A 72,089-nucleotide genomic window follows, 5' to 3' on the forward strand; every position below is an offset into this window, starting at 1 on the left:
AAAGAAAACCATTAATCTAAAAGGTCAAAGTGTACGGAATTCTTCATTTATTAATGTTTTTGTTATCAATAAATGTACTTTGGTTACAATTCTAAAAATAATACTCAAATAAAAGTCATGAATTAAAATTCAACATGAATATTTTATTTTTATTTTTATTCAATCTAAAAATTCAAATTTATATTTTGATTGCTAATATTAAAAGTATCTCTAAAATGTTTTGCATCTATGGTGTAATGTTGCCCGTGACACCCACTCTATTAACTTTTACCATTATTTTAGTGCTGATGCTTTTATGTCTTTGGGAAGGTGCGTGTACTTTGGTAGGCGATAATACTTTTTGGATTTTTGTTGGTTGTTAGGCAGATATTTACCAAGATTTTACACTGAGAAATATGAAAAACAGAGTAACAGAAAATTATAAAAATAAAAATAAAGAGTTAATTTTAGAGTTAGTCACCCCAGTTTACTAAATATCTTGTCTTGTGTTGTGTGTATATAGTGAGACTTTGATACTCATTTGGAAGTTAAATTGCGATAGAGGGGTCTACAGTTTTATCCACAACAAAATTACACGAGAATGATTTCCAGTTTTATATAAAAAAAAATTATATAAAAGTTTGTAGTTTTTTTTGTCAATCGGATAATAATACTTTTTATTGAATTCGAACTATATTAAATTTTCTGTGTACTTTTATTTATATTTTTACTCTTATTTTTATATGTGTTTATCTGTAAATAGATTATTTTTCTATTGCATGATTTTTTATGTGTCTTTCTGGTAAATTCTTCTTTAAAGATTCATTAAAAATTGTATGAACGTTTGTTAAAAAAATTACATGTTAAGTAATAATATCTTTTGTTAAGTATTTGTGGATATAGGTCTTGTGGTGTCTAATCATGTTAAATTTTGTTGTGTTTTTATTTATATTTCCTCTCTTTTGTGTGGGTATGTTTCTCTTTGAAGAGATTATTTTTCAATTGCATAATTTTTAACAACTTTAAGTCATTAATCTTTATAAAATCGGTTTGTAAGGTAGGTAGTCTGATAAGAATAACGGGTGATAGGATATGTTCAACAAATAAAAAATTTTGTTATAATAAGCTTTAAATGATATTGATATATAAATCATCTAAGGAGTAACTTCAAACCTAACTTAACTTTATAAAACCAGTGTGTAAGGTGAAGTTTGTACTTACTTATATATTATAAATTATTTTTAGTCAATAATAGTTTTATATGTTAATTTTTTTTTCTATAATTTACCTTTGATGTCTCTATAGAATGCAACAAAGGTTCTAATTATTCTGTTGTAGGTATATTACAAAGGCCGTGGTAACATTACCATTGGAATATGTTAATTTATATATGTAGTCTTCTTTGTCAACAATTTATCATATATTGCACTTATTTTATATCAATTTAGGAAGGATAATAGATTTGATAAAATAAAACTTTTGAAGCTGTGAAGGCTCTTGTAAATTCAGATATTGGGTGACTCAAATGTCTCACAGCATATTGTAAATCAAACAATGGAGTAGATATTAGGTAATAATTGGACTAATAGTTTTCTTTCACGTGCTATTATACGAAGACAAAGAAACATGTCACCGGAATAGTGGGAGAAAGAAGAAAGTAATGCATGTTATATTAGGACTACTACAAAATCATTCATTTATAACCTTTTCTACGATCATTATATGAGAATTGTACGTAGTTAAAAAATATATTGTGGCTCTTTTGTAATTAAATGAATATACTACAAAATGTTTGTGCAGACACTTATTCTCTTCGTTGTTCCTACTCCTCCATTTTACCTTTCCATTGTAGATGTCACTATGCACTTCACGAAAAAAAAAAAAACATATTTTTTTCTCTTTTCCAAATTATGATCGTATTTTTTTTAATTATATTAATGTGTTATTTACAGGAACGACGGATTTTCAACAAATATTTGACACAAAAATAAAATAATTTGCAGATACTAAATATATAAAATGTAAGCCTTTTTTTTTCAGTGCTATAGAGTTTGGGCCTGGCCTTTTCGGAGGCCCAAGGCCAGCCCTACTGTAGGACCCCTATACCCTTCCAACTCACTCATTCTTCACCCTTCTATTTTCCAGAGCTGCCCTCTTCCTCAAACACTCTATCCTTCAGCAAGGCTCTGCTAGGGCACAGTTTTCTTCCATCTTGAGGTAGCAAAGATCGACCCTGTACTCCCTGGTAAGTCGAACTCTAGAGCCTTTGGCCTACTTTCTTCCCCTCCTTCCACTGTTTAAGCACATTGGTTAAGTTAGGGCTAAGTCTCTTAACTTCGTGTTGTACGAATCTCTCTGTTTCAGCTCTCTAATATAGTCCTTGGAACCGTGGTATTTTTGTTGCGGGTCAGTGTCATTTTGTTATCATCTAAGCAAGGTAAGGGAAGCTAGATTCATCGATCTTGAACTATTCTTGGCTGTTTTTGGTCGTTTTTATGCTTATATGCATGCATAGTGTGCTTTTGTTGAATGAAATGGAGTTGCATGTGTATTTGGGAGTGGATCTGAGCTGTTTCCGCCACTGCATGTGAGTTAACAGTGGTGAACTCTGCTATTCTCGCCCAAGCGAGCTCGTCTCGCCTAGGCGAGAGTATCAGAATGTTCACCCTGGTTCTGCCACGAGCACTCGCCCAGGCGAGGGGCTGCATTTTTGGGCGACAGGCCAGCTCGCTCAGGCGAGACAGCATCGCCTGAGCGAGAAATCGTGAAACCTTCCAGGACCCAATGTTGTAGGCTCGCCTAAGCGAGAGCCAGTCGCCTGAGCGAGACAGCTCCTCTCGCCTGGGCAACTACTCCTAGCTTGAGCGAGGCTGCTACAGCGGGTGGTTCCAATTCTGTTTTCTCTCTCTGTTTGATGGATGAATTTTGTGATTTATTTATTTACCCCTTCCTTCCAAAACCTAAAGCATGTGAATATGTGTATGTGGTTGTTTGAATCTTATGAACTAAAAATTTGTATGTTGGCATGAATAACACATGGATTTTGTTTGGTTGGTTGGTTGACAAATTGCATGAGAATTGGATGTTTCAAGCCAAAGGTGGTGGATATGGTATGAAATATGAATTTGGTGTGATAGGCGTAATTCCATGAGTCTCGTGGGGAGACCTCATGGTGGCGTGTAGTGTATATATTAAGATATGGATTCAAGTAAGGATCGCATCCTGAAACTCTAAAGGGTCAGTGAGTCTCAGGTAGAGCAATCTGACCCAAGTGGTGAGAGTGGCGGGAGACCTTAGTCTTTGGCAGGATAATGGCCTTAGATGCTTGAAGGTTAACCTTGTGCGTGGTAGGGTGAAACCCATTGGCAATGGCTCTGCAGAGCAGTAGAGGCCACCACAAGTGCAAGTGTCCAGTGAATCCGATCTTAATATATGTATCTGGATAATAGAGTCATAGGTGTCTTGCTTGTTTGCCATCATATGATTTATGTGTCTCTGAGTTGTATGCCTGTATATGTTTATGCACTTATTCTTTTACTCTATGATAAGTTTCATGTTACACTAGCTTACCCTTGCATTTTGTGTTGTTTCTGTTATGTTTCCTCTTTTGCGATGATCACCTTCTGGTGGGAGCAGATGAGAGGGAGGTTCGAGCTGGATCTGAGAAACGGAGTGGTGCGGCCTAGATTCCCTGTCTGGATGTCTTAGGAGTAGTTTCATGGCCATGAGGCCTTTTGTACTAGTTGCCTTGAGGGCAACCCTTTTGCAAGACTGTTAAACTTTAAAAAAAAAAAAAAATTTCCTTTTGCTTAGGGCTATGTGGTATGCCTAAGTTTCCTTTTAAGTACTTCAGGATGACTGTAATAGTTACCTTTCGTACGCTTCATGTTCATCTGAGTGCTTCTCGTTATTATAACTGTGTGATGTTTTATTTAGTAGTGTAATCTATTAAAATGGGATGTCACACTTTTATGGTATCAGAGCCTTCGTTCCTAAGTGTCTGTGGGTTATGTGGTTGCTTAGCTTTTGTTGTGCCCTCCTTGTCGTGTTTAGATGAGTTTCCAGTCTAACCCAGTTTCTAATGGTGCTTTCTGTGTGTCCAGTGTCATGGCACCCCCGCGCATAGCCCCTCCACCCCCTCAAGGCGACGGACAAGATCTGGCTAGGGCGTTTGAGGCCATGGCTGCGGCTTTGACTCAGCAAAGCAATGCCATGATGCAACAGCACGAGGCGGCGATGCAGCGCCAGGAAGCCTCCCTTGAGCAGCAGAACTTCATGATGCAGCAGATGGAAGCTGCAAGGCAGGCTGCAGAGGACGCTCAGAGGCAGCATGTGGATGCTCTCCGTCAGTTAGGGGAGAATGCTGCTGGTGCTCAGATGTATGGTTCTCATCCCCAACCTTCACCCCCTGAATGGAGTTTGGAAGACTTTTTGAAGCACCAACCTGCCAAGTTTGATGGCAAGAAGAGTCCCGATCAGGCGGACCAATGGATGAAGGACATGGAGCGCATCTTTGATGCCAAGAGGTGCCCGGATGAGAGCAGGCTTGCTTTCACCGTCTACATGCTCACAGGAGAGGCTGAGCACTGGTGGGCCAGTATGAGGTTAGTGATGGAAGAGAAGCATGAGGACATCACATGGGAAGCCTTCAAGAGGAGGTTTCTTTCAGAGTATTTCCCTGATAGCGTGAGGTACGCTAAGGAGGTAGAATTTCTCCAGTTGACGCAGGGAAACAAGTCTGTAGCTGAGTACGCCGAGAGATTCAAGCATCTGGGGCGTTTTTACACCATGCCACTAGATGAGGAGTGGCGTTGCAGGAAGTTTGAGAATGGTCTTAGAGGAGACATCCGCTTGATGGTAGCTCCATTGTCCATCAAGGACTTTGCGGCCTTGGTGGAAAAGGCCAGGGTCATGGAGCGTATGAAGGTAGAGGTGGAAGCTCAGCAGCAGCCACAACAGAGAGTTAGCGGACCATCTGGGTCCAGGCCACGAGTTGAAGAAAAGAGGAAGCCTTATGCTAGACCTCACCCACAGTCACAAGGGTCTAGAGGTTTTTCTTCCCCACCCAGCAGGATCCAGTGCCACCACTGCGGAGGACCACACGTGAAGAGTTTCTGCCCACAGCTATCTGGGTTCCGCAGGTGTAACCATTGTGGCAGAGAGGGCCACTTTGGTAGGGATTGTCCTACTTTGAGGAGGACAGTAGCACGACCTTCACCACACACTCCGAGTCAGAGTTCAGGCCAGACTCAACAGAGAGGAGGAGGCAGCAGGCCTCAGGCTACAGGCAGGGTTTTTGCTATGACAGGGTTAGAGGCAGCAGGTTCAGGTAACCTAGTTATTGGTTGTTGTGTGATATCTGGCAAATCATGGTGCGTGCTTTTTGATTCTGGAGCGACACACTCTTTTGTGTCAGAGTCTTGTGTGCGAGAGTTAAGTCTGCCGGTGTGTGAACTACAGTTTGATCTAGTGGTATCGACTCCGGCGTCTGGGTTGGTTAGGACTTCTTCAGTGTGTTCTAGATGTCCAGTTGAGGTAGAGGGGCGCGTATACAAAGTCAATCTTATATGCCTCCCTCTGCAAGGACTAGATGTGATCTTGGGAATGGATTGGCTTTCTGCCAATCATGTTCTCATCGACTGCCGGGAGAAGAAGTTGTTGTTCCTCAGCTCGGAGGAGCCCGAGCTAATATCTTCCCATGGGGTAATGAAGGAAATTCAGAACGGTGCACAGTGTTATATGGTCTTTGCCAGGATGGAAGTTGAGAAGGAGGAAAGGATCAACGTGTTACCAGTGGTCAGGGACTTTGAGGATGTGTTTCCCGAAGAGGTACCAGGTTTGCCCCCGAGGAGAGAAGTTGAGTTCTCCATAGACTTGGTACCAGGAGCCGGTCCTGTATCGATAGCTCCTTACCGCATGGCCCCAGCAGAGTTGGTGGAGTTAAAGAAACAGATAGAGGGATTGCTTGAGAAACAGTTTATACGGCCGAGTGCTTCGCCGTGGGGAGCGCCTGTCTTGTTGGTAAGGAAGAAGGATGGTGGCTCGAGGTTGTGTGTGGATTATAGGCAGCTGAACAAGCTGACTATCAAGAATAAGTACCCCTTGCCAAGAATAGATGATTTGATGGATCAGCTTCATGGGGCGTCGGTGTTCTCCAAGATTGATCTCCGGTCAGGTTATCATCAGATTCTGGTGAAGGCAGAAGATATTGAGAAGACTGCTTTTAGATCCAGATACGGGCATTACGAGTATGTTGTCATGCCATTCGGTGTGACTAATGCCCCGGCCTTGTTCATGGACTACATGAACCGAATCTTCCGTCCGTTCCTAGATAAGTTTGTCGTGGTCTTCATAGACGACATTCTCATCTACTCCAGGACGCAAGAGGAACATGCCGAGCATCTGAGGATAGTGCTTAGCATTTTGAGGGAGAAGCAACTGTTTGCCAAGTTGTCAAAGTGCGACTTCTGGATGAGAGAGGTGCAGTTCTTGGGGCACATTATATCAGCTCAGGGAATAGCCGTGGATCCAGCTAAGGTAGAGGCCGTGATACAGTGGGAATGTCCCAAGTCGGTGACTGAGATTCGGAGCTTCGTGGGCTTAGCTGGCTATTACAGGAGGTTTATAGAGGGGTTCTCTAAGATAGTAGCACCCCTGACACAGCTAACCAGGAAAGATCAACCGTTTGTATGGACTGATAGGTGTGAGGAGAGCTTCAGGGAGCTTAAGAAGAGGTTGACGAGTGCTCCAGTTCTGATAATTCCGGATGTGAGTAAACCCTTTGAGGTTTATTGTGATGCCTCTCATCAGGGACTTGGGTGTGTCTTGATGCAAGAGAGGAAGGTGGTGGCCTATGCTTCAAGGCAGTTGAAAGTTCATGAGAAGAACTACCCCACTCATGACCTAGAGTTAGCAGCGGTGGTTTTTGCTTTGAAGATATGGAGGCACTACTTGTATGGTGCACAGTTCCGTGTGTTTAGTGACCACAAGAGCTTAAAGTATCTCTTCGATCAAAAAGAGCTGAATATGAGGCAAAGGCGGTGGATAGAGTTTTTAAAGGACTACGACTTCGAGCTTCTCTATCATCCAGGGAAAGCGAATGTGGTGGAAGATGCATTGAGTAGGAAGACAGTGCATGTGGCACACTTGATGATGAAAGAGTTAGAGTTGCTTGAGAGTTTTAGGGACATGAAGCTACAGTTTGAGTTGGAGCCGGAATTCATTAGGTGTAGCACCTTAGTTATATCTAGTGACTTCTTGGGCTTAATCAGAGAAAGACAAGCAAGGGATGTTAGTCTACAGAAGGTAAAAGAGTTACTGGGATCGGATCAAGCCAAGGAGTTTGCCTTGGGCAGTGATGGTGTGTTGAGATTCAGAGGCAGGGTTTGTGTACCAGAGGATGTTGAGTTGAGGAAGTTGATCCTCGAGGAGGGACACAAGAGTCGTCTTAGTCTGCACCTTGGCATGACTAAGATGTACCAAGACCTCAAGGAGAACTTTTGGTGGCAGGGCATGAAAAAGGAAGTTGCACAGTTTGTATCCGCTTGCTTGACGTGTCAAAAGGCGAAGGTGGAGCATCAGAAACCCGGTGGAACGCTCCAGCCCTTAGATATTCCGGTGTGGAAGTGGGATAGCATAGCCATGGATTTTGTTACCCACTTGCCTCGCACCGTGAGAGAACATGATGCTATATGGGTAGTGGTGGATCGTTTGACGAAGAGTGCTCATTTTTTGGCAGTGAATCTCAGAATGTCAATGACTAAGTTGGCCCAGCTCTACATCCGAGAGATAGTGAGACTTCATGGGGTGCCTAGTAGCATAGTGTCTGACAGAGACCCCCGGTTCACTTCCAGGTTCTGGCAGGCACTGCAGGAGGCTATGGGTAGCAGGTTGAGGATGAGTTCTGCTTATCATCCTCAGACTGATGGCCAGTCAGAGAGAGTGATTCAGTCCTTGGAGGACTTGTTGAGGACGTGTATCTTGGACCACCTTGGTTGTTGGGATGAGGTGTTACCGCTGGTGGAGTTTACCTATAACAATAGTTACCAAGCGAGCATAGGGATGGCGCCTTATGAGGCTTTGTATGGGAGGAGGTGTAGGACTCCTTTATGTTGGTACCAGGACGGTGAGTCAGTTTTGGTAGGACCTGAGTTGTTGCAACAGACCACAGAGAAGGTGCAGTTAGTGAGAGACAGGTTGCAAGCATCCCAGAGTCGGCAGAAGGCATATGCTGACAGAAAGAGAAGACCCCTAGAGTTTGAGGTTGGGGAGCATGTGTTCTTGAGGGTGACCCGAACCACTGGTGTGGGGAGGGCTATCCGCTCAAGGAAGTTGTCTCCTAAGTTTCTGGGTCCATATCAGATCTTGAGGAGGATAGGGCCCGTGGCTTATGAGATTGCATTACCACCTCAGTTGGCTAATCTACACCCAGTCTTCCACGTGTCGCAGCTACGGAAGTACGTGTTTGACCCATCGCATGTCTTGGAGGCAGAGGATGTGCAAGTTAGGGAAGATCTCAGAATAGTGGTACAGCCCGTGGCCATAGAGGACCGCTAAGTGAGGGAGCGCAAGGGAAGAGCCACAAGTCTTGTGAAGGTCATCTGGGACCGGAGGACAGGGGACGCTACTTGGGAGCTAGAGGAGGAGATGAGGAGTTCATACCCACATCTGTTCTGGTAAGTCTAATTTTTCGAGGACGAAAAATTTTGTTGTGGGGGAGATATTGTAAGCCTTTTTTTTCAGTGCTATAGAGTTTGGGCCTGGCCTTTTCGGAGGCCCAAGGCCAGCCCTACTGTAGGACCCCTATACCCTTCCAACTCACTCATTCTTCACCCTTCTATTTTCCAGAGCTGCCCTCTTCCTCAAACACTCTATCCTTCAGCAAGGCTCTGCTAGGGCACAGTTTTCTTCCATCTTGAGGTAGCAAAGATCGACCCTGTACTCCCTGGTAAGTCGAACTCTAGAGCCTTTGGCCTACTTTCTTCCCCTCCTTCCACTGTTTAAGCACATTGGTTAAGTTAGGGCTAAGTCTCTTAACTTCGTGTTGTACGAATCTCTCTGTTTCAGCTCTCTAATATAGTCCTTGGAACCGTGGTATTTTTGTTGCGGGTCAGTGTCATTTTGTTATCATCTAAGCAAGGTAAGGGAAGCTAGATTCATCGATCTTGAACTATTCTTGGCTGTTTTTGGTCGTTTTTATGCTTATATGCATGCATAGTGTGCTTTTGTTGAATGAAATGGAGTTGCATGTGTATTTGGGAGTGGATCTGAGCTGTTTCCGCCACTGCATGTGAGTTAACAGTGGTGAACTCTGCTATTCTCGCCCAAGCGAGCTCGTCTCGCCTAGGCGAGAGTATCAGAATGTTCACCCTGGTTCTGCCACGAGCACTCGCCCAGGCGAGGGGCTGCACTTTTGGGCGACAGGCCAGCTCGCTCAGGCGAGACAGCATCGCCTGAGCGAGAAATCGTGAAACCTTCCAGGACCCAATGTTGTAGGCTCGCCTAAGCGAGAGCCAGTCGCCTGAGCGAGACAGCTCCTCTCGCCTGGGCAACTACTCCTAGCTTGAGCGAGGCTGCTACAGCGGGTGGTTCCAATTCTGTTTTCTCTCTCTGTTTGATGGATGAATTTTGTGATTTATTTATTTACCCCTTCCTTCCAAAACCTAAAGCATGTGAATATGTGTATGTGGTTGTTTGAATCTTATGAACTAAAAATTTGTATGTTGGCATGAATAACACATGGATTTTGTTTGGTTGGTTGGTTGACAAATTGCATGAGAATTGGATGTTTCAAGCCAAAGGTGGTGGATATGGTATGAAATATGAATTTGGTGTGATAGGCGTAATTCCATGAGTCTCGTGGGGAGACCTCATGGTGGCGTGTAGTGTATATATTAAGATATGGATTCAAGTAAGGATCGCATCCTGAAACTCTAAAGGGTCAGTGAGTCTCAGGTAGAGCAATCTGACCCAAGTGGTGAGAGTGGCGGGAGACCTTAGTCTTTGGCAGGATAATGGCCTTAGATGCTTGAAGGTTAACCTTGTGCGTGGTAGGGTGAAACCCATTGGCAATGGCTCTGCAGAGCAGTAGAGGCCACCACAAGTGCAAGTGTCCAGTGAATCCGATCTTAATATATGTATCCTGATAATAGAGTCATAGGTGTCTTGCTTGTTTGCCATCATATGATTTATGTGTCTCTGAGTTGTATGCCTGTATATGTTTATGCACTTATTCTTTTACTCTATGATAAGTTTCATGTTACACTAGCTTACCCTTGCATTTTGTGTTGTTTCTGTTATGTTTCCTCTTTTGCGATGATCACCTTCTGGTGGGAGCAGATGAGAGGGAGGTTCGAGCTGGATCTGAGAAACGGAGTGGTGCGGCCTAGATTCCCTATCTGGATGTCTTAGGAGTAGTTTCATGGCCATGAGGCCTTTTGTACTAGTTGCCTTGAGGGCAACCCTTTTGCAAGACTGTTAAACTTAAAAAAAAAAAAAATTTCCTTTTGCTTAGGGCTATGTGGTATGCCTAAGTTTCCTTTTAAGTACTTCAGGATGACTGTAATAGTTACCTTTCGTACGCTTCATGTTCATCTGAGTGCTTCTCGTTATTATAACTGTGTGATGTTTTATTTAGTAGTGTAATCTATTAAAATGGGATGTCACATAAAATATATCAGAATTTAAAAAAAAACATATTTTAAATTTATATCTATATATATATATATATATATTATAAAAAAATTGGCGCCAAGACCCTCTTTATCCTCTGAGCTCATATATAGTTTAACTTTTTAAGATTAGTATTATATACCGTCTTCAGTTAAACTTTAGAATTGTAGTTCTTATGTTATTTAGTTATATATTGCTCTTAGAGATACAGAATAAGTTGGTTCAAGATAGAAGTGAATTGAATAATGAACTATTTTTTGTAAAATAAAATTAGTAACTTTTAATAAATCAAATTGATTAAGGTTGTAAAATAAATTTTACAAATAGTTTAGATGTAATATAAACACGTAAAAAACTTACGGAAGAAGAAGAGGTAATGAGAAAAGAAACTTCATGAATAAAACTAATTAATCCATGCGTAAATTAAATTAAAAACAATTATAAAACATTAATACCGCCTCCAAACTTTTCACGCATTCATTCAAAAACCCTTTAAAATTTTCCAAAAAAAACTCACAGAACCTCCAAATCTTAGAAGAAGAAAAAAACTCCAATTTTCCCAAAATTCCGAAAAACCCATTTGTGATCCGTGAGTTGGATGTTTGGGGTCGCCGTAGAACGATGGGTGTTGTGGGTCATTACAGAACGTTGGGTTTGAGACGGTTGCAGAACGTTGAAAATCCCTATTTGTGGGTCTTCGCGAGGTATGCAACCACCGAGATTAATGGGTCGGTGATAAGTGTAAAAGATAAGTTAATTTTTTATTTAAAATTGATACTTATCACGTGTAAAATGATGTTATTTGTGTATAAAACAAACCTCTTAACTTAAAATAGAATGATGTATTTAGAATTGAAGTTTTATGAATTATAATGATATTTTGTTATTTTGCAGTGAATATGAAAAAAATTATCAAGTATGCAGTTGAGCCACCTAGAGCTAAGCCATGGAAGTAGAAAAGACAGGACAACATATTTGTACTTTCTGGTTGAGCATAAGAAATGGAGCTAAGCCTCGTGAAGAAACCCTATTTGCAAGGAAACCTGGAGCCCAAAGGTTGACCAACCAAAAAAACCCTTCCAAGAAGGAAAGGTCACGTGCTAAGCACTAGGACAAGGGGTTGAGTTGAGAAGGAAATCCACTAATGAAGTAACCCTGTGGCTGAACACCAAAAGTTGGGTTGAGCATTACCCAAAAATTCCTATAAATAAAGAGTTTGTGTCCTCATTTCAAGCATTGAGCGGAGGCTCCACAATGTAACAATAACATAGAATCGAGTCTGTGAGGCACGAGGGAGATGCTCTTAGTGTAAATCTTATGTGTAGATGCTGCTATAATTACGTTATAATATTCTATGAGTACCTGAACTCCCTCATGTCCGGGTTTGATGTAATTAATTCTGATTATATTCACTTCTACTCCTTACCTGTTCATTTTGCTTTCATTCAATTGTTTGTGGTTTGATTTATGTTTAATGATGGCTTGAACACTTACCTATTTAACTGTTTATTTTGCTTTCATTCAATTGTTTGTGGTTTGATTTATGTTTAATGATGACTTGATCACTCATCTATTTAACTAGTTTGGATTGAGTTGGAAAACCAGTCTCAAACTGTGGTCCAATCAAATCATCATACATGTATTGTATGCTCCATGGCATACCAGACTGGATGCTGGAGGAGAGAGTCTTACACATTAAAGCAAGGACTCATTCTACCAGGAGTTGAAGAATCACATTGAATTTGGAGTCCTTAAGTTCTAGTGTATCAGGGATGAACCTAGATCTATAAAAAGAGTACTCCCAAGACATTGAATGATTTACAAAGTAAGTAAACAAGATGGTAGGTAGTGGTGTAGTAGAAGAAGATGAGATGAAATCAATTCATAACCCTTACTTCACTCAATTTATCTAATAACTACTATTTATTTTTACTTACACTCTTTATCACAAACCAAAAACCTAAAAACCAAACTACCAATATACTTGCTAAACTCATGTGGTTACGACACTTGTTGATACTACTACGTACCAGTACACTTGCTGGAAAATGATTATTGTGAAACAGTCATCAGTTGGCTTCTTTTGGGATTAACGGGTGTTCCTATTAGTGGGTTTGCGAGTGAATCTGAATATGGCAACTACAAATAATTCACATAATTGCACACAAATAGTTTACATTAAACTCAATTATTATCCAGAGACATGTATTTTGAATAAGAATCACTAGAAACTTGCACTTGTGGTGACTTCTACTGCTCATCCATGATCATCTAAGGTCATTATCCTGCTACTCTCACCACATGAACCATTCTACTCTATTTGAGTATGAATGATCATTAAAGTTTCATGATGTCACCTCACTTGAATCCATAGTCCAATGCATATACTAAAATAACACCACCATAAAATTTTCCCATGAGACCCATGGAATTATGTCAAACACATACAATACTCATAAATATATATATATATATATATATATATATATATTAACAAATTTATTATCATCACAGTTTCACAATAATACTTTCGCAATCATATACATCTTTAATCATATTTTCATATTCATATATCAATAATTCCATCTCAAATTTCAAATAACAAACAATCACATATTTTACATCAACATACCGAGTCAAGTCTCAAAATACTAACATCATTCATGCATAACTTCATACACCGTATTTTTAAAATTAAGTCAATCAATCACATGTTAAAAATAAGGAATTAAAACTCTGAAGCATTCTCGCTTGAGCTAGAAATTCTCACTTGAATGACCGAAACTCTCGCTTGAGCTAGATATTCTCGCTTCAGCGACAGAGACTCTCACTTAAGCTAAAGATTCTCGCTTGAGCTAAAATTAAATAAAAACAAAAAGAGTTTTAGTGGCTTTCTCGTCTGAGCTAGAGATTCTTGTTTGAGCGACATGGGTTCTCGCTTAAGCTAAAGATTCTCGCTTGAGTTAAAATTCGAATAGAGAGCAAAGTAGAATTTTGGCTATTTTCACTTGAGCTAGATTTCTCTTGATTGAGTGACAGAGGTTCTTGCGTAAGCTAAAGATTCTCGTTTAAGCTAAAATAGTATATTTTCACATGTTCTCAGCATGCAAAACTAGAAAACACAAACCACCACAATTCACATGCACTCATCAATTTAATACATCAAAACTCAATTAATGACCAAGATAAACAATTCCTTTCAAAATTTCAACAAAACCTAACTTCCCTTGCTCTTACCTCAAACGCATACCAAACTTGACAAAAAGAAGATCCCAAAGAATTTGAGCACCAAAACCCTCAATTCAACCTAAAGAAGCTCAAAACACAAAAACACATAAAAAAAATTAGGACTTTGATCATAGTCAAAGCGAAATTAAAAACCCAAAATAGAAAAAGGGGTCGGAAATATTCTATCTCTAATCATACAAAATTTTGTTAATTTAACAAAATTCACCGTAACTTATATATTTAGTTTAAAGAAATATAAAGTTATTGTACCAAATAAGTGGAGGGATCGATCAAAATATTTAACAAAATACTCATTTAAGGTCGCATTCACAATTACATATTAGTTACTCTAGACCTTGTATTTTTCTTTATTGTCTTTGAATCTCCGGTTACTTGTTCTTTCTTGTTTCCCTCCAAATCATATCTTCCAAGTTGCTCTTGTCTTCATTGTCCTCATGACAGACTCTGTTACCAACTTTACTTAGGAAATAGAAAATAAATAAAATAAAAAACTTGAGTAAGCCACAGAGATATATAAGGTCAGCTAGGTTAACTCGTATTAGGTTGCTGAGCTATTAAAATAGGAAAAAAATATTTTAATTATAAATTATAATTTTTTTATATAATGATGCATACTTAATCGAATAATTATCAACAAAGTGAAGGTCAAAATTTTAATCTTGAATAAAGCAAATTAAAAATCGTGGGACTTCAACGGAGTGCATTAGTTGGGTAATAGGAGCAAAACTTACCTCATTTGTGTTACCAAGAAGTCACAAATTAAAGCAAAATGGATGCAACTTTCAATTTTTTATCAATTATAACTGACCAAGACCCTTCACCCACCAATGTCACTTACAAATCTGATATTCACCATTGGAGCCTGCTTCCAAGAAGTCCTTGTCCATGCTAACTAAGGTTCTTTACTTTGAAGCTTGTGATCATCCTTTGATCTTGACCTTTAGCTTTGTTTTTTATCTCTTAAATTGCTTCACCTCTCAACAACACACTAAACTTATTTTTCACTATAGGACTTCTACATCTCCATACAAACAAAAATGTAGTTCAACATAATGTATATATAAGCCATATGTGTTTGTTTTTTTTTTTTTAATCAATTAGTTTCACTCTTTCTTACTCCTACCTTTTGTCACTATTACCAATTAAAGTGGCAATTAATTAATATCCTTCCGTTTTACTTGTGCCTTTTACTTTCTCTTTTAAGTTGTATGCTAGCTTACCATTGAAACATGATGACTAATGTGACAAAAAGTAAAGTATATGCAAGTACACATCAATGATGATGACACCAAAACAAAACCACACATACAACTCTCAAGTTAAATGATAAACTCTTAAATTGTTTTCGACTGTAAATAGAAAAAATGAGTTAATTTTCCATTTTTATAAGTAAAATTTGTATGAATAAGTGAGTTTAAAATTAAAATTTATAGTTTTCATCCTCGAGTTTTTTCTATTACTCAAATTTTATATATGTTATTAGGATATTTTTTTAATATTAATTTATATAATAAGTAAGTTTATAATCTTACAATTTTACTAATCAAGCATGCGAGAACGAAAACTCCATAAATTTACATAAATTTTTGGGTTTTGAGTTTGTCGAACTTATAGGAGTGAAAATTGTCAAATGCTTACGATTTCAAGATTGTATTGGGAAACAGTAACAAAATGTTGTGGTTATTATTTGAATAAAAAGAATAAAAGAGTACATCTTGCATTTCTTTTCTCTGAAACATTTTCTTCTGAAAGGAAAAGCTACCTTAATAGGAAGTAAAAGGATCTAGCTTATGAACAAAGATAAAATGCAAGAACAAAATAGACAAGAAAATGAGAGATAATATTTGTTATTTCTCAATCGATTTACTATCTTGTTATTTGATTGTTTTTAACATCTGAAATTCTAACATTAACTTACCCTTCTAAAAAAGTACTCTTGATCAAACCTTCCTGAATTTCTTCTAAAGAAATCATTCATACACATAATTGCTGCACTTATTTTATGATAATCATTGTCCATTTCTTTAATCTACATGATGATGACCCAGCAAATTATGAACACAGGGAGTAGTGTTTCAGTGGCCACCAAATCCAGAAGTGTATGTTACACCAGTTGAAGGTAACCAAAGATCCCCCAAAAGGAGATTGGCCACAGTGAAGTTATAAGCCTGGCTAGAATCATTGATGACATGGTACCCTGGCCATTTCACTCTGTTATCAACCCTAGCTCCTGGTCCATAATTCTTGTACTCTCCGAAGTACAAAGTGTCCAAATACAATGATGTTCCATCCCACTCTAGCCACCCTTCTGGCCTTAACACCTCACTAATGTAAGACTGCATGAAAACTGTTGTAGAATATTTCCTCCACGGTCTTCCAAGGTAAGTTGAGGTGGTGTTAACTGAGGGCAGAAGATCATGGTCTGCTGAAACGTTGCAGAATTGGATGGAGAACCCAGATGATCCATAAGGGCACGTTTCTCCTTGAGCTGTGATTGTGTTCTGCTGTTTATCTAACCCTTTCTTCACCAGTATTGTGCAGTTCTGGAACACTGCACTCGCATGTCCAAATATGAAATCCACGGTGCCACTAATTTTGCATTCTCTGTAAAATTGGCGCAAGGAGTGGGCATAGAGGCTGTCTTGGTACCCAAAGATCCCACATCGGAGAAACACAGAAAGGTCAGAGTCTGATCTCAGTGCAACAGATTGGTTTCTTTCGGGTCCTGCAGTGTTCCTGAAGGAAATGTCTGTTGCTATGAATCCTCTCCCATTTACAGCTTCAAAACAAGATAAAAAAATTAAGAATCAAAATTAGTGTAAAATTTGAAACCAAACATGTTTTTTAGTTCTTAGTATTACTACTGAAGTTTCCTTACCAAAGGTAGCAGTTCTGTATGTGGTTAAATTTTGAGTACGGCTGAGGTTACCGGAGATAACAGTATCATCCATGCCCTCTCCGATCATCACAATGTTCCATTTGTTCTTCTTGATCTCAACTTTCTCGGTGTACAAGCCCTTCTTTATGTGTATCACAAAGCGTCTCATGCTATATTCAGGAGCTGCATTCACAGCATCCATCACCGTAGTAAAATTACCACTTCCATCAGCAGCAACTACAGCATCCGCAGGCATCGTATTTCTCTGCAGCAGTGGTTCAACCAATGCAGGAACTTTGTCCATTCTGAAAGAATCCGAAACAACCTGGTTCACCAGGTTTTGGAGCAACAACATTGCTTCCTTAATTTCATCGTATATTAGATCCTCCACATTCCCACTTGTACCTTCAAAACCTTCCATGCACGTGTCTGTGTTCGCAAGTACACCACTTAGCCATGTCCTCAAATCAGAGCTCAGATTCCCAGTACTGTTATGCTTCCCTGCCATGTCATGCCACAAATATTATACCCTTTCTTTTCTACTAATTAACATAAATGAGATTATATAAGAAAGACTCATTCAGATAAAGATGATAGATACCTTGGGGAGTTTCAACTGCGGAAATGGACCAGCTGAGTTCATCAGCTGACAAGTCCAGCAACTCAAGACATGCGACAATGGCATCAGAAAGAGGAAACTCACTCTTGACATTGCTGAACTCAGATTTGAGAGTGGAGGTAACGTTTTGCAAAACATCACCTACTTTTCTCACGGAGCTTACGAATTCGGAAGGAGAAACTTTGAGGGGATGGAGTATCGCAAAATCACAGGGAGCAAAGAAGAAGAAGATGAAGATGAATGTGGCAGATGGAACTGGAGCAAGTTGTTTTCTCCAGAATACAGCCATTGCAATGAATTGCATAAGACGAAGGAGAAAACTTTTAGTAATTCATCATACAGCTGAATATTGTGTTTTGAACACATAATTTATAGACAATGAAACTCTGTAATATCTATAATCTCCTAAACTTATGAAAATATATTTTGTAATATCACTATTTAAGTTAATAATTAGGATTTATATGTTGAAAAACATTTATAAGACTGTTATTCAAATATAATATTTTCAATATATTATTACCTAAATTAGAAATGGATTTAACTCATGCCTCTAAAATGTAACAATGAAAGAAATATCTAATTTAGTTAAAATATTTTATCCTTTTTATCATCATCAATGAAAAAAGGATAGCACCTACTTCGTGTTTAACTAAAGATAAACTAAAAACTTCAAAATCAGCTCCAGCTGCATCTCACCTTTCTTATTTTTTTCATTTCTAAAAAACATCATTAACGCCATGTCAAAATCGCAAAAAAGGGTTTCTTAAATTGAACACTTAGTGATGACGAACACAATGACACTCCGTTGGGAAACCTTGTGAGCGTTGCAAATTTTGCAAAGAATGAAGAATAATTGAACCATAAAAAAGTGTCATATGTGAAATTTGAAGATGTGTTTGGTTGATGTATAAAAAGTTATGTTTCTGGGAAACTGATACAGTAGGCATAGAGACGAGGGAATTTTTAGAATAGAATGAAGTGATTTTGCAAAAATTGCAGAAAATCCAAATTGGATTGGTACAAGCCAGCAAAGCATGACAGATAGCAGAATTTGACCTGGTTTTGTCAATAAAGTGGTTAGCTCTAGCATAGCATGTACATAGAGGGTAATTTGGATTGTAATCAAAGTAATTGTTAGATATCAATATGGTCTAATAAACTTTTATTATACTAATAACAACAAAATCACAATAAATAATAAAGGAATGTAATTTGAGGTAATTACACTAATAAAGATATTTTTACTGATTAGAAAATGTGTTCACTTCTAAATAATAATTTGAGAACAAGTGATTTGATAGGTAGGTGGGATAGAATAAAAAAATATTTTAATAAGTTAAAATATAAAATTATTATTTTACGTTAAAATTAATATTAATATGTTATTATTTGTTTATTGTTATTGTTATTTATTATTATAATTATTATATGTGAATATATTATTTGTTGAAATTATAATAAAGTGAACATAAAATATACCTTCAAAAACACCTAATGAAAACATTAAATACCTTCAAATCATCTCTTCACTCTGAAGAATCCTCTCACCCTTTCCTCAAATCATCTCTCCTATTTCTTCAAAAAATCACTGAACTGAACATGCATAGCTCGTGCAATTCCATCTACTCCATTGGTATATCAGTCAAAGTGAACACAAAAGAAAGAAGAAAAATAGCATTGAGTTGTTTATTTGAAAAGTTGAGAATAGTGTCAACCATCTTTTTCTTTGTGCATTATAATTTATAATGTAAAATAAATTTAATAGTATTTTTACAAGATACAAATATGTTTTTGTCACTTAAAAAAAAAAAAAAATATATATATATATATATATATATATATATATATTTCGAAACTGTATTTTGATCTCCATTATTTTTTTACTTTTGATCGGTAAAACTTTCGTTTTTAAATTTGGTCTTTGTTATTTTGTTTTAGATTTTGTAACATATTTCATCTCTCCTTGCAAACCGTAGTTGATAATTTAATTTCAAAAAATATTTAAAAGTAAATAATAATAATTATTATTATTATTATTTTGAGTGTGGGTCGAACATTCACTTAAACAATCTTTAAGTCCTTCAAGTATTTTGTTTTGTTCTTCGTTCGGTGTTCTTGTTCGTCAACTAAACTACAAGAAAATTTGATATTATCGACAGTCAAAATTCGTCGCTAAATCAACATTATCAATGGATTATCGACGATCAAAAATACGTCAGTAAAATGCTTGTCGCTAAAAATTTATCGATGAAAATCATATTCCATTGGTACTTATCGACGAAAAAAATTTGTCGATAATTACCGACGAAAATATTTGTCTGTAAAATCCGTCGATAATTATCAACGGAGAAATTTATCGATAATTATCGACCGAAAAATCCATCGGTAATTATCAAAAATTCCGTCAGTAAATAATATGCATTGTTCATCTTCTTCCTCCTCCCCCTTTCATTTTTTTTCGTTTTCTTCTTCTTCGTTGTCGTCGTCGCCGCCGCTGCCACCGCCGTCGTCTTGTTCTTCTTCCTCTTTGTTCATCTTCTTCTTCTTCTTCTTCTCCTTCTTCTCCTTCATCTTCTCCTTCTTCCTCTTCTTCTTCTTCTTCTCCTCCTTCTCCTTCCTCCTCTTCTTCTTCTCCTTCTCTTGCTCCTTCTTCTTCTCCTTCTCCTTCTCCTTCTCCTTCTCCTTCTTCTTCTTTTCTTCTTCATTTCTTCTTCTTCTTCTCGTCTTCTTATAAGGTGAGCTTTGGGCGAAAAAATTTCCGCTTCTTTTACCAACATATAAATCTGTCGGTAAATTTGTCGATAAAAAAAATAAATTATCGATGAATTTTAAGTTATATCAGTATCGACGGATTTTACCAACGAAAAAACCCGTCGACAATTCAAATTGGGGCAGGAAATTTTCTGCTTCTTTTATCGACGGATTTATCATCGATAAATTCGTCGGTAAAAATTTTTAAATTATCGACAAATTTTACTGACGGAATAATCCGTCGATAATACAAATTTGAACGGAAAATTTCTTGCTCTTTTTACCGACGGATAAATTCGTCGATAATACAGATTTTACCGACAGATTTTTTTGTCGGTAATTAAAATTTGAGAATCCGTCGGTAAAATCCATCGATAATTCAAATTTATCGACAAAAATATATCCGTTGGTAAAATTCTGTCGATAATTTCAGTTTTTTTTTTGTATCGATGGATACCTTTAAAAGGTGTTTCCATGGTAAAGTCAACACACAATCGGTGAAAGCGATAAATATTGTAATTAATGCAAGATAAAAATGTCCCAAACATCATACTTTGACTTGGATTTATACTTTTCGTCGTGGGTCTTTGATTAGGATTAGTCTAATCACAGTCCAATCATGTTTAATCCTCATTACTGATTTGTTTGGACTTAATTGGGAGATTAATTGACTTCTAGAGGCAAACCAATCGGTTGAGCCTAACTGACTGAATCAAGTTGCACTTATTTCGAGATTATTCAAAGAAGATTAGTATGTCCTCTACGCTAAGGATGTTTCCATTCAACGAAGTCGAGTCACCCAAATTGTAATTTTCGATCAAACTAGCGTTGGTTGAGAAATGGAATGAGGTGCAAACGAGTACGTGATCTCAAAGCTAATTCAAGGTTTACTCGAACCAGCAAGTCAATAAAATTTATGAAAACCTTCTTTGAAGTAGTCTCTTTAGTCGTTTCTTGTTAACTTGACCCGCCAGCTACTGTTAATCTGGCCCACTCACCCATAGAATACAATTTTTATTATTTTTCCATAACTAAAACTTAACTTAAATTTTACGATGATAAAATATAACTGTTGTAAGAAGAAAAAAAAACATCTTAAGATTATTTTAGTCAGCTAACCAATAAAAGGAATTTTTTTTACGTGTAAAAATACAGTTATCAAACATTTTTCAAATAATAATTTTATATTTATAACTTATAATACTAATTGAATGTTCTAATAAATTTGCAATCAATAATACTATTCCAGCTATATAAAAATGCTTAACGAGATTTTAATATAAATTTTATATATATTATTATTTGGGTACATATTCATTTGTTAATAATAGTTATTCAAACTTTATAGAGCATTTTGTTAAATTGAAAGAGGAAGGGAATGGCCAAGTGTCTGTTACACTTTGAATGGAATGAAGATGCGAATTTCTTTCCAAAATGAAGAAGATCTGAATGTGTTTGTATAGTCTTAAATATTAATCAATAGGGGTGATCATGGATTGAATTTTTAATGATCCAATCCACATTCATTTTAAATCCAAATAGTTGGATTAGATTTTCGATCCAAATCCATTTTTTCAAAAAAAGTAGATTGAATTTTTTTTAAAATTCAGATCCAAATATTTAGATCAAGTTTAAATCCAGATCTAAATATTTGGATCAAGTTCAAAATCCAAAATCCATTTTTCATAAAATAAGTTCAAATTAAATTTTTTAAAACTTCTGTTCATAGGGCTGACACCATAGAATTTGACAGATTTTTTGTCGGGGCCAATGAGGCCAAATTTCAGCATGGGATGAACTTGGATGACTTTTGAACGAATTTCGGTCGGGGACGACATGACCAAATTTGGGCCAAGGTCGACATGACAAAATTTCAGTTGAGATCGACTTGAGTTGATTCGACTGAATTTCGGCCAGGGCCGATTTTGCCTAATACGACCAAATTTTGGCCCAAGCCGACTTGGCCAAATATGGCCACATTTGGGCCAAGGCCTGATGAGTCAAGTTTCGGTCAGGGTTGACTCCACTAAATTCGTCGGTCGGAACCGACTTGACTAAACATGACAAATTTTCGATCACAACTGACTAGGTTGAATATAGTCAAATTTCGTTCGGGACTTATTCGACCGATTACAACTAAATTTGGGCTATGGAAATCTGTCATATTCTATGGTGTCATCGCTATGGAAAATCTAATCCACATCCATTTTGGATCTGAATAATGGATGTGCATCCAATTTTGTGTCCAAAGGGCTAATACCAAAGAATTTGACAGATTTGGCCGAATACTTCCAAATTTCATCCAGTACCAACTGGGTCAAATCTCGATCGGGATTGACTTGACAAAATTTGGCCTAATTCGGTAAAATTTTGTATAGGGTCACGCCAACTCATGTCTCACGTCTCGCATCTCGCGTCTCTCGTCTCACGTCTCTCGTATCACGTCTCACGTCTCACGTCTCATGTTTCACGTCTCATGTTTCACGTCTCATGTCTTACGTGTCACGTCACACGTCTCACGTCCCACGTCGTCTCATGTCTCGCGTCCCACGTCTCATGTCCCACGTCTTACGTTTCACGTCTCACGTCCTACGTTCTACGTCTCACGTCCCATGTCATACGTCTCATGTCTCTCGTCTCACGTTGCACGTCTCACGTCCCACGTCGCATGTCTCACGTTCCACGTCGCACGTCTCACATTATTGCACTGAAATACTTGATTCTTTCATAAAATAATGGTGTTTTGGTTTACTCGTTGCAATATAGCTAAGGTTCTTCTTTGTTGTTTATCCTTTTTTAGATAATAGTTTCTTATTGATTGAAAGAAGGAAGAGAAAGGACATTATTTTGCCGGAAATAGGAAAGCTAACCTTATGCAACAACAATAATTTGAAGCTTTTGCAGATGTCTGCTATCATTACTTGGATGATTTTAGAAAAGTGTTTAGATGTTGGCAAACAATATTTTTTTATTGGTTTTCTATTTTGACATTCAATATGCGAAGAGATGTATCACAAAATTCTAATCAAGGGTGGGCAAAAAATCTATTTTTTATAATCCAATCTATTATTTTTGTGATCTAATCCATTTAATATCTATTTTATTAAAAATTCAATCCATTTAAAATTCATTTTATTGGATAAGGATATCAATGTGATATATATTTTATATCTTTTATGAATTGGATTTCATTCTCTAAATCTATATTTTCAAAATGGATAATCCAAAATATCCGATTCAAATTTTCAGTTTATATTTTTTGTTAGGTTAGGCTAAAAGTTGAGACCGACTAGTCCAAATTTAGTCGTATTTAATTGAGTTGGCGTAATCCTATAAAAAATTTGGCCGAATTCTGTCAAGTCGGTCTCGATCGAAATTTGGCCCAGCTGGTCCTGGACAAAATTTTGAAGTATTCAGTTGAGTTCACCCTGTAATATCCCGCCAAGATATTACTGATATATAATTAAATAAATGAAATAAATAAAATATTGCGTTTAATAATACCTCATTTTCCCAAGACACGGGAAAATTTAAAACTTTATTAAATGGGCGAATAAAATGTACAACGTTCCTTACAAAACCAAAATCCACAATATATCAAGTCACCCGTCAGGGTTTACATATGTTTCTAAAAACAAGTAAATAAACGCAATAGTTTCCCCAAGTCAATCCCCTCTCCGCGACTAGGCTGCACCAGAGCCACCTGCATCACCAACATCTGCTCCCGTGTACCGCGTACACGATCATCGCTAAATATACGCAGATAGGGTGAGCTTAACAATTAAATCACAGGTATAAAGTTGCAGAAATATAAGCATATAAACACAAGATATCATACATAACATCAACATATCACATTGCCCAGTTCTTTAATTTCTACCATCTGACCCCCAATCAGATTATTCGTGTTCTACAACGTCTAAGGATTACTTCAAGGTGACTTGTTGCCATACCTATCGGCCACAACCGATAGAGCACGTGCGGGAAAACATGCTACGGATCATACACCGCAACGCCAGGTAGAGTTCCCATATACGAACATAGTCTGTATTCGTCCCAAGACTACCAAACTCGTCAGCCAACAACTGAGGAGGGCAATCTATCTGGACCCATCCATACTGGCCACAACCAGCACACTCACACCGGCAACACTCGCCAACCCGAGCCACAACTCAAGGGTTCCTCGTGTTCATCCGCCATCCCGAGCCACAACTCAAGAGATGTTATTCCGAGTCACAACTCAAGGAATACCACGTGCTTAACCCCTATCCCGAGCCACAACTCAAGGGATACGTTCCGAGCCACAACTCAAGGAACACCAGCAATCTCACCCTTAAAGCATCACTAGGCACACTGTAGATCACAAATTCACAAGGAAAACTCAAAGCTGCAGCAGTATAGATTGCCTGGCGGGGGACACGTGCCGCCAAGCACTGCCAGCTCCCAGATCGCCTGGCGGGTGTCGCGTACCGCCAGGCGTCAAGTGCGTTAAAACACGTAACCTCAGTCGCGACCGCCCAGCGGGTCATTCACTACCGCCTGGCGCCGATGTTTCCGTTCCCCATTGTCACTGCTCCGTCCGCCTGGCGGAATCCACCTCTCTGCCAGGCGCCACTCACTCCAGTGGCCCTCTGTATTGATGACTATCGCCTGGCGGTCTCAACCCTGCCGCCAGGCGCCATACCAGTAGCTGCACAGCACGAGTTCCAAACTGTCCAACCAGACTATATGACTCAATTTTCCCAAACCTCACCCTATAATTTCTCTCCAATCCTTTTCCACATATCCTCAAAACAAATTCAAATGTCACCAAGGCTAATATAATTCACCATTACAACTTAACATCCTTGTCCTAAACCTCTACTTGAGAGTACCAATTACCTCTAAGGTTTCACAATTCAACCTGTCGCACATAAAACAGAATTCTAACTTATGTAACTCAAAATCACATATTACCATCACACCAATATTAACTCATATCACGATCTAATTTACTTGGGTTCTTTGTTATTCTCATGTACTCTTTTTCGCATAACCTACCCACCATGTAGGTGAATTTCATTTCATAAAACTCTCCATCCCCAATGACTCCAATTGTCTTCTAACTGAACTCATTATCATACAAAACTTCCTTTAACCTTCAGCTCCCCCCCCCCTTAACCAAGAAAACGCCACTCCTGCACTACCATCGTCGTCGCCTGGCGGCAAGTTTCACGCCGCCAGGCGGTGCATCAGATCTGGAAATTTCCAGATTTCTGCAATACACCATTCGGCCTCCAGACCCCACTATGTCCTCACAATTTCACGTATATAAAGCCCCTTATCTGACTGTACCTACTCCATAAATTTTCCTTTCAGAATCTTCACTCTCTTGCACTTCACAGTACCAAATTTTCCCAATCTTTCAACCTTAATACCTAGTTGTACTGTTCTATTCGATTAAACTTTTATATCACAACATTCAACAACAATTTCGACATCCAATTATTCTCTATGACTTATCCTAGAGTTTTCCTCGTTTGAAAATCACCCAGAACCCCAGAATTATCAAATTCGAGACCTAACGCTTACGTCGCCTGGCGGACGGATCAACACCGCCAAGCCCTTCATCCCAAAATCCAGAAAATGATAAGAACCCCATGCGTCGCCTAGCGGCCGGGAATGTGCCGCCAGGCGGTTTCCCTTCCAGAACCCCAAAACCAGCTTACACAGATGAGTCGCCTGGCGGTGATTCATCACCCGCCAGGCGATTTCTGGAAATTTTCCAGAAATGCAGAAATTCGTGAACACATCAGTAGATAGACATTCAATTTAACATACATCACATATTATCATTATTTAAAATAAAACAACGGCGTCCAGCTCCCCTAACCTGGAATCCCTTCGCTTAAATTGAATTGTTTGAGATACTCCAATGATCACTACGTCTCCCCCTTCTTGATGTGGTCACTCAAACCTCACCAGAACCTCACTCAAACCTCACCACTCTCTCTGATTTTCGTGCTCTAATTCAGATCGCTATTCCAGCTTGCCAAAACCTTCCCTATGGCCATTTTTTACCCTTTTAAACTTGGCTTTTAGTAGAGTTTAATTACCCAAAACGAAATTTACCTAATGGTACTGTTAACTACCATTTAATTGACCTTTATGATCTGTTTTTCAGCTACCCAAGGCTGCCTCTCAACTATCTAGGGTTTTTCCCAACCTTTCATATTCAATTCAAAGCCAAAATGCCAAAAATAATGTTTTTAGTTTGGTTCTCCAAGGTTTGAACCCATAACCATTCAATCACAAAGTAATTACACAACCAATTCAACCAAGTCATGTTTCATGCTTAACAAATCCAATTCAGACATCATATCATACCAGAACATAATTACATAGATTTAAATAATAAAACAATAACACAAAAGTTAGCATACATAGGACTCAAACCCAAGTCCTCTCACACAATTTAAGTACTCTTAACCACTTGAGCTAGTACTTTTCCACATCATACCAACCATAATTTAATGTCATAATTATTTCCCCTCCCGTATTTATTAATTAATTATTTAATTAATTAATTAAATTCTACGGGTCTTACACACCACGACCCAAATTTGACTGCATTGGGCTGAGTCGACCTAGACAAAATTTGACTGTATTCGGCCGAGACAACCACGACCAAAATTTGGCTGTATTCAGCCTAGTTGGCTTTAGTCAAAATTTGGTCGAATTGAATCAAGTTGGCCCCGATTGAGATTTAGCCGAGTCGGCCCTGACCCAAATTTGGTCGTATTTGGCTCAGACGGCCTAGGGTGAAATTTGGCCGTATTAAAATGAGTCGGTCACGATCGAAATTTGGCCGTATTCAACTGAGTCAGCCACGACCGAAATTTGGCCGAATTTAGTCGAGTCGGCTCCAGTTAAAATTCGATCGTGTTGGCCTCAATCAAAATTTGACCGAGTTGGTCCTTACTTGAATTTGGTCGTATTCGATAGAGTCGATCACGATCGAAATTTGGTTATATTTAGGCGAGTCGGTCCTGACCTAAATTTTGCCAAATTCAGTCGAGTTGGTCATGACCAAAATTTGGCCAAGTCGGCACTTACCCAAATTTAGTCGTATTCGGTCAACTAAGTCCCCGAACGAAATTTGACTATATTCAACTTAGTCGGTTGTGATCGAAAATTAATCATATTTAGTCATGTCGATCCCGACCGACGAATTTAATGGAGTCAACCCTGACCAAAATTTGACTGATTAGACCCTGACCCAAATGTGGCCATATTTGGCCAAGTCGGCTCTGGCCAAAATTTGGTTGTATTAGGCAAAATCGGTCCTGGCCGAAATTCAGTTGAATCCAGTCAAGTCGATCTCGACTGAAATTTTGTCGAGTCGACCTTAGCCCAAATTTGGTCACATCGTCCCCGATCGAAATTCGTTCGAAAGTCATCCAAGTTCATCCCATGCTGAAATTTGGCCTCGTTGGCCTAAAAAAATCTGCCAAATTCTATGGTGTCAGCCCTATCGAAAATCTAATCCACATCCATTTTGGATCCAAATTTGTGTCCATAAAACTGACACCAAAGAATTTGACAGATTTGGTCGAATTCTTCCAAATTTTGTCCAGGACCAACTGGGTCAAATTTCGATCGGGATCGACTTGACAGAATTTGGCCTAATTCGGCCAAATTTTGTATAAAGTCACGCCAACTCAATCAAATACGACTAAATTTGGGCTAGTCCATCTCAACCTTTAGCCTAACCTAACAAAAAATATAAAGTAAAAATTTGGATTGGATATTTTGGATTATCCATTTTGAAAATCTAGATTTTGAAAATGGATATCTAATCCATAAAATATATAAAATGTAGATTAGATTGATATCCAAATCCAATAAAATAAAATTTAAATGGATTAGATTTTTAATAGAATAGATATTAAATGGATTAGATTTTTAATAGAATAGATATCCAAGAGTTAATAAAAGGGGGGTGTGGGTTGGATAGCTTCTTTGTCCATATTCCTCACCAAGAAAATGAGCTTTTCTTATTGGATCATCACCAAACATTTTAACATTTCTTAGTATTCTTTTTCTCTGGGCGTCAAACATTTCCCTTCTACGAAACAATACAAGGCACACACAGAACACCCCATTCCGAGACAAATCATAAAAACAGAAAATTATTAAACAGCCAAAGTACAAATCAATGAAATTGAGCACCAACCCACACCCCCCTTTTTTACATTTCATGTGGTTCTTTCCTCAAGAAAGCACTTTGAATAAGCAAAGTACAACAAGGACACGAGAGAGAGCTTTGGCAGTGTTAACTGTTTGATAATTTCATTCTTCCAATCCAGCTGTGAAGGCTACACCAGTTGAAGGTAACCAAAGATTCCCCTCAATAAATTGCGACACTGTGAAATTACTAGCCTGGCTAGAATCATTCATCACATGGTACCCTGGCCATTTCACTCGGTTACCAACTCCAGCACCAGCTCCATAATTCAAGTACTCTGCATAGTACAATGTGTCCAAGGCAAAGTCACCATCCCACGCCAACCACCCTTCGGGACTCAACACATCACTGATGTAAGATTGCATGAAAACTGTTCTGGAATATCGTTTCCAGGGTCTGCCGAGGTATGTGCGGGTGGAGTTAACCGAGTTCAGAAGGTCAGAATCAGCAGAAATGTTGCAGAACTGGATCGAGAAACCAGTTGGTTCATCAGGGGTTTTCCTTCCTTGTGCTGTGATGGTGTTCTTTTGATTCGGTAACCCTTGTTTGACCTCTATGAGGCAGTTTTGGAAAATGGCAGTGGCATCACCAAATATGAAATCCACAGTGCCAGTGATTGTGCATTCTCTGTAGAATTGGCGCATGGTGTGGGTATAGAGGCTGTCTTGGTAACCGGAAATCCCACATCGGTAGAATACAGAGAGGTCAGAGTCTGATCTGAGTGCCACAGCTTGGTGCTTCACTGCTCCTGCTGTGTTCTGGAAGGTGATGTCTCGTGCTATGAATCCTCTGCCACTCACAGCTACGCATGCAACGCAACCACACAAAAACAATCAAAATTAGGTCAGAGATTTCGGCTGTTGAAGACAAGTGTTTTTGGTCTTTTGAACGTAGTTAATGCAGCACATGCACATTTATTTTTCATTATTACCAGTTCTATACGTGGTTAATTAACGTTTAAATAGTAGGACCAACTTTGCATTGGATAACTCATACATAACCACGTATATTTTTTTCACATGCAGCATGTGTTCAAGTTAGCAGATAACTCGGTCTCTTTCTCCCTCAATCTTTATCTTAAATTCTTTTAAGATTTAAATAAATTAATTTAAATATTTTTAATTGAGTTATTATTAATTTTTTAATTTATTTACCATTAATATAAGAGTAGTTTTATCAACTCTGTCAATAAAAGACAATAACTAATTTCCCTTGAAATTATCTTTAATAATATTTTCTTTTTTAATTATATGATGAGGCTTTATTAGAAGACAAAATTCTATGCGTTTAAATTTTTTTTGTTCATAGCACTACAATATTTTTATTATAATAGCACACACTAGCTAGGATTACTTTTTCTAAGTTTTATTTTACTTTGTCTGGTTCTTTCTTTTTCTTTCACTCTTAATTGGGTATACATCTATACGTTTGTAGGTACGGTAAAACATCTCATGTGCCATGCAGAGACTTGTATTATGGTAAATACACCTAACTTTGGGAATAGGTTATATAGCAAGTCAACTTTAGGTCTCCTTCACTATTACAAACATATACAAAATAATTCATAGTAACTCAATTTCTTATTGCCAATTATCAATTAAATATTTCACAACAAATTATTCACGTAAATAAATCAAAGTATTTGTTGGATTTACTTTTATACAGACAAAATCAGTAATTTCTTTTGTTATTTTTCTGTCAAATGTTTTCACATCAAATTAGTCTTTCAATATTGATTCATTTCAAATGTTATTACATCAAATTAAGAAATTGATTTATTGAAATATTATACGAACAATTTAAATTTCCTAACATACATATATATATATATATATATATATATATATACATATTTATATTTGTGGACATCATATTCATTAATCATTAAGAATGTGTCACTTATTATTTTTAGTTGTAACAGTATGACTCTCTCCAATATGACAAAAGAAAAAACCAGAAATTGGGCCCTCAAAATTAAACGAATTAGAAAAGGATATGGAAAGAAAACTTCTCCCAAAGCATTTTCTGATAGAAAATACGAAAATAAAATAAAATGAAACTTCTATATATCAAAATTAATTTATAAAAAAATTTAAAAAGATAAAATATGCATAAATTATTTTAACCTATGAAACTTTCTTTTTCTAAAAATATTTATGGAACAGTTGTTAATTACATCCTTATATATAGAAGAGTGTTCTTGCCAAAAGTTGCTGACCGGAAGGTGGTCCAACCGTCGACGAAGCTCCTGTTACCGGTGATAACAGTAACATTCATGCCTTCTCCGATCATCATGAGATTCCACTTCTTCTTCTTGATCTCAACGTTCTCATGGTAAACCCCTCTCTTCAGGAATATCACGTAGCGTTTCATGCTGTAATTAGGCGCAGCCAAGACTGCATCCATGATTTTGGTGAAGTCCCCGGTGCCATCGGCGGAAACCACCGCATCCGCGACCACCCCATTTGTCTGGAGCAGCTTCCTGTCCCCCGGTTTAACCCACGACGGAAACTGCCCCTCTGTGGAAGAGAAAGGGGATTGGTTCGAAATGGGGTTCACCTGCGTAAGAAGTTCTTGCAGCAACGACATGACTTGGCCAAGCCCTGTGGAAACTAAACCCTTCACAATGCCGTCGGTGCCGTCGAATCCGTCCATGCATGTGTCTTGGTTCGCAAGTGCAGCACTTAGCCATGTCCTCAAATCTGAACTTTGGTTTCCTGTGCTGTTATGCTTCCCTGCAACATGCAATACCAGAAAATGAAAAGTTGCATCTTTAATTTTGTAATATATTGTTTGGAATTAAGAAAGATGAATGTGAAGAAAAAAGATGGTACCTTGGGGATTCTGCGTAGCAGAGACAGACCAATCAAGTTCATCAGAGGAGAGGTCAAGCAAATCTAGACAATCAGAGACGGCGTTAGAAAGAAGCGAGTCTCCGAAGCCAGAACCGAACTCAGAGAGGATGGAGGTCACATCCTGCAACACATCAACCACAGTTTTCACTGTCCCCGCGAATTCAGAAGGCGAAACGTTCAGATACTCGAATCCCACACTGCTGCCATCTGAGGCACCGATCACAGTCGGCAAAAATAAGAGGAAGAAGAAGAAGAAGAGTGTTGGAGATAAGTGTTTGGGTGAAGAAAGCTTCATTGTGTTGTGCTGTGTTGGAACACGCTCAGGGAGTTGCATCTTTAAAGAGAGGAGAAGTGGAATAAATAGTTCAGAATGTAATGGTTAGATGGGCAGTTGAGAGAATTTAAGACAAACAGCAGAGTTTAGAAAAAAATACTCTAAAAAAATGAGTTTGATTCATTTTAATGTGAATGTAGGTATATAAAATTCAAAGGGTTTTTATTGAAGTAATAGCAACGCTTCTGAGTCAACCTTTGCTTCGGAATAGTAACATGGTATATAAAGAAGGGGTGTTTGATTTGTTGCAGTGTCGGCGGTGACGCTACACTTTTTTTCATCTCACTTTCTTGTTATTGGATAGGATAACATTTATGTTCTGAATTTTAAGGTTGCTAAAATGGCATTTTTGAAGTAAACACTTGGTGTGGAACAAACTTTCATTAACCTTAATACTCCAAAATGGCATTTTGAATCTAATTACTATCTATTGTGTAGGCTTTATTTTAAACTGGTTAGGGTTACTTTATTTTGAAGAAGAAAAAATGTTTTTAGATATGTAGTTTGTTTGTTGTTAATAGTTTCTTGCAGATGTCACTCTCGATGTGAACAATTTATAAGGGCATTTTTTGTGGTCACTATTTTGAGTGAATTTTACATCTTGTCTCAAACCAGTTTTTACATCGAAAAATGATAGGTTGACATTCATATTTAATTATTTTTTTTATCACTTTTATAGGTTACAAATTAATTTATTTTGAGTTATAAATTATTTTTAAAATAATAAAAAAAGTGATCAAATGTAAATGTCAACCTATCATTTCTCTTTTGACATCTTTGTGAGCTTAGTTCATTCATATATCTACATGGATCACGATCTTCTTCCTCTTACGTGACCCACCAAGAAATTTTTTTCATTTCTCTTTTGGATGCACCAAGAAATTTAAACAAAAGAAAAAAGAAAAAAAAATAACACGAGAGACCCATGCGTGCCTGTCTTCATTACAAATTACTATATGGAAGAGTAATATTGAGATGCACGCAAAAACCAAAATTTCACAATCATTTCAGCACGTTCTGAGAGACAAAAATAATTTTACACATTAATCAGCGTAATATAAAATATTTTACTCACGTTATATACCGAAGCATGTCATAGCGGTCATGTTGTCTCCAAAACCCAACCATCGCCCGGTTCAACCGAAGCTTAGTTATATGACAAAAGATATGTCAGAAAACAAAAATTCCACGCCTTTTAAATTAATTAACAAAAACAATTGAAAAAAAAAATGAAGCCATAAATTTGTGCAAATTTTTGATGATAGAAAACTAACACAGAAAAAATAAATTACATGGGTTCATATCACCTAACGTAAAAAGTACTTTTAATATTAATTTTTTTAACAAATAATTTAGGATCTCTTTTTAATAGAAAATGATAAGATAATAACTAAATTTTGACAATATTTTTACTTCTGAGTTGACATACTCTCAATAGTTTTAAAATATTGAAAAATTAAAAAATTAAAAATTATCTTCTTTTTAAATATCATTTTCTTTTTAATTTGAATAATTATAGTTTGATAATTAAATTTTGACAATTTTGTTGATATTTTTTAAATAATTTTAAATTATAAAAAAAAAATAAAAAGCACACATGAAAATAATTGTAAGAAAATTAATTGTTAAAATACTATTGAGGTGTTCACTTTTCTCCTTTGTATGCGTCACTTTATTGTCTCGCAGCATGTTAATATCCACGTGTCCTTGCCCCACCGTCTCTTGCTTCACTTCCCCACAATTCATACGCAATGTAAGAATTTTGGTCTAATATATTTAATTTTATTTTGTACAAATATTTGGTATAATAATATTTAATTTTGTTTTGTTCAAATACTTTGGATAATTTTCTATATTGGGTAATTTAAGTTGAAATGGAGAATGTAGTAATTATAAAGTTTTGTTGTTCAAATTGTTTGGTTAACAGAATTATTTACTTTGTTGCAAATTTTTTATTGATGCCAAAAGAAGTAGTTTGTTTAAAATAGATTATCACATTAGCTAATTCAAGAATCAATGTAAAAATATGTCATTTTTGCAAGTTCTTGAATTAACGATTGTAATTAATTTTGTGGTTGAATATGTTTTTATTTCTTTAATTTAAATTAAATTTTTTTAAACTTTAATATATTTTGGTCTTCAAATTTTATATTAATGTTAAAAAATATGTGTTAAACATGTTTTTTTAACTGACATAATAGAAAAAACATGTTAAATAGTATAAACAACTTAAATAATATGTAAAAAAAATTATCATAATTGAGTTAAAAAGATTATATAATTTGTTTTTAAAGTTTGAGATCAAAATGTATCAAAATAACTATAATAAACAAGAAAAGAAAACATTTTTATATTTAATTTGATTTTTTATTAAATTTCAAAGATTAAAAATATATTTAATTCTTTAGTTTTTTTTCACGTTGACTTTCACTTCAATAAATGTGAAAAAAAATCCATATTTTTTTATGAATTATATGAATAAGGGAACATTAATTTTTTATGTTACATGACTATTGATATAAAATAAGTTTTTTTTTTTTACTTTTTCTTCACTCGTATCTACGGTACTTCTTAAAGCGGCGTAATTTGACTCATAAATAATATAAAAGGTTGTTTTTTTCTCTAGTAATAACACAAAGCATTTTAAACAATGCAACATTTAGAATCAATATGTTAAATAAAAAATGAGTCAGCAAACAATATTGTACCTAAGTTCAAAATAATTTGGATTAACACTTCATTTTTCTAGTTGAATTTTCTGTGCGTTGTTTACAAGATTTACTCATGACTTTACAACTTTTACTTTTCTTTTTATATTCTATTGAAGTTCTAAACTTAAACTCAAAATTATTATAAGTAATCTATAACTATATTCAAAGAGTATACATTGTTTCGGTGTACAATTTTGTGTATGCTATTTTAATCTTATAACTACAACAATCATTTCTCTCACAATCTAAATTACTCATTTTTTAACAACACGTTACGTTATTATGAATTTTCTAAAATTGAATATATATATATATATATATATATATATATATGAAAGTATTTATCTCTATCTATTGGAAAGAAATAAAGTGAAAGGGACCTCCTTTAAAGATTCGGTGATGCCCCAACAAGAAAAGCGCGTTTACAGCTTGCTTTTGTGCTATATATTGCCACTTGTACAAAAATCAATAATCTAATTTTTTTTATTGAATAATTTTATAGGTTTGGTTTGCATATTAGGCACATTTGTGGGTTTATGTTGTGTTCCTTTTTAATGTGTAGAAACTTTTGTTGGATCACCAACACTCATTATGTCATAAAAAGATTGACCTTTGATCAATGAACTTGGAAGAGACCCATGACAGAAAAAGGATAAATTGAAACATTTATTTATGATTATTGAATTATGGTTTCTAAGTTTAATGATATGAAGTATTAAAACCTTAGTTGGGTGTGAGAAATACCTAATTAAGGTTGCAATTGAAATAAAGTAGTTAACTGTGACTTCAAATAAGGTTGCAATTGAACTAAAGTAGTTAACTGTGACTTCAAATAAATACACCCTCTATCCTCTACTTTAAGAAATCAGTATAATATTGAGTAAAATTTATATATTTCAAGACATGAATTAAATGAGTAATTAACTACTTTCAGTATAATATTGAGTCCATTCTAATAACTGTTTAGCCAGGTATTACATGATGCTATTGATACAGTGCAAAATGTTCTTGGTATCTGCTGCTAATTAATATACTTCGATGGAAATATAAATGGGATAATCCTATCTCGTAAAATAAGACATATCTAGCTTTAAACTTAAACTATAATAATTGTAGCCTCCTCAAAAATAAAGAAACCAATAAATTAAGAGGATATTAAACAAAGAAAATAACAAGTTGACGTGACATAAAAAAGACATTTATTCAGTTGATCATGGAATCAGATAATATAATATTTAGATGAAAATAGAAAAAATATTTTAAACTAAAATAATTTTTTTAAGAAAAAAATTAAAAATATTTTTAATTTAACTAAATCATAATTATTATTCTTTTATGAATTAATTAAAAGGATAAATGTAACATCATAATATATTTAATACTTTGTTTTTAAAATTATATTTTTAAATTAAAATTTATATTTTAAATAAATTTATTACATCATATTTTAATATTGTTTATTTATTTGAATTTATATTTTAAATAATTTTTCAAATAATTATATATAAAATTATTTTAACTATAAATTTTTTGAAATAGATCAATATAATATATAAATGGAAATAAAGTTAATCTTGTTAAAAAAAATTTAAATAGAGTTAGTTTAAAAATATTCAAAAAATATTAGTATAATATTTATATAAAATATGAAGTTTAATAAAATTATCAGTATAACATTTGTAAAAGATAAATTTGTTATTTATTTGGAAAAGAACTAAATTGATTAATTTTAACAACAATTAGGACTAAATTGATACTAAAATAACAAATATAAAAATAAAATTGAGATTAAGTCAATAATATGGTGCTAACAGTGACATGTGACACTACCACTACCATGCCACATTAACATTGTCACATAGAACAATGCTGATTTGATTTGTGATAATTTAAAAAAAAATTAAAAAATCAGAAAATGACGAATAAATATGTGACACATATATATCTAATGTTGTTAGTATAGTATTAACGAAAATTACCTAATTGGTATTCATTTTCAAAAATATGACCCAATTGAGACCAATCAAAATCTGATGATCAAATTGAGATTTTCAAATAAAGAAAAGGACCAACCTAGAGTTTAAACCTTAAATTATTTAATTCTTTATGCCATTTTTTTAGGTTAAAAATCAATTAAATGGTTGAACCTAAAAATCATTTTAACATTTATATAAAAATTAAATTTGGTCTTAATTTGAAAAGGGGAAAATTGTTTCAGTTTAACAAAAAACTGGGATTGAAATGAATAAAAATAACGAATATAGGAATTAAATTGAATAGAAGACAATTAATACAAACTCTAACAGGTACCGACACTAATCATGACACGTGACACAATCTCTTTCTCGTGACATGATGCTGATTTAACACATATATTAAAAAAAATTAAAAAACATTAAAATTTAAAAAATAATTATCACGTAATATACAGGATTATTTTTTTCTTAATTACTAAAACGATATTAACAAAAAAAGTTAAATCCAACAAAATTCATAAAATTTAAGATTTTATTAATATATATATTAGAACTGAATTAATGAGAGAAAAAATAGTAACTAAATTAGTATTTTATTCTTTAATAACTTAATTAGTAGTTTAACAGTTTATTTTTGGCAAATGAGGTTAGAACTATGTAGACGAAAATTCACTTGTATGTTTTTTCTTTAAGACTAAAAATTTTGATGTTATATTCATCTCTTTTGGTCTCTTATCCCAATGGTGAGTCTCATACTTTGTTTGACCTTTTACAGATACACTAATTATTGTGTCTAACATTTAAGACGAAATTAATGTGGTTCGTAAATTTGTGGATCCACCATGTGAGCCTGCATGCATCATCAATAGTATCAAGAAATTTATGATTTTGGTTATGGTCCTTTCATGCACATTAATTATGGAACTCTATATAAGGTAATTCATATTACAAACTTATCATCAAAATCACTTTTCAAAACTCAAAATGTTATCAGCAGTGGGGCTTTAACAAACGGAATAACATTAATTCCATTCCTTCTTTGGAAGCTTTCCCAATCCTAATCCGTTTTTGTAATTAATAAAAAAATTAGTATATTTTTATTATGAAGATTATCAAGAAAAAATTGTAATGTAAATAGTTTATCCAAACTCTTTTCTTTTTCCTTTTTTCTTCATTCTCTTATCTTTGAAACACTGTCTTTTTATGGCACAGCATTCCATGCGAGGGCTTCGATGGCTTCACACGCTTTTCAACGTTCCTTGTAGGATGTGTTTCAATTCTTCTACGCTTTAGACACGTGTCATCATTTATTAATTTTTGAAAATCGATTTATAGCATAATTATAGCTGAGTCAAAACCAACCATGCATTTAATGACTTTCTCTTTTGCCAAACACAATCACACAAAATTAAGAAATTCTGTTGTATCCCTGCTCTGCAAGTTTGAGACATCTATTTTGTGATGGTTAGAAATTTTATTACTATTTGTTTTATTTATAGAAATATCATTTAGATGGAACAAATTATCTCAATTTAAAATATTTAATAATATATAATTTTAAGTTTAATAAGTGATTTGGTTTTTTAATCTAGTTGTTTAGCTTTTCTTGTCTTTTTGTTAATTTTTGGTATTTTTTAAAAATTTCAATTTGATATTCAATTATTTAGAAAGGTTCAAATTTAAAAAAAAAATTAATTTAATTTTTTATTTCAAATTTTGATTTAATTTAATTTTCATATTTTAAAAAAATCCAATTACGTTTTCTCAAACTAAATTAATAATTATATTTAATTATTTATATATACATGTTATAAAAAATTTATAATTTAATTTAATTTTAAATTAAAAAAATAAACTTAAATCATTTTAAAGATATGAGAATTAAATTAAACCAAAATTTTAAATAGAGGAATTAAAATTAAATATGTTTTAATAATTGAAAAACCAAATTAATATTTTAAAAAATTAAAAGAAAAATAAATCAAAAATATTAAAAAGATCAAAATGAACTTCTAGTAAGTATATTTAAACTCTTTTGATTATATAGTTTGGCTTTGGATGACCTTATTGACCACCCTCAAGTCATGCTGCATAAAATCCAGTCAAGAGTTTGCTAAGCACGCAAACACCAGAGTGCACAAAGGAGAAAATTTATATCATATCATATCATATCACAAACTCACAATTAAGGCTTAAATCTACAGTGCAAAGTTCAATTCATGTTATGTATATGAAACTCAAAAAGGCTTCTGGAGTAAAAGGTTATTTGTTTCAAAAGATGTTCTTCAAAATTTGAGTTTAGTATAACCATGCATTATGGAATTGAATAGAATGAAAGAGTTAACAAAAGTGTTACAAAATGAACTTGATGGATGGTCCAGATTGCTTTGTTAGATGAAGGTAAAAAATCACATGATAAGAATGTTCCTTGAATATCTATCTGGTGTATAAACAAAATTTTCTCTATTAACCATATGGAAATACGTGAGAACGAGGATTATAGCCCTTGCATTGCAATAATAAACTCTTGAAGCTACCTCACATAATTTCACCCTTTTCAAGTCTTCATTAGATATTTCAGGCATAAGAAATAGTCCACTACTTCATCTAAAAACCAGTATTTTTCAGTGATCCTTGTTGTAGGATTAAGTAAGTAACTACAAAGCTATCAATGACATCAATTGTTGTTCAACTTCTTCCCAGTTCTTAACTTTGGTAACCAAGGGATGCTGATCAGCAGAATCAGTCTTGGCCCAAGGGTATGAGTTTTCATAATCAAAGAGTAGCACTCTGATTCCTGCTTCAGCACACTCTATAGCATATCTTGGGTTATCATCAATCAGAATATTTGCATTTAAAGACCTACAAGTATACAATACAAGGAATCTATCAAACAACAAGTCATTGCAACCACTAAGGTAGCAGTGTTTTTTATCTGACTATCAACAAAATTGGTCAAAATGTTGGCAATGAAATGAAACAAAGGTTTTATGCTGAAGCACACAAATGCAGGTGAATAGGATTATGCTGCATACCTACAAATATCTGACTTTGGTCTAGACACCCCATCAAGAGCAAAGTGGTTTCCAAAGTGAATATCCTGAAACAATCCTGAAAAATGCTTCTCTATCCACTCAATTGTGTGATCCTTGATCACATTTTGCCGAGATCTGATCATAAAATACACAAAAATGGCTGTTAGTTCATGCTGCCCAGATTCTACTACAGGCTGAAGTAAAATCAATACCAACATCATACGTTACAACTGATAGGTTACAGAATCTTGATAAATTCCGCAAGGCCACCTTAGCACCTGGGATAGGTTGGATCCCTGACTTGAAATATGATGTCTCAAAAAATTCATGAACACGAGTATTCGCTGCACAACATGAAGGTATTGTTAGCATGGTGTGCAAAAGCAATTCAAATTTGACAATTTTTTGGTCCACAATTAAACTGGTTTAAGAACTTCATTCACAATCTCTGGAAAGATGTGAAATTTCTAAACAGAACACAGTTCCTTCAATCAGTAAGCAAGGTGAAAAAGAAATTAGAAACAAAATAATTCAAATCTGATTTTCCCAAAGATTTTCATGAGTGGGAGTAGAGAAGAATAATTAAGAATTTCAAACAATGCAACATCCATGTGACTGACAGATATGCAATTACCTTCGTCACGTGAACAGTTCCATATCTGTATCAGAAATGAAAGATGCATCAGACTCTCATACAGACATAATCATTCAAAAATACCCATCATACTAATTCTTACTGTAAGTTGCAGACCGAGGAGAAAAGTACTCAAGAAAAAGGACAAAAACTCTAAAAACTCAAAGATACCCATCATAGAACAGAATTAAGAGTTAGCAATATAAATGAAAACATGTTTTCTGTAACGGTAACAGAAAAACAGTGAAATTTTCATTCATAGAAAGAAGGTGGTTGAAGGCAGACATACTCATCCTTACACACCTCTAACCAAATCTTAAAACTTAAAATTACATCATGCAAGATCAATACCTAAGAAAATTAAACACCTCAAATAAGCCCGATTCCTTAGAGTTGGGTTTCCATGCAACTGTTAATAACCTCTAATACTACATCTGTTGTCATTTTGTACGCAATTTAAGGCTACAATTCTTCTGAAGAGGATTAGTTAACAAGGGGCAAAATGAGCCTTTGAAAGATAATGCAAATCATTGTAATATTGTAAATACAAAATTTGTAAATTTCTAATTTCTAATTACTTGACATTAAAGAATAGAATTAGTGATATAGTTATGAGGTGTACCTTGAAGAACTCATACACATGATACTCAGAAACTGAATGACTTGATGAGTATCGATCTGCTATGAACTCGTTCAGAGCTGAGACAAAGTTTCCTAATACTGCATATATATAAATGCAAATGAAAAGGTACACATTACAGGAAAAATCAAAAAGTGAAAGTACAGTTTACATTCTAAGAATTGCCAAGAACGTTATATGTTGACATTTAAGAAAAGGGAATAAATTGAAAAAAGCTTCTACTCAAACAATAAACAAGTAAATTAAGGAAGGCATATATGTAACATGCACCAAGGGAAGGGATATTTGTCTTGGTTTCTTAATCATTTAATATTGTTTAAGAGACATACTAAAATATAAAATGAAAGGAAATGTAACATAGATCCAGACTAATAAATGAAACAGAAACAGGATAACGATTCAGCCAAGATTCTTCATAGAAAATTATAAGACCAAATCGGTAGCTAAGCCTAATAAGATAACATATAATATAAGTCATCAAAAAGATGGGGAACACATGCAAAAATACAAACCTTCATCAACATCAACAGCAACAACAAGTTTCTGGAGTAAGGGTTGATCAGGGAAACAAAAAGGTTTGGAGGGACTTCCACCCAAAGACCTATCTTCAACAGAAACACCTTTCTCAAAATCACCTAACAAGGGTGGGTGAGGAAGACATGCAAAACCATAAAGCTTTTTCTTTTCCTTCACGAAAACCCTCTTAGAATTATCACCAGCATTGGCATCAGAACAAGCTCTAAAAGTGAATCCAAGTCTTCTGTTAGCCTCAGGGGAAGAAATAGAAGAGTAATTGAAAAAGGCCCTACTTGAATGGGAACAAGGTTCATAGCCTAACATACGAGCCATGAGAAGAAAAAGATTATTGCAATGCAGAAAAGGGGAAGAGCTTGCTGAAACAACAAGCGCACAAGGCCTCGCAGGTTCTTTAATTTAAATAAAAGGACACCATAATCTTGGTAAAAAAGTAATAATATTCCCTTGCAAAAAAGCCAAGGCCTTTCGACTTGCCAATCAATAGAACAATTTAACTATGCATCAAGGAAAAAACTTTCATTGGACACTCTCATTCGGCAACAAAAGGGTCTCTTCCTAACGCAACCTTAAAGTTAAAAAACCACCAAAATGGGAACGACTTCAGAAAATAAAAAACAAAACTTGGCACACCGCAGGTTCAAAACCAAACAGAATTGATTTCAAACCTGCGGAAAGAATGGCTTAGCACAAGAAGAATTTCTAGAAGATGCTCCAATGCTCAAAACAGAATATGCATTAAACTAAACCAAAACAAGAAGCAATGAAAATAGTAGAAAGTGCTCAGATCTTGATTCTCTACTCCAACGTTATATACGGGATCAAGGCGGCACATATAGACACAGGGTCCTTCCTTTTTTCTTGACTGAATAATTGTAACTAATTAATTGATAATTAACATGATCTTTGTTGTCGGAGGAAAAAAATGAAAAATAATTGGGGGTAATAATCAGGATATTTTACTGCGATTTCGGGCTTCATTTGCTGTTTTGTTCAGTTTTTCTGCCAAAAGGCGATTGATGACGTAAGTGTTTACGAAAATTTTCCACTATGAGTAAAATAATTATGGACTCAATCAGTGTAAAAAGAAGTTCAAATCCTATAAATTGATTTTCGATATTGAATTAAATATTTTTGCTGATAAATAATTTATAAAGACCTATGCTACCTAAATTAAAAAAAAAGAATATTTGTGTATATTTAAATAGATCACTGGATAAATTATTTCCTGTATGAAGGGAAGTAAAATGTATTCTAAATTTGTTGTTTTGTTTTTCCAACCATTTATGTTTCCTTGAGGAAGTTGATGTGGTAGGTAAAGGTAGAAGAAGAGAAGAAATAATAGGAAAACAAAGGGAATGAGACTCATCGTCAACTTGTTAAAAAAAGAAGAATATTTTAATAATATTCTCATTTTTTTTATATTGGGAAATCTTAATATCATATTAATTATACCTTTATGTATTTTGTAATTTTTAATTAATTTACGTGTCTATTTATTATATAAGATATAAAAAAATATAAAAAGAAAATAATACAACAACTGTAATAAAAAAAAGTTATTATATTTTTTAACCATAATAAATCTTAAATTATAGTATTCATACATTCACTAAAAATAATGCTTGAATTTTCTCAATCTAATCTAGAAAACATGAATTAGATCAAATGATTTGTTCGTATTTATATATATATATATATATTTATTTTTCTACCGCAAATTGGGTTAACGTAACATGTGCCACTGAAATTGCGAAGTCGAAGTGGATAGATACACGAAGGGTACGGCGGTGAGGTGGCTCAGCTATTTGGTGCCCATCAAAAGAACCTCCCACCAATCACAAATAAAATTTTAAACTAACTTTCGATATATATATATATATATATATATATATATATATATATATATATAATATGGATATTTTAATGCATTAAAACAATTCACTTATTCTGCTTTTTATCAGAAGTTATATTTAGCCTTTTTTTTCATTATAAATGTTAACCATCATCTCCAATTAAAATGTGTAATTAACACAATTTTTAGAACTAATTTAGATTTTTTTTAGAAATCTTCACTTTAGTTATTATATATATATAAACAAAAAAGCAAGATTCAAAAAAAGCATGTTGGAAATTACCAAAGTTATAAGAAGGTAAATCAACTGTTTACCAACAAAGTCCTGTTTAATGGAACAAATTCATTGTTTCCTTCCTTAAAAATATGGGATACCCTAAGAATAATGGTATAGAAAAAAAAGATAAGCAGTTGAGTCATCCACTTCTCATTCTCCCAAGGTACAATGTATATATATATATATATCCTTCCAAGTACTTGTTTATCACATTCTATCAAAAGATTGAACCAACTACCTTTAACTTTCGGTATTTCCACTACATTTATAGCAACATAAAGTTGGGATGGAAAGGCAAATTTTACACCCAGAAAATTAACTTAGACACCAAAAGCTGTTTTTTGCATTTAATAAACAACAGTTTATTAAATGATAGTAAGGTATAGACAAAAATTCATTCTAAGTAGACACAATACATACACAAGTTTCATATAAGGAATTTTCTCTCATCATTATTTTTTCTCTTGAAAAATTATCTTTAAATTATATAATCTGAAACTTATTTTTTCTCTTTAACCATTTTTACTTGTTTTTTACTTGTGGATTGTAACGTTTTTTTAGTCAATCTTTTTAGAAAACAAAAATTTGGATTGTATTAAAAATTATTTTTGGATTATACGATCTGGAAAACTTGTAGATTATACAGTTTATAAGTCATTTTCAAATTATGCAACGAAAATAAAATGAGAAGTTGTGGAGGTACAGAAAGAAATGTATGCAGGTGTTGGAAGAAGCTGCAATCTAACATGTATAAGGAAACTAGTAGTACTTTTGAGATCAAGCCACATCGAATATCTATTATGGGAAGATACGGGTTTAAAGTTTTTTAAAACTGTAGCCCATAATGAAAAGCCCACTTGTTAACAGAGACCAACTCCCATACCAAGCTACTGTTACTGTCTGAACCCTCTTTCTTCATTAACACAACCACATTATAATTTAGATTAGTAAGGATTCAACTAGAAGAAATAAACTAGAAAACAACGATGTAAACATCATACAGAAAATCCCTTAAATTTGATAAAAAAAAAAAAAAAAAACTCATTTTACTTCGTCCAATCCAAGTCAAGAATCTTGGTCAACATATTATTTTCTTGTCTGGTATAAAGTTTTAGAATGACCCAAAGAGAAAATACAGTGGCAAAGACTTTTAGATTAAAAAAATAATAATAATAATAAAATAAATTAATATATATATATATATAAGCATTTAAATTTATTTTTAGTCTTTTAATTTCATACAATTTTTGTACTTCTTAATTTTTTTTTTTCAAAATTAGTCCTCAAAAATTACTGCTAACTTTTTAGTCCTTAAAAAGGAAAATTATATCTACTTCGTCAAAACTTACCTAAGGGATAAGATGATTTGTGCACTCTTTTCAGTCGCCAAAACCAAACAATTTCGTTCCCCAGAGGAAATAAAACATAGGAACCTTAATTGAAGCTAACCAACGTAGAAGATTATTTTGCACTCTTTATTAATCTAACCAATTTCATTACTCAAAGGAAACAAACTCGTGGCTCTTTTCTTGTAAACATTAGGGATTTATAAAATTAAATAAATAAAATCTGACATGTCCCATTATAGATGTATTATTTTAGAATTATGATATTTTGATTACTAAGTTTTGACAACTTTCTTACAATATGATGTGTCATCTTTTAAGTGATTTTTGAATATTAAGAATGAGAAAAAAAAATCACTTAAAAGATAACACCTAAAATTATAAAAGAAAATTATCAAAATTTAGTAATTAAAAAATATTTTCCATTATTTTACAATCAATACATTAGCCGCATACAATATGATAATCGGTGAAGGGCGCTCCATTTTTCACCCTAGCAACAATACTTTTAAAGCAGGTGAAAAAGAGTCAAATATCAATTTTCTATCGCTAACATTATGTGTCGTGTCAAGAATATATATCTCAATCTGATTTAGGATAGAATACTTTTGGGTTGAAGAAAATATTTCTTTTCAATATGAGTTAAATTGAGACCGAATTATTTAATTCGTAGATTAAATGTGTTTAAATTGGATTGGAATAATTAATTGGTAATTTAATTATAATAACTTATTACTATTACCTTTATAATTTTTAATTATTTTTTATTATAATTTTCTATTAAATATATTTATGTAGGTTAATATCTTGATTTTTCAAAAGATTGAAATGCTGTTGAATTAAGTTTAAATGATTTGGATGATTAATTTATTCCTTTGTCCAATTATATAGGTGACCTAGTTTATTTTAGGGTTAAATATATTTTTATTCCTTAACTTTTAGTAAATTTTGGAATTAGTCCATTTCGAAACTTTGGACAAATTCAGTCTTTCATCTTTCGAAATACGTAGATTTAGTCATTTTAATCAAATTTTGTTAGGTTTATTTGATGTTTCGTACGCAGTTGAGAATTGTGTTTGAGTTGTTTATATTGTTTGACACATTTTTGCTCTAATGTTAAGTCAAATACTATTATGAAACGCACTTGAAAGGTTAAATAAACTTAACAAAATTTGATTAAAATGACTAAATCCACGTATTTTGAAAGATGAAGGACTAAATTAGTCCAAAGTTTCGAAATGGACTAATTTCAAAATTTACTCAAAGTTAAGGGACCAAAAACATATTTAACCCTTTATTTTAATATTGTACTCCTATAAATATAAATAGATGGGTTGAGTCAACTAAACCCACAAAAAATTGTGCAACCACTAATAAATTTTAGCAACGAACAAAATATGTTAGTAAAACAAATTTTATTAATGAATTTTGGAACTTTTATTGTCGTCATATCTTCCGATTAGCAATAGATCCACTATTAACACTACAAGAAAATCTTCCATTAACAATTAATTTTAACGATCAAAAAGTGTTAGTCACTATACTGACCAATTTAGATACTAATTTATAAAATAAAAAATTATCAGTTACTAAAATAGTCACTATTATGAATTAAAAATTATAATTGGTTTCTAAAATTTTTAGCGATCATAATATTAACTATTTTAATAACCAATAATTTTTTATCTTTTAAATCGATATTTAAATTGGTCACTATATAGTGACTATAAATTTGTTGTGAGACCCTTTTTTCCACTAACTCTTTTCTGAAATGCACAAAACAGTCTCACTCAAGTCACCTTCCTTTTCTCATTTTTCTTCTTTGTACTTCCTCCACTTCTCCAAATTTGTGACCTTTGTCCTTCATCTAAAATCACCCCTTTCTTGTCTTGTGGTAGCAAACAGGCTTGAAGCTAGTGCAGGATCCTCCCTCCAAGTTGAACATCCTCCCCCTTCATGTAAGTCAATTCCAGTTCCCAATTCCCAATTTCTGCAATTTTATCCCTTTCTGAGTTGAATTTAGGATCTCATCCCTCCTTTGTGGTTTTGTATTCAAGTTCATTAGGTGTTGTGCGGTTGTGAGATCCTTTCTGTCAGGGGTTTTTCTTATCTGCAATCCAATATTGTCTAGAGGTAAAGGAAGCTAACTGTTTTCTTTAATTTTGTATATAAATCATCTTTGATGACTCTGATTGCATGATTGGGTGTTGAACTGGTGATTGAACTGTGTAAATTGGGTGTGTGATTGAATTTGTGCACAAATTCTAGGCTTCTACACGTGAGAACAAATTGGGAATCTGGTGTTTTCGCCTAACGAGCAACTATCGTCTGACGAAAACATCAGAAACTCATCTTTGTCACTGTGCGAGATCTCGCCTAGGTGAGCCAATTTTGCTTGAGCGAGAGACATTATCGTCTATGCGAGACAGCTTAGCCTGAGCAAGAATTCGCTCAAAGTCTGGGTTGTTCTCTTTTTCAAGCCTCGCTCAGGCGAGAAGGATCCGTCTAAGCAAGAGAACCCTTTCGCCTGTTATAAAATAATCTTTTTATTGCAAAAGATTCTAAACGTTGCATGCCATAAATATAAATGCTACAGTTTCAAAGTTTTATGAGAGAGGTGCATCCGTTTTCATTTTTAAACTTGAAAGCTTAGCGGCTAGTTTTGTACATTGCAGGGAATTATTTTTACCGTTGCCATGCATTGATTTTTCTCCATAAATGTTATAAATTTCAGCCCTTCACCATTCATCACTCACACTTATAAATAGGTGGTTTTGGTGTTCTCTAAAACACACGATCTCTCAATCTTCTCCTTCATTCTTCAAGTTCTCTTCTCTCTCATATTTCTTTCTTCTTCTATATGGGTTAAATACTCTTTCAAGAGTACTCTTTCTTGCTAGTTTTGAGATCCTCGAAAGATCCGAAAAGTTCCTATTGTATCCTGGGGGGCTTGCGCACACACCACGAATAAGTCCTTAAGGACAGTGAATTTACATGTCTCAGGAAGTACTCTTTTTGTTCCTGATTTGTTAGTTATTTACAACATCGCCTGGGCGAGATCTCCTAACTTGAGCGAGATTCACTGCAGCCAAGTGCTTATTATTATGTTTATGCTAGCTGAAATTATACATGGAATGTTAAAGTGTGGCTTTGATCAATGTATGTTTGGATTGGTGTTTTTGGCAACGTGTGTGGCATAAATGTATGAATTTTATTATGAAAAGGTGCGGTTAAACTATAGTTTCAAGGGAGATTCTTGAAGGAGTATGTTTTAGTGTATGTAAGGTCGTGAGTAGAGTTGTCAAAACGGGTAACCTGGCTCGACCCGGCTCGACCCATCATGAGTTGATGATTTAGTGAGCCAACCCAACCTGGCTCACTTTTTAGCGAGCCAAAAAAATTCGAACCCGGCCTGACCCACCACGGGTTGACGGGTTAAACGGGTTGGCTCACGGGTTCACTTAATTAAAAAAATATTATTTTTTTATTTTTTTTCAGTCAAAACTAAATTGTAATTTTAATTAAAATCTAAATAAACTTTAATACAATCCAAATACAAACCAAAATAAAAAGAATACAAATTATTTATGTGTTGGATAAAAAAATAACTTAACATGACCCAAAATTAAAGCCCAACTTAATAAAAAAAATAAAAATACTTGTGTGACTCTTTTATCTGCGGGTCGGTGAGCAACCCGGCTCACCACGGGTTCAACCTGAATGAGCCAGGTTCTAAATGAGCCCGGTCAAAAATCAACCCGTATTAAAATTTGTAAAAAAATTTCAACCTAACCCAGCCTGAATCCATGGTGAGCCGGGTTGGCTCGCGGGTTCCAACCCATTTTGACAACTCTAGTCGTGAGGATTCACTATTGGAGGTATCTTGAAACTCCAATAATCATTCAAGCTTAGATAGAGCAGAATGGATTATGTCGTGAAGAGTAGCAGGAGGTCCTAGTCTTTGAACTTGATCAAGTCTTAGACGAGAAGGGACTTACCCTATGAGTGGTTGGGTGATAACCCCTTGAGGCCAAACTCTGCAGAGTTTGGGAACCATCACAGGTGCATGCCACCAAGAGGTCCAATGTCGCTTACATAATCTAGGTATCAAGTCTAGAATAATATATTTATGTTGTGTTGTGGTGGCCTAAGCGATTTTGGTGAAAATGAGAAAGTTTGCATGATTTCTTTTTATAATTAAACTGCATGATTCTTTTAATAATATTAACTTACCCTTTCATTTTCTCTATGTGTTCTGTGTTTAATTCTTTCTTACAATAATCACTGTGGTGTGAGCAGATAAAGATAAAGATGCAGGTACAAATACTCCCCTCTTGGATAGGGAATGAGGCAGTAGGATAGGACATGTTGATGCTTAGTTTTCTTTTGATGTTGTGACTAGAGTTGGGAACTTTCTTAACCGCTTATTTTGAGATGATGTAGATATAGTCAGTATTGCTGTAGTTATTGTTGATGATTGTACTGATACTCTATATCAACTTCCTTGTATTATTTGCCTTGTCTTATCATGAATTGTATAATTTGTTTAATAGTGTAAAAACTATTAAATGAGATGTTACATTTGTGATTAATAAAATTGATTATTATTTAAGAGTTATTTTATAATGTACAATTCAACCATAAATTAGAATTTTTTCTACTAGCTAATATTTTCATCACTAGTATACCTATTTAGCAAAATTTGTTGGTATTTTAAATTTTTTATTACTGACAAATATTTTTATCGATAAAATTGATATTAAAATTTTCGTTTTGAACTTTAAAATTTATCGGTAATATTTGAAATTTTTGAAAATTTATTGATAAATTTGTTAGTAATATTTATTATTAAATCTGTTGATAATTAATTTTTTTTTAAATATGTCAATAAATATTTCAATGATTGAATTCTTTTAAACTTTGTGAATAAAATGAAAGAAAATTTTTCTATAAAAATTTGACGAAATATGTCTTAACAATTAATAAAAAGTTGGTAAAAAGAAGAAGAGAAAAAAACGAGGTAAAAAGGAGAAGAGAGAAAAAGAAAAAATCAAATAAAAAATCAAATCATAATATTTACTTACAAATAATTATTAATAAATTTTTCTGAGTTCTTTTTTCTTCAGTTTATTGTCGGAATTTCGCTATAAACGAACCATTGATAATTTTATTTATTTTAAAGCGCCACTGGTACTCTGTTTTATTATGTCTTTAAATACTAAATTTTGTCCATGTCGTTATTACTTGATGACAAATATTTTTTAAATTAATTCCTATAAATTTGGATAATTACGAAAAAACTAAATAGATATCCTAAAAAGATCATTTGGGCCCAACCCTATTTAATTAAGATGGACAAAATAAATAAATAAAAATAAATAAAAGCAAGAGACAAATATTTATGCATATCTCTTGCCAACTAACATTTTAAAATTCTTTTGTAAATGATTATAAATTAAGAAATTAATAAAGATTGAAAAAACTTCTTCAAAACAATCATGAATAGAAAACAACAAGAAGCAGAGGAAGCAATCTATATCATCAATATTAGATAACCATATATGCTGGTTACTACCCCCAATATCAACCTAAAAAATGCTTAAAAATATTATGTGAGGTTTCTTTCTTTGGAATTAGACTTCTTTTTTAACTCTTTTCATTCTTATCTCCTATGTTAAGTGTATTTTATTTATTTTTATTTTGTTATTACTTATTTTAGTTTTATAAAAGAAATTTGTTGAGTTATTTTTTTTAAATTATAATTATAATTACGTAATAATATAATTTTATTTGAAAAATATAAATTTCATTTATGTAATAAAAAAGTATCTAATTATATTTTTTATGTCATTTTACTATTATCAATCACTCTATCATCTAACTACCAAAAAATTATAATGTAATACTCAGTTTAAAGATGAATTTATTTTTTTATTATTTATCTATATACTTATTTAAAAAAGCTTAAGAATAAAAATAATTTATTAAAATCTCATAAAAATTTTGGGAGACATAATTATTTTTAAAAAATATCTATAATATATACTACTAATATATATATATTTTTAATTTAAGGGGGCCATAGTCCCCTACACCAACACCAAGATCCACTCATCAGTCATGAGACTTGTTTGTTCTATTTGTTCACGTTTCCTTTAAAGAACTTTCTCTTGGGAACCCTTGCGGTTATCAAAGGCCAATTAAGCCATCGTTTTTTCTTTTTTCTTTTTTTTTTCTCTCAAATGTTGTCATTCGTTATAAATATGATGAAGTTGGAAGCATCGAGGGACACCTAGATTGAATATGACCTTTTTCTTTTCTTTTCATTTTAAGTCATTTCTGAAATTAACGCTGTAGTATATTTGGGCCTACACACTTAGCGGCACATTTAGAGTATGTTAAGTCCACAGAGACTAAACCCAAATTCTGGCTTTTTAATCATTCGGCCTATTATTTTATCGGTTAAAATACTTCCTTAGTCCATGTTTTTGTTAAAAAATTTTAAATAAATCATAAGACTTTTTTTAGTCTCAATTAGGACTATATTTTTGAAAATGTGTAACAATTAGGTTCATTTCATTAGTATGGTGTTAACGGTGTTAAGAATGTGCCACGTGTCAGCTTCACATTTTTTTGAATGTTTTTAAATTTTTTTATTTTTTTTTTTATTTTTTTTTAAATTATTCATGTCACGTGTCATGTCAATATTGTGCCACGTGTTAAGTCAGTAAGGTGACACGTGTCAAATCATTGTCTCAATCTCAATTTGGTCCATATATTTGTTATTTTTATTACATTTCAATCCATTTTTTTAAATTTTTTTAAATATATTTATTTTAACTTTTTACAAAATTGTTTTAAAAATTTATATTTAAATGTATAAAATTGTTATTTTTAAACCAACTCTAACATTTATATATAAATAATTTAAAACAATTTTGTAACAAGTTAAAATAAATATTTTAAAATTTTAAAACAAAATATAAAATAAACTTAATATTATTAAAATGTTTAATAAAAATATCATTATAAAATTTATATAAAAGTTAAATTTGATCTCAATTTGGAGAGGATGAAATTGAAAATTAAACAAAAATAGACTGAAATATAATTAAAATAACAAATATATGGACTAAATTGAGATTCAAACAATGACTTGACATGTGTCACCTTACTGACTTGACACGTGGCACAATATTGATGTGACACGTGGCATGAATAATTTTCAAAAAAGAAATTTAAAAAATTTAAAAAAAATTTAAAAAAATTTAAAAAAAATGAGAAGTTGACACATGGCATATCCTTAACACCGTTAACACCATACTAACGGAATGAGCCTAATTGTTACACATTTTCAAAAATATGGACCTAATTGAAACTAAAAAAAATCTTAGGACCTATTTGAGATTTTTCAACAAGAACATGGACCCAAGGGAGTATTTTAACCTATTTTATTTTCAAAGGTTTCTCCTACGCTGGTTTTGCTTTTTCTATAATAATTAGCCATTTGGATTCTTTAGCATTAGACTTGGCTTCGTAGATTTTATTTATGTTAAAAATAATATTAGCTTATGTAACGATTAGAATTAATCAAAGTATAGAAGTTTTAGGTGTTCTGGTCAAGTTATCTCTTCTAATGGCTAATTGTCTACAACATTATTTAAATATTTTGCAGCTGTACTTTTCAAGATAAATTCTTGTGATAATTATTATTATCATTATTATTTTATTGTAAATACTTTTATTTATAAATTCTTTTTTCATAATCTCTTTTAATTAATGTAATATAGACTTTTTTTTTCAACATTTTTACAAAATTTATAAAAGATATTTGGGTTAAATATGATTTTGGTCCCTCAAGTTTCAGTGAATTTTGAAATTAGTCTCTCTTCGAAATTTTATACTAGTTTAGTCCTTAATCTTTAGAAATGTGTGGGTTTAGTCATTCTTATCAAATTTTGTTAAGTTTATTTGACATTTTAAACGTATTTTATGATAACATTGGAGTTAACATTAAAACGAAAATGTGTCAAACGGTGTAAACAATTAAAATACTATTATGAAATCTGTTTGAAACGTCAGATAAACTTAACAAAATTTGGTTAAAATGACTAAATTCACGTATTTTTAAAGATGAAAGACTAAATTGATCAAAAATTTTAAAGATGGACTAATTTTAAATTTCATTGAAACTCAAAAGACAGAACATATTTAACAAAGATATTTTACCATCATCTTCGTAACTTAAGAAAGTAACATATCTTTACAATATTAGTGTTTATTATTATACTATATCTTTAATACCACTACAAGAAAAAAAAATTATTTACCGTTAAAACTGGTAAGTAATTAGAAAATTGTAGGTAATAATGATTTATTTACGACAAAAAAAATCATAAAAAATGTCTTGTGGTTAACATTATTTACGAATATACTTTTTATATCTTATCAATAATATATTACCTACGGATCTTACTTATAGATATATTATCTATGCACCTTACCTGATAGATGTAATTCTTATTGAATCAAAAAAGAAATCCAAGTCTAAGGATTTAAGAATTATTTTGTAAAATTTGTGTTCTTATGTTTTAATTGTTATATATATATATATATATATATATATATGTACGATTTTATTTTTATTTATGAAAAATCTATATCTATTATAAAAAATGCAAACTAAAGAAAAATTACTTTCTAATCAAAATATGTGAGAAATTTTAAACTGTATATGTTTACAAAAATGTAACCACCGACACTATTTCTCTTTTAAGACTCCAAGGAATCACATGTTGATCCAAAAAATCAACACAAGCTAAAGAAGAATTACTCTCCAATCAAAGCCTTTGAAATTTCTCCTATTCCTCTTCCATCACGCTCAAATGCATAAATGACCTCATAAATTCGGCATAAAAGTCTATATCCCTAAAAAAGCTTAAAAGCTACCCAAATGTTCATCCCAACTTCCTTTAAAAATAGCAACACATGAAGCCAGACAAGGACAACCCTTAGCTGTACTATCAATATTCACCTTATGCCAATTGGCAGATGAAACTTGCCATATTACTTCCATAAATGAAATCACCCTGCATTCCCTAGTTTGAATATTGAAAATTTTCAGTACCAAAAAATTAGAGACAATATTACTCATATGCTTCTTAGGTTTATTTCTAGTCATATACATTAACTCCTTAATTTGAAAAATAGCAGAAGGAATCACAATTAGGTCCTTAAATCTATTATGATTTATCATCCTCCAAATCATCCAAGTTATTGAAGTAATGATAGTCACTTAAAACTTCAAATAGTGTATGCAAATGACTACAAGAAGACTTCATCAATTGAACAAACAAATTCAAAAAGAAAACTACAAGTCCTGAAAAAACTTCATTCAACCATTCCCACAATAACATTGGAATAAAATAATGAAAGAACAAATGAGATAAATATTCAACATTATTACCACAAAGAACACAGAGAGCACAAAACAACTTTTGTTTGAACCTCTACATCGATAGGTAAACGATCAACAACAATTTTCAAATAACCAAAGTTTTAGTTGGTGACACCTTATCCAACCAAATCAAATTCCCCAAATCCACATGTTTCATACAAAAAGAGTAAAACATTTGTGTAACTTTTTGAGAAACAAAATTCAATTAAGCACATCCTCATCTTATTAACTATTTTAAAAAAATCACATAAATTAAAAAAAAAGAAAAAAAGAAAAACTCAAAGGAATATTTGTCCAGGTTGAATTAACAACAAATATAACTTTATTAGAGTATTTCTAACAAATTTAAATATACAAAGGTAAGTGAAATATAATCTTTTTATTTATTAGAATTTTATAATAACTTTGATTTTAACTTTAATTTAAATTTTCAAATTTTTACTTTTTACATTTTTTTTAAATTTAATTTATAAAACATTTTTTTAAATATGTTAATTAATATACAATTAAAAGTATTTGATCACATCAATGAAATCTTTACGGTTTTTCCTCTCACTTTATAATTTTTTTTTCCCTTTAAACAACATCATTTTTTACTCTCTTTCTATTCATTTCCTTCTTCTTCTTTTTTTTTCACTCTCTTAAATCTAGTCCCTAGTCCACTCCCTTAACTAAAAATTACTTAATTAAATATAACATTGTATCCACTATAAGAAAATTAAGTTATGATAAGTTAGTTATGATTGAGACCCTTCTACTATTTTCTTCTGGTTTTCATCAATCTCGAATGACTCTCTTTCTACTTTTCAAGCATTAAATTATAAATCTTTCGTCTGTCATATTTCATGAACAACATTATCCAACTATCATGACAAGGACCTTCTTATTTCTAATCAAATTTGTAAGAGGAATGATTTGATTTTTAAGTACCCACGCGGTCTTGAGTTATCTTTTGTTGGCATTTAGCTCTTAAAAGCTTCTCGTTTAACAAATTCATTGGTTTAAGCTTGATGGGGTTTATAATAAAATGGAGTTAGGCACATGAAGGAAATTTAATATCTCATGTAATTTGATATAAAATAATTACAAAATGTGTTTACTAAATCAGATATAAAATAATTATTCATAATCAATTTAAACCAAAAATTGTAAGATACGATGATAAAATAATTAACTTTTTTATAAAATTTATTTTATAATAATAGTATGTGAATTAAATTCTTAAAATATTGATTAAAGGATAATGATTACATTTATCAAATAATTTTCTTTTTTCAGAAAAACTAGGTTTTGACTCATATGCACAAGTTTTTTTTTCAAATATTTATTTTATATTAGATATTTTTGTATTATTCAAAAGCATTGTTAGGTTCGTTCAGTAGTCTTTAGTTACTTTAGTATTGTTGTTAGGTTTGGTAAAACTAATAAAACAAATGTAAAACCTAATGTGTCTTTTCAAAAATTTGAATAAAACATTTAATTCAATAGGTCTTTGCTTTTTTAGATTACACGTCTTCAATTTCATTTACCAAAACTCATTTTCAAAGTTACCGAGTGTTATGTAATATTGATAGTATTTGTAGTTTTTAATCGACGGTATTTGAGAACCGAAGTTCGATAAAGTTAATGACGAATCTTGACAATAAATCTAGGAGGACCAAAATAATATACTCAAAATTTACATATTTAATGATTGTCACTAATATGATAAAAGTACATAATTTAGTATTTGATATTGAAATCTTTTTCGATGTTTCTCTTTAGAAGTTAAAATTTTGAAGTTATATTTGATATGGATCTCATTTTAAAAAATAGCTTAAATATTCTAATATTTAAAGACATTTTTCTATATTATTTTCCAAATAATTAATATTAAACTTCTCACTAGTAAGTAACTCTTTCAATATTAAGAAATGACAAATCTAATTGAACCATTGGAGTTGAATCTGTCTTGTCTTTATTCTCACGTGTAGCTTCACTTTTATCACTCTTAAAGAATTAATATATTAATCTATGAACCACAATTAAAAACCAATAATAAAAAACCACATAATACATTACTTTTCCTTCTATATTCATAAAAAATAAATAAAAGACTCATGGAATTAAAAAAAATACTAACAATTAAACTAATGTTTCACTATCAAGTGAGACAAGGGGAATCACATTTATTTTTCAATGATGAAAGAGAAGATATAAGAAATTAGAGCAGAAATAATGAGTTTGTATCAAATTTCTTGTTTTTCTTCAAAAACAAAAGAAAACATGTGAAAATGAAAAACAAGTACAATCTATGAAAACTCAAAAAATAATAAAACTGAAAATAAATAATATATTAATACATTTTTTATTCTTTAATATATTCAATTTTATATTTTATTATTTATTAACATTATATATCATGCTTTATAGTTTTTTTACATAATTTAAATTTCATCAATTCTTATTACATTTTATATATAATTTAAAAAGAATTTGAAACATGAAGGGGGGCCATAACCCCCTCTTGTCACAACTATAATCCGCCCCTTGTTAGAGCATTGTATCGTGGAGAAAAAGATGTCGTCTTCTCCTAACCGAAGATATAGTTTCAAGTATATGCTCCAAAATTCTATCTTCTTACTACATCTCGGTGAGGTAAAGTAAATTTCATTCTTTGTCTTTCATTTTGATTTTTTTTTTGGATTTTATGTAATATGGTTGATGTTATTGTTTGTTTGTTTCAAATTTCGTAAGTGGTAGTTCATAAACATGATTTTTTGATGGATATGATTGATTTTTTGTGAAGTTTGATAACAATTTTGTTATTTTTATTGGAAAAGTTAGGTAATTTTTTGGATGCATGTGTACTTGTTTCAATGATATTTGTGTGCATGTGTGTGACATGAATTTCTTAATTTTGAATAAGGTTTTCTGGTTGAATGGGGAGTCAAACTATTAATGGAAATGAATTGCTTTACAGATCCAATGGGAAACATTTTTAATCTAGAATTTGAGGAATAGATTGATTTGCATATAATCTGATTTCGTTGAGTTCTATGATCTGAATGACATGCATTATATTTGTTATGTGGAGATTGATATTTTCGATTAAGGATTTTTAATATATGATGAGATGAGATCGAATATCACAGGATCGTAATATTGTTTCAGAGAAAGACTTAATATGGTCTAGATTTTTCTATTCTCTTAAGGTGAAGTTATGTCCTTCAAATATTAGGTTTCAATATTTTTGTTATTATTTTTTTCAGATTACGTTTATTTATTTTCATAAATCTAAATGAATTTGGTTATGTGAAAACAAGTTATAATTTGATTGGATGCATATTGTTATATATTTTGGAAGAAGAAGGTTGTTTATAGTGAGATATGGAATTGATTGATAATTGTTTAAAATTGTTTAAGTTTCAGTTTGATGTAAAATTGAGTGACATAATTGATTTAAGTGATGCAGTAAAAAATATGGTTAAGTACAAATGTAATGATAAAATAAATAATTTTTTTATAAAATCTATTTTATAATAGTATGAATTAAATTATTAAAAAATATTGATTAAAGATAATGATTACATTTATCGAATAGAATTCTTTTTCAGAAAAATATATGAAACTATTGGAACCTTCCTTTGAAAAAAAAAAGTTATGAGAATAGAAAACACCTCCAATATTGTGAAATAGGTTACGAATGATTACTGTATTGATTTGAGTAATAATTTAACTAACCATCCAACACCTCAATTCAAAAGAAAAAACTCAATATAGAATAGATAACTATTGTATATGTTTAAGCCAAATAATTTTATTTAATCATAACTACCCAATTATCCATCGAATATATTTAATTCCACAGAAAGACAAGTAATTTAAACATGTTTAAACTACGAATTAATAATACCCCTAAAAAAGATTAAATACAAGTCTACTTTTGCCAAGATAAAGTTAAATATAAATGTACGATCATGAGGCTGAAGTCCGAATTATTCTAAATTATTCTAAATAGTATTTATCTATAACAATATATAAAGGGAATTCTCCTTTTTGTGTCCACTTTTCAAAATACCGATTTTACCCTTTAAATATAATAATTTATTAAATTTTTAAAAATTGATCGTTACTTTTACAAACTTTTTATAAAATAAGATGTCTCTCTTCTTCTCTTCTTTTTTATTTATCAATGATTGTTCTTTTATTTGTTATGATATATTTCACTTTATTTTTAATAAATATAATTTTAATATATATTAACTTAATAACATTATAATATTATCGCCTACTAATATAATATCATGCATATTTAAAAAATACATACAAACAGGCGCGAAAGCGGTTTCGCGCCTGTGTTACGCTAGTTTATAATATAAGATTTTGAATATCAAATAAAAAGCAAATTAAATAAATAAACCAAAATGAAAACATGGTTGAAGTGAAAAGTCAGAGTAGGAATTTTCTGTGGGCCAGTGGCCATGTGATCGCAACTTGTGAGAGACGCAAACCAGAGAAACAACAGATAAAGCAACCAAATAAAGAAAATGAAAAACAAAAGCACAAAAAACACATGCTTCATTAAAAAAGTGCGCAACATCGATGGTTGGTCACGCCGCAGGTTACAGGAATCTACATTGCTTTTCTCGACGCGTTGAAAATTCCCAGACACGCTTCCCCAAATATTCATCCTTTTTCTTATCTCTTCCTTCTTCCTTCGCAGTTTCCCCTTCCCACCTTCTGATCTCTCTCTAGTTTTCTCCAACAATGGTTGGCTCTGTCACTGTCAAGTCCGAGGTTTCCCTTCTGGAATCTTCTCCCTCTCCTGTGGAGAAACCTGAAGGAGTTTGTTCCAACATGGATGAACACCACCTGGTCCAACCCAATATGAATGACTCCTCAACCAAGAAGTACGTTGCCAATAACTCTTCTGTCTCGCTTTCTTTGGATAAATAAACACTCTCTTCTCACAAAGTTCCTTCCTTTTTTGTTTTTTCTTTCATTTGTTGTATTTTTGCAATTACCCTTTTATGATCTAGGGCAATTTTTTTTTTTTATGGATGCTGATATGCCATGGATAAAGGATAAAAGAGTGGTTTTGTTTGCGTTAGTAAAAGGGTTTCCGTATGTGTGAGGTGAGATAGAGGACCCATACGGGTTTAGGTCATGTGTTGACATTTTATTGATGAAAATCTTAGCAATAATTAGAGTATTTTGTGTTGACTGAAAAGGGGTATCGTGATGCTGGATATTTGTATGATTGGAAAAAGTAACGGTAGGAGGGTTTCGATTTTACTTGCAGGTTGTAACCCTACCTTACGTTTTTCGATGAACTGAGAAAACTTTTTAATTGGACCCATCTTCTGGATTGGCTGAGTTATGTTTGCTAAGAAAGCTTTTGGGGTTTCATTTGGGTGATTATTTTTTGTCCTTTGCAAGAATGAAACTCTGGGAATTGGAAGAGGGAATGTTTTCTCGGGCATAGCAACCTAACCTTATTCTGTCAGGTGGAATCTGCTATGTAGATCAATTTGTACTGTGTGTCTCTATCAAAAACTATTTTTTTCATGAAAGAATTTGACATTTGATCATGTTTAATGTGTTCTCTTCAAATTTTGTTTGATCCACTTTACTCATATGAACCTCTGTTCATCCTCTCTCACAGAATCAAACAACCCCTTCTGAAGCAAGTTTCTGTGTTCTTCTCCTAAGCAGGCGCTGTTCCATTTTTCTGTCAGATGTATTCGTTGCTAGAATCCTAGTCTTATACATATACTTTTTTTGTTATTCACTCATTTAGCTTAATTCTGTTATATTCGCAGCACGTGTTATCACCCTTTTTTGTTCTCTAGGTGGAAATTTTGACTAACACTCGCACTGTAGAGTGTTGTGGTTTTCTTCAACTGTCTTGTAGAAGTTTTGCTTTGACTACGATAGGTACTTTATTATCATGAATTATACCTGAAACATTTCTTCATTGAATCCGTCTGGCTTGAATTGTATTCGTGAGGTCTCAATCACAATCACCCAATCACTTTGAAAGTAGACCTAAAATACCTACTTGTGGAACTTGTTTGTATTATATGATTTAAGATCTTCAATTTTCTCCATAGACCAACCCACCCCATGTATTTTTTCAACCCAATCTTACCCACTGTTATCCTACCCCTGTTTAATTAATAACCCTTTGCATCTCAAGTATAAAATTTCCTCTTTTTGGGCTTCTTTCAAGAATAAAATTTCTCAGCATCTTTTTGTGGCTTTTTTCCCTTAATTTTGGAATGAATATAAAAGTTATGCAGTACTTTAAAGTATACTGAATTATGTCCTTAAAGCATTCTAACGATTCTCGAAAACATCAATCAAATGTCTTCTCATTTCTAAGAAAACGAGTTGGGGCTATTTTACTGTTCACCAGGGACTCATTTTGAAGTCAGTGCCTTTGGTTTACTCTAGATTAAAAAGTCCTTCTTGCATTTATGTTTTCAATTTGAATACAAAATAAAAATCCATATATTCTATATTCACGAACAATTATAATTGTTTAAATATAAAAAATCCTAGGAAGCAATTGGGATTTAACCTCTGTTATTAGATAATCTAAAGATATAGGCCTCAAATCATCTCCCTGTTTCTTCTTGTGTTTTAGTCACACATTGTCTCCCAACAGAATACCCTTTTAGTTTGGATAAACTTAAAGCTTAGCGAAGTTTTCAATGCTTTGATCGATGAAATTCATCTGCACCTACATTCTCTTAAGGTGCAATTGAAAGGCTTTAATGTGCATCACCCTTTCTTAACAAGGGCGGTACTAAAGCCTATTCATATGTGTATTAACTATTATGGCTTGGGAATTGAACCCAGAGTCAAAGGCTTCCTAGCTACCAGCAATGTTCTTCAGCGACAATAATCAAGACACGTATTTAAGCTAGTATTTGGATCAGCTTGTGCGAAAGTGACTTTGATTTTGATAGTTTCTTGAAGGAGCTTTTAAAAAAAGAACCATTTCCGTTTGAAAAAACTAAAACAAGCATGCACTTATACTAATCTGTCTGGAGTTCAATTAAAAATATTAATTCTTGACACATCTCTTGATAAAAAGCTTATCACCTAAAAATTTAGGATTAAAGTATTGATGATTCTGGGAAGTCTAATATGCAATTTTCATCAAGTTCATCCTAACCAATTTGTTTACATGTGTGTTTGTGTTCGGTCGTATATTTATTTTTTATTATTTCTCTTTTAGGTCAGTGCCAGCCTCTGGACTTAATGCAGTGATTCCTAGTACAAACCAGCTTACCATCTTCTACAATGGGAGTGTTTGTGTCTATGATGGAATCCCTGCAGAAAAGGTATGCCCTTGCTGCACTTTTACATCACAAATGAATTTTGTTGCTGCTGTGCCTTCAATCCAATTTCTAACTTTACATGTTATGATGGAATCCTAATCAACCTTTTTGCATACAAACAGGTGCATGAAATAATGCTTATTGCTGCTGCTGCTGCCAAGTCTACTGAAATGAAGAAGATTGGGACCCAATCTACCCTCATTTCACCTGTTCCCACAAGGCCTTCTTCTCCTCATGGAATCACCAACAATGTTGCTGCCTCACAGAAGAATTCCATCTGCAGGCTGCAAGGTGATAATTTTCCTATTTTCATGCTAGATATAGAAATGGTAGTCTTAAATAATTGTCTTTTTATATTTACCATATAGCAGTTGCATTGTCTTCTATTTTAATGTGACAAACATTCAAATCTCGTGGCTTTTTTCATAATCTTTCTCTAGAATTTCCAATAGCACGCAGGCATTCACTTCAAAGGTTTCTTGAGAAGCGGCGAGATAGGTACTATCTACCTGCCATGTTTAATGGTGGTTTCTAATAATTGTTCAGTTTAGAGACTCCTATTTTGTTTATGGTCTTATTTGTATAATATTTTTGGTTAAAGGCTGGGTAGCAAAGCTCCTTATCCTTCCTCATCAACCACTAAAGTGGCTGATAACATAGAGAACAACTTCTGTGCTGACAATGCCCCAGAGCTGATTTCCCTGAATCGAGCAGAGGAGGAATTTCATCCAACTGTCTCTGCCTCTTGAGCATAACCAGTGTTTGTTCTATGTTATGTCCTGTGATAGTGTGGAAGATCATATATTTGCATGTAGAATCACATAAACTGATATAATTATATCCTTAGGTTCTGAAGTCTATAAATGTGTTTTATATGTAATGTAACATAGCTATTGAACCTGAAAGGGTCTGTAACAGTGTGTTTGTATCTGTGCACGTTTAGGAAGTATGCTGTGTTCTGATCAACCTATATTAAACTGTTGTTCCTGTATTTGATTATGTGGACAACTGATTATCTATTATGTTGATGTTCCACTTATATTTTTATGACATCTCTTAGCTTTTAATCCTTCATGTTTGTTTCTTGAGGAAAAGAATTCTAATTCAGTGGAAAATTTCTTTAAGTAGCTAAACAAGAGTGTTTTGATGTTTCTTGAATTTGTTTTATGTCATACAATTTTTGCAACACAGAATCTCCTAAAACTATTTATGAGCTTGCTACGGTAGTTATGAAGGCATTTGAAAACTTCTATACGGTGGAGTAGGATAAGATATTTTTGAGGTTAATGTGCTTGAATTAGATTATGAAAAATAAAAGTGGGGTAACAAATACAGGATTTCACATTTTTAGAAGACAAGACAAGAAAAGCAACAAAGTTTCACACGAAAGTAAAGTGTGATCCAAAATTGTTATATGAAAATATAGATATGTAAGTTTGAATGTAGTTTGATACCTAATTTGATACTAATGCATATTCAAAGTGTTATTTATACGAAATATGTAAGAATACTTTTTTCAAATGATAAATATTTTAAGATAAAAGTAGTGAGTTTGCGAAGTCATGCGTGGTTCTTAATACTTTAATTTAATAATCTCTTTAACCTATAAACGAATTAGTTTAGAATACGCACAGCTCTTTCAAGGAAAAAACTCAAAGTACGATAACTTCGATAAAAAAAAAAATTAGGATGAAAACAAATAGGAGAAATGAATGAAATACATAGAAAGAAAAAAAAAAGGAAAATTGACCAATGCAAACAAGTTGTAAGCTGTTAAGATTATATTCACTTCTATTTGAACTGATTCACCCAAAAACATAAGTGTTTTGGGAGCATGTAATCTTCTACGCTAATTCAGAGAGACTTTCAACTACCTCCACGTAGTTTCTGCTATCTTTGAAGCATTATCATCCTCTGTTCCAAGTTTCATAGACTTTTTGGTTCTTATCATAACATGTTTAAAAAATGAGTTCACTACTCTACTAGACTACTAGTAATCGCAAAAGCCTAATACCAACGAATAAAACTCACATAAAAAACATTATGTCATAAATATTTACCTTTGAATCAAAACAAGTTCATTTATCAGTGAGAATTTAGGTGAGAGCTTTTAGTAAACAAATTAATAAATTAGAAGTTAAAGTCAATGCAAAGATACAACTGGTTTAAAAAGGAACAAATTTTCGTAAACACTGGCTAAACCTAGTTATGTCCAGAAATTCAGATTACATGTCTTCTTTAACAGTATACTTGTAGCTTGAAATGATCGAGTCTCTTTCCAGTTTCCTGCTTTTGCTTTTTATAAATATATTACTGCTTTCTGTGAACTTATAAGAGTTGAATACTATATAATCATTATCAACATTTATAGGGTGACTAGAGGTAACAGTCTTCAACTAAAAAGAAAGCGATGAATGAATAAGAGGCATTGGGATGATATCGAAGTAGCTGGAAATGAGGAAAATGTCATTATAAAGAATTGTTGAAACCTCGGGTTACAAATTGAAACATGAAATACAAAGGACAGAGACTGCTTCATTTAGAAATCTAAGCCATGTTCACGAGCTGCTTCAGCAAGTGCTTGAACACGGCCATGGTATGGGTATCCCCCTCGATCAAAGGCTACCTTTGTGATCCCCTTCTCCAAACAGGACTTTGCAATGATCTCACCCATCTTTTTTGCTACTTCCTGAAACCAAAAAATTCAAAGGATCAGGACTATCATCATTCTTCTGAGGAAACCATGAAAAACCCACTGTTGGTAGAAGCTTTCGTTTCATATTTTGCATCCTGCTTTTAGTATGCATATACATTAACATATCCGAGAAAAATAATGAAACTATATGAACCCTGATGGCCAGTTAAAAATAATGTGTAAGTTATTACCATGAATCCATTGCCAGAAACTCATTACCAAACTGATGCAAAGATTGACAATAGAACCTTCAACTGCAACTGATGTAGCTGACTTACAATGATTATTACAAAGGACTCATGCATACTTATACTCAAGAACCCAGGGATTCCTTCTTCTTCTTGTCATTTTTGTTTCACTTGGTATCCCTAATCAATGGAAAGAAAAAAATCTTCTGGAATATGGTCACACACTGAAGTTGGGGTCCTTCCATAGTATTTTTTAACGGTACAGTTTCTACAATGTGACACTTGGAATTTACATCCAAGAAAAAGATCTTGTAGCTAACATCAAAAGGCATTGTATCCAGATTATTAGTAAACAGAGAGAAAGAAAATTGACGACAATTGCAATGACTTATGACAACATGAAGTCAATTGTGATACATCATTCTTTTAGAACCTAGCCATTGCCACGGGAATGTGAGGGCACTGAACAACATCTTTCAAACTGCATATCCTTTGCCTCTACTTTTACAACATCCACTCTTCATTCTTGTAATTTGTAAATACCCAAACTTTCACAACTCAATTATAAGTTATTAGACAGTTACTTCTTAACGTTTCTAACAGCATATAATCATGAACCACAAGAATTTTGACCCTCCCCCTGTTAGACATATCATCAAGTACCAGTTCAATACCACAACACAATAGCTGATTTTTGCCTCTAACATTTAAAATCCCCACTTTTCATTCTTGCATTTTCTTAATACCAAAACTTTCATCACTCAGGCTAACCCCTTTAAGTAACTAGACAGTTACTCTGCGATCATTCTAAACAAATATCCTAGTCATGAAATACACGGATTCTATCCCCTTCCCCAGTTAGACATATCAACAAGTAACTCTACAGCAACATATGTAGTTAGACAAGGGGATGAAAGTTCCGGTATGTAAAAAATGCCGAGACAAAAAAGGGGTTTTCAAAATCAAAGGCAGAAACAAAAAATTAGCAATTGGGACACCATTTGGGTCATCGGAGGTAATAAAACCATAGTCTTTCAATCAGAAAATGGGAAATTTATTAACTTCCTAGCCAATGCCGAAGACATTAGGCAGCAACAAAATCATAACAGCATGTAAGACATCTCTAAAGAACTCACAAGTGTGGGGCCAGCTGAGTAATTAAACTCTTCAGAAATGGTTTTCTGCATTGTGGAAGCCGAAGCAAGCGTGTGCATCGAGGTGTCATCAATCACCTGCACAGAGAGGTGCTTGTTGGACCGGAACACCGACAACCTCGGCCTCTCGGGTGTCCCTTCAATCTGACAAAGAAAAGGCTTCAACTTTAGAGAATGAAAACCGAAACTGGGGAAAGTGAGTGAGCGAGTGAATGAACCTTCTTTCTGATGCGAGTGTGGCGCGCAGTTCTGTCTTCCCTTCGGGTCCTGACTTTGGCTTCAACCACGAAAGATTTGGGTTTTGGTTGTGATATTGTGGATAAGGAAGAGGAAGAAGAAGAAGCAGAAGAAGGGAATCCGCAGGAATGAAGGAAGGAAAGAGAAGAAGCTAACATTGTTTCCAACTTCACAGTGATGACACACACCAACGTTTCTCCGGTTTATCGTCACCTTATCTTCTGCCACATTCACTTCACCTCGGTTTTTCTTTTCAAGCGTCTACTTCTATTTTTTTATTAGGATTTTTTAAAATTATTTGCTAGATTTCTGAATTATTTTATTTTTTATTAGGTTTTTGAAATATGTTTTATAATTTGGATTTGATTTTTATTTGAAACATTAGGTATAATTGTTGATAGTAAAAAGAAAACTAAAATAATATCTCCTAAAACTTTCTCCAATTATACTTATATTCTTCTTTTTTTTGTTATAATGTTCTCTTTCTTGTCGAAATATAAATATAAAGTTTTTAAATGTTAAAATACCTGTATGAAGTGATGTGAAAAATGTGTGAGAATAATATGATGTTTTTAAAACAAAGAGCAGGCTTGTGTAGAATTTTAAGATATGATTAAATAAGTTTCTTCACCATAAAAATTGGCTTGTTTTAAATTGGTAAATTTAAAGTCTTCTTTGGTTTTTTAACACTTAATATTTAATAAATATATTAATTTGACTATAATAAGATAAAAATATGTAAATTGAATTAATGATTTGTGAGGACGTCTGATTTCGTTGAATAAATAAAATTTATTTAGAAAGACCTTAAAACAAGTAGTTAAAAAATTTAAAAAATAGATGACAAATAAAGTTTTTTTCAAAATAAAACTTTTTATTAAATTAAAAAAAGTGAAATAGAAAATTTCCCTTTAAAATACATATGATAAATGATAGAAGTAATTAAAAAACCAAAAAAGTGAACAAAAAACGGAAAGAGAAAAAAGAGAAGAAAAAAATAAGTCTGGGCTCATTTTGTTTGGTCAAGCATTTCTGAAAGAGAAAAAGATAGAGAAACCTTTAGGAGGTTTCTTCCTACACCTCCAAAGAGTTTTACTACACCTCCAAAAGAATTTAAATTTCCTATAATACCCTTCTGAATTCTTTGACTATCAAGCGGTAAAAGTTAAAAAAAATTCTTAACCGACTTTCGAAACCCGGTAAAATTCTTAACCGGCTTTTGACATCTGGTAAAATCCTTAACCCGCTTTCAAAATCCGGTAAAATCTTTAACCGACTTTCGAAATCCGGTGAATAGTGTCAAACGGATTTGAAATTGTGAACCGGCATTTGAAGTCCGGTTAAGTGATTTAACGGAATTCGAAATCCATTTTCTTTGTATACCAGCATTCGAAACCCGGTTATGAAATTGCCTACCGGCGTTCGAAGTTCGGTTAAGCCTTTAACAAAATTCTAAATTAGTTTTTTTTTTAAGAACGACATTCGTAGTAATGTTGGTGATTTTAATTTTCTTATTTTTTTTATTTGATTTGTTTATAAAATTTAACTTCAATTGTTTTATAATTTATGTATTAATTATTTAATTTTAGATTATTTATATTTTATATAAATAAAACTTTAAAAAAAGTGTATAAAATAATGAATAAAAAAAATTGCAAATAACAAAATTTATAAAACAATAGTATTAAAATGAATAAAAAAATTAAAAATTAAAACAAAAAATAATACAAATAAATAAATAAAAAACTCAAGTTCATAACTAAAAAAATAATAAATATTAATAAAATATATTACAACAAAACAACAACTTATTAATATTAATCTAATTGAAAATAAATCTTTTATGCAAAATAAATTAAAAAAATTAAATTAGGAGAATTCAAATGTGGGTATATAAATATAAACTTTAAATAAAAAATACTTTACTAAACTGAACTTTCATTGTCGATAAAAATAACTACAAAAATTAAATTAATAAAATTTTATTTAATGTACTTATATAAAATATAAATAATCTAAAATTAAATAATTAATACATAAATTATAAAACAGTTGAAATTAAATCTTATAAACAAATCAAATAAAAAATTAACAAAATTAAAACCACCAACTATACTATAAATATCGGTTAAAAAAAACTGATTTAGAATTTTGTTAAAGGCATAACCGGGCTTCGGTTCATAATTTCAAATTCGTTTGACACTATTCACCGGGTTTCGAAAGCCGGTTAAGGATTTTACCGGATTTCGAAAGTTGGTTAAGGATTTTACCAGATTTCGAAAGCCGGTTAAGGATTTTACCAGAATTTTTTTTTTTAACTTTTACCGCTTAATAGTCAAAGGCTTCAGAGGAGTATTATAGGAATTTTAAATTCTTTTGGAGGTGCAGTAGAACTCTTTGGAGGTGTAGGGAGAAACCCCCAAACCTTTATTTTTTTTCATAGGCCCAATTGTTTTTAACACCCACATCTACTGTTTTTTTTTTGCACTACATTAGCGTATTGGGCTAACAGCCAAGCCATTTTCAAATTTCACAGCACCAAACTTTTCTTTTGTTACACCTTGTTTTTATTATGCTAGAAGCCCAATACATTTTTTGCCTCACCTCCTTCATTTTCTTTTTCCACCCGTCTTCTATATTTTGGTTGTTGGTCCAAGCCCACATTTATATCCTCACCTCTCTGGATTGTTTTTCACACTCTTTAGAAACTACAATGTTGGATGAGCCATGTGGGTTGGCACGCAAGCCTGCAAAAAAAAGTTAACCGAGTATTTTAGTTCATTAGGCCTCTTAGATTCGTCCCACTTAATTTATATAGTCCGTGTATACCAACCAATAATAGATTAGCTGCATTTGGCCCATGTAATTCGCACGAGGTGTACCTATTCCACGTATAATCGATTCTTCAACTCAATCTAGTTTTGTAGACCATCTCTTCTTAAAAGTTTTTTCTTAATTTTCCTTAATAAACTTCTTCAATTTTTTAATAGTTTTTTGTTTCGTCGTCCGGTTACATAGTTTTTTTTAATATTTAATAAATATATTAATTTAATGATAACAATTTGTAAATTAAATTAATTATGAGTGTATGTAATCATCATTCTAGATTATTTTAAATAATTTTAAAATTAATTAAAAATAAAAAATTTATACGTGCAATTTTAGTTATTTAAAAATATGTCATTTTAAACACTACAAGAAAATATATTAGTGACCAATTTTAAAAATAAAAGATAATTAATTATTATAGTAATCAATTTAGATATCAAATTATATACTAAAGATTATTGGTTACTAACATTAGCCATCAAAGTTTTAGTTATAAAAGAATTTGATTTCTAAATTTGTTTTATTAGTGACAAATTTAGAAATTAATTTTTTTAATACTTAAAATCTTGATAATTAATGAATTTTTAGAGACCAATTCACTGTAATGTCAAATTTAGTTATCATTTTAATTATCAATAATTTTTAGATTATAAATTGGTATCTAAATATAATGATTAATTATTTTTTTTGACTAAAATTAGTCACTAATAAAAAAATTTCTTGTAATAAAACTTTAATATATTTTGTGGTATTGTTAAGACTTGAATTGATCTACACCTGTACAGACCACCAAACCATCTTTTTTATGTATAAGTTCAGATTATATCAATACGAATGTGTGTTATTTTACATGTTTTCCCATGTATTTAATGATTTTTTTTTAATGTGTGTTTTCATATTTGTTTATAAGTAGTAATAATGTGTTAACGTTGTTATATCATAAACCTTTTATGTCTTACATATTTTTATCGATCATACTTATCTTTGTTTATACTATTTTGTGTATTATGTTGAGAATATTATTTAATATTTTTTTTATTTAAATTAATTTTTAGAAAATATTTCATTAATTATTATTTTAGGTTAAAATCGAGATATTATAAATATTTTATAATTGATATATTTTTCTATAGAACACATGTTGGAGACACAAAATCTTCAAACCTACCTTGAATTGAAAGACAAAAATATTCATTGATTAGACCAAAATCTTATATAGCATTTCTAGAAAATAAAGGAGTTGTGATAACTAATGTGTGGAAATGTTCACTCTTATGGAAAATTGTCTCCATGGATTAGGAAATGATTAACAAGATGATTGTTTGTATCTTAATTGTATGTGTGTGTTCCTTTGATTATGTTGTCATTTGAATATACGATTTTTAGCCTCCTTAGTTTGATATACTATTATTCATTTTTGTTATCATGTAAGCTTATGTTTCTTTTATTTCATTTGCTCATAATCTCAAGGGGAAAAAAGTTTAGTATTTTTTCCAGGAATCATAATTTTGTTGAAGATAAACTTATTACTGAAGAGAAAATTTGATTATCATCATCAAATAGGAAGAATTTGCTAGAATTTTGAAGGTAAAGATTGATGTTTCTAACCACATATGAATTTATGAAGAGTGCGCTGCTAAGTTGATTTGATGAAATTTTTTGCTTGTTGAGTTATAAGTAAGGCTACAAAGTTTAACCTTGATATTTTTATTTTTTTCATTTAAACTTGTTTTAGAAATGTTTTAAACTTTTAAATATACATGAATCATCACTCTCACTCCGATATTTGTTTTGAAACTCGAGATTATGATATAATTTTATTTTTAACAGAATGATCTTTTGCATAAATTTATTGTGCAAGAGGATTTAGAAGCGAAGAATATGATGTTTTTCATGTGTTCCTTTCAGGGTGGTGGAGGGGATGGCGAGAGAGGATTAGCAATATTCCTACTAGTAGCGGAACTTAGACAAAAATTTTAGAGAAGTCAAATATTTTTTGTTATACATAAATTATTATTTTAAATTATTTTTTTTTCATTTCTTGACATCATTTTCTCTATTCAAAACAAGTACACATGATAATATAATCCAAAATATATTGACAATAATATATATGAAAGTGTAACATAAAGTTTATCATCAACAATAATATATTAAAAAAAAGTAAAAGTTGTCTTTAGTCAGAGTCCGTGCCTCTTTCAATAAATTAAAATATTCAATAATTTAATTATAACTAAAGCTTGTTGCAATATCCATTTATAAATGATGATAGTGTTTACTAAAAATTCAGCCTCCGTCTTATGTAGAAAAATATAAAATTTTGAATACTCCAAATTAAATCTCAAAACCAAGACTTAATATTTTAAGAAAATTAACAACGTCTAGATGATTAGCTTCCTTTACCTTAAAATATATTCTTAATAAAGAAGTAAAAAAAAAATACATCAAAGAGACAAAACGTGATTTTTAAATTTTAAAAAGTTTTTTTAAAATAAATTAATATAAATAATATAATAATATAAATATTCTTTATATATATATATATATATATATATATATATATATATATATATATATATATAAAATGTTTGGGAGCCTTGGCTTCCCCTATCACAACACAGATCTGCCTTTGATTCCTACGTTTCTACGAAATGACATGTCATCATGCTATACATGATGAGATTAGAGTGTGATGTACGGAAAAATTAATAAATTATCCTTGTCAGAAAATAAAATCTCCATGTAAATAAATTATTTCCTATATAAATATTTAATATGTAAATGTTAAATTTATTTTCATACCAAATTTATTGTATTATTTATTATTTTATAAATAATTTTTTTATAATTTCAATCATTCAATAAAATTTATAAAAAAAATTATAAATCATTTATATTATTTTATATTACTTTTAAAATTAAAGATATTTTGATAATTTAACTTTTTTATCTATTAATTTTTTTTTAATATATCACATTAATCCATTCTGTCACAAACTTTATTCCGTAATTCACTCCAGAATCATTTCCAAATTCCTTACAAAATAACTCAATGTTCACCTCTTCCGATCTCTTTTTCTTCTTCTTCTCCAAATCGATGTATCAAAAATACAACCTAAAACACCTTTCATCTGTGCAAAAACATGTGTTGTAGTTTTAGGCTAGATATTTTCATACTCATTGACGTTATAAAATAATTATTTTATTAAAGAATTTAAGAACGTGTCACTCAAATACATCTTGTGGTATCACATTTTCAAAAGCACACTTTCAGTTATTCTTTTAAGAAAATTAATTGTGATATACTAGAATGTTAAGGAATATTTATAATGTAAGGATATTAAAGTATTACTCAAAATTCTAATATTGCCTTTTCTTACGGAAAAGAAAAAACTAGCTGCATTTGACACGATTAATTAAAAGTTGTTCTACTTTATGTATGTAACCATTTGTATTAAGTACGTGCCTTTTTAGTAAGAAGACAAAAAACTTTAACAAATATTGACTTTAAGTTGATAATGACCAAGTTATTATCAAAATATATACTAAAAGAGTCAAAGAATGATAACTAATAATAACAATTAATTAAGAAGAACAATAGATTTAAGTAACGAATATTTGTAC

General features: G+C 32.5%; 5 protein-coding genes across 5 annotated transcripts; 1 reads left to right on the forward strand and 4 right to left on the reverse strand.

Annotated features, from left to right (window-relative positions):
* Positions 1 to 15,835: 15,835 nt before the first annotated feature.
* LOC114162726 (pectinesterase/pectinesterase inhibitor PPE8B-like) lies at positions 15,836 to 17,750 on the reverse strand. Its single transcript, XM_028046687.1, has 3 exons — positions 17,379 to 17,750; positions 16,778 to 17,278; positions 15,836 to 16,678 (listed from the first exon to the last, which is right to left on the reverse strand). The coding sequence occupies exons 1-3, from the start codon at positions 17,698 to 17,700 to the stop codon at positions 15,975 to 15,977; spliced, it is 1,527 nt and encodes a 508-aa protein (XP_027902488.1). The 5' UTR covers positions 17,701 to 17,750; the 3' UTR covers positions 15,836 to 15,974.
* Positions 17,751 to 28,184: 10,434 nt separating this feature from the next.
* LOC114162780 (pectinesterase/pectinesterase inhibitor PPE8B-like) lies at positions 28,185 to 31,590 on the reverse strand. The gene is made up of 3 exons (XM_028046758.1): positions 31,212 to 31,590; positions 30,582 to 31,112; positions 28,185 to 29,179 (listed from the first exon to the last, which is right to left on the reverse strand). The coding sequence occupies exons 1-3, from the start codon at positions 31,564 to 31,566 to the stop codon at positions 28,482 to 28,484; spliced, it is 1,584 nt and encodes a 527-aa protein (XP_027902559.1). The 5' UTR covers positions 31,567 to 31,590; the 3' UTR covers positions 28,185 to 28,481.
* Positions 31,591 to 38,624: 7,034 nt separating this feature from the next.
* LOC114164862 lies at positions 38,625 to 42,052 on the reverse strand. The gene is made up of 6 exons (XM_028049634.1): positions 41,075 to 42,052; positions 40,545 to 40,642; positions 39,923 to 39,947; positions 39,512 to 39,632; positions 39,289 to 39,423; positions 38,625 to 39,115 (listed from the first exon to the last, which is right to left on the reverse strand). Exons 1-6 carry the CDS (start codon positions 41,409 to 41,411, stop codon positions 38,911 to 38,913), a joined length of 921 nt encoding a protein of 306 aa, XP_027905435.1. The 5' UTR covers positions 41,412 to 42,052; the 3' UTR covers positions 38,625 to 38,910.
* Positions 42,053 to 58,594: 16,542 nt separating this feature from the next.
* On the forward strand, positions 58,595 to 62,412 carry LOC114162426 (protein TIFY 3-like). Its single transcript, XM_028046311.1, has 5 exons — positions 58,595 to 58,923; positions 61,260 to 61,365; positions 61,485 to 61,653; positions 61,803 to 61,860; positions 61,964 to 62,412. The coding sequence occupies exons 1-5, from the start codon at positions 58,781 to 58,783 to the stop codon at positions 62,109 to 62,111; spliced, it is 624 nt and encodes a 207-aa protein (XP_027902112.1). The 5' UTR covers positions 58,595 to 58,780; the 3' UTR covers positions 62,112 to 62,412.
* A 1,384-nt stretch (positions 62,413 to 63,796) lies between these two features.
* Positions 63,797 to 65,906, reverse strand: LOC114162427 (50S ribosomal protein L18, chloroplastic-like). Its single transcript, XM_028046312.1, has 3 exons — positions 65,618 to 65,906; positions 65,382 to 65,543; positions 63,797 to 64,051 (listed from the first exon to the last, which is right to left on the reverse strand). The coding sequence occupies exons 1-3, from the start codon at positions 65,792 to 65,794 to the stop codon at positions 63,902 to 63,904; spliced, it is 489 nt and encodes a 162-aa protein (XP_027902113.1). The 5' UTR covers positions 65,795 to 65,906; the 3' UTR covers positions 63,797 to 63,901.
* Positions 65,907 to 72,089: the final 6,183 nt, after the last annotated feature.

Source organism: Vigna unguiculata, chromosome 9 (assembly GCF_004118075.2).
Source record: "Vigna unguiculata cultivar IT97K-499-35 chromosome 9, ASM411807v1, whole genome shotgun sequence".
Classification (NCBI taxonomy): domain Eukaryota; kingdom Viridiplantae; phylum Streptophyta; class Magnoliopsida; order Fabales; family Fabaceae; genus Vigna; species Vigna unguiculata.

Coding starts and splice junctions, on each gene's coding strand:
- LOC114162726 (XM_028046687.1), bottom strand. CDS start 17,700: ATGCAATTCATTGCAATGGCTGTATTCTGGAGAAAACAACTTGCTCCA. Junction 17,279..17,378: donor CGCAGTTGAAACTCCCCAAG/GTATCTATCATC, acceptor ATGACATGGCAG/GGAAGCATAACAGTACTGGG. Junction 16,679..16,777: donor ATACAGAACTGCTACCTTTG/GTAAGGAAACTT, acceptor CTTGTTTTGAAG/CTGTAAATGGGAGAGGATTC.
- LOC114162780 (XM_028046758.1), bottom strand. CDS start 31,566: ATGCAACTCCCTGAGCGTGTTCCAACACAGCACAACACAATGAAGCTT. Junction 31,113..31,211: donor TGCTACGCAGAATCCCCAAG/GTACCATCTTTT, acceptor TGCATGTTGCAG/GGAAGCATAACAGCACAGGA. Junction 29,180..30,581: donor CTTCCGGTCAGCAACTTTTG/GCAAGAACACTC, acceptor TTGCATGCGTAG/CTGTGAGTGGCAGAGGATTC.
- LOC114164862 (XM_028049634.1), bottom strand. CDS start 41,411: ATGGCTCGTATGTTAGGCTATGAACCTTGTTCCCATTCAAGTAGGGCC. Junction 39,948..40,544: donor ATGTGTATGAGTTCTTCAAG/GTACACCTCATA, acceptor TTTCTGATACAG/ATATGGAACTGTTCACGTGA. Junction 39,116..39,288: donor CCAAAGTCAGATATTTGTAG/GTATGCAGCATA, acceptor GTATACTTGTAG/GTCTTTAAATGCAAATATTC.
- LOC114162426 (XM_028046311.1), top strand. CDS start 58,781: ATGGTTGGCTCTGTCACTGTCAAGTCCGAGGTTTCCCTTCTGGAATCT. Junction 61,366..61,484: donor ATGGAATCCCTGCAGAAAAG/GTATGCCCTTGC, acceptor GCATACAAACAG/GTGCATGAAATAATGCTTAT. Junction 61,654..61,802: donor TTCCATCTGCAGGCTGCAAG/GTGATAATTTTC, acceptor ATCTTTCTCTAG/AATTTCCAATAGCACGCAGG.
- LOC114162427 (XM_028046312.1), bottom strand. CDS start 65,794: ATGTTAGCTTCTTCTCTTTCCTTCCTTCATTCCTGCGGATTCCCTTCT. Junction 65,544..65,617: donor ACACTCGCATCAGAAAGAAG/GTTCATTCACTC, acceptor TTTCTTTGTCAG/ATTGAAGGGACACCCGAGAG. Junction 64,052..65,381: donor ACTCAGCTGGCCCCACACTT/GTGAGTTCTTTA, acceptor TTTTGGTTTCAG/GAAGTAGCAAAAAAGATGGG.